Genomic DNA, 72,089 nt, shown 5'->3' with positions numbered 1-72,089 from the left:
TCTCAGGATTGGAATGGGAAGGAGTTGTATATCACATCTCATGCTAAAGGGAGGGTCTCAGGTTTGGAAGGGTAAGGATTTGGAAATCACATCTCATGTTATAGGAAGGGTCTCAGGTTTGGTATTAGAAGCATTGAGATATCACATCTCATGCTATAGGAAGGGTCTCAGGATTGGAATGAGGAGGACTTGGATGTCACATCTCATGCTATAGGGAGGGTCTCAAGTTTGATATTAGAAGCATTGAGATAACAAATCTCATGATATCGGAAGGGTCTCAGGATTGGAATGGGAAGGAGTTGGATATCACATCTCATGATAATGGAAGGGTCTAAGGTTTGGAAGGGGAAAGATTTGGATATCACATCTCATGTTATAGGACGGGTCTCAGGTTTGGTATTAGAAGCATTGAGATATCAAGTCTCATGGCATAGGAAGGGTCTCGGAATTGGAATGGGAAGGAGTTGGATATCACATCTCAAGCTATAGGAAGAGTCTCAGGATTGGAATGGGAATTGTTAAGACGGATTTCTGAACTCTGTCCTGGTGGCGCAGAAGTTCAGAAGGCCAACCTAATTACTTGGAACAGGGTAACCTCTGGACAAGCCAGACCAATCAAGGTAGCGATCGCGGCGGTCAAGACTAGGTCTCAAGAGGGGTGAGGGTGACTGAAAGCCCGCAGTGAGCACACAAAGCAAGAGCGCTGACAAACTACTCCAAACAGTTGTTATCTCAAAAATAGATACACATTTATTTTAAGGCCTTTAAAATAATGACCGTAGCGAGAAAATCACAATATCACAATATTAAACCAACACATACCATATCAACACAATATATATACAAATACACAGTCGCAAGCGTTTAAAGCACGAAATATGTAGTCCACCTGCCAGGGAAGGAAAACAGGCAGTGCGATAATGCTTTCGACTCAGTTCGCCTTCATAGGCACCTAACTAGATGGAAGTCCGAGCCCTGCGAAGAGTGGAGCCTTGTGCTCAAAGTACCTGCCACGCCGGTGCCGACGGGCACAAGGGGAAGCTCTTTGGAGAAAGTCAGGCGGTTCACGTTAGTGCACAGCAGAAGAAGAACAGGTTCCGCAGCTCAAGCGCAGCCTCCACAGCGGGCAGAAGCAGAGCGCGAGCGCGGCAAAAGGGTGCTGTTTTTACACAGCAGGGAAAAGCAATGGGATACTGCAGGAGGGCGACCAGATCCTAGATATACTACTCACCAGTCCCCGAAGCAAGCAGACCCAGGCTTCTCCACGATAGTTTCAGCAGCTGGCAGGTTCAGAAGAGCAGGGAACGCTTTGTAGTCGTGTAGAGCAAAAAGACGTCCCAATCGACGAAACCGGCACAGTTTTGTTGCCGCACAGGACAACGGAGCGGCCGTGCGTATTCGAGCCAAATGAACCCTCCTCCCTTCAGACCTGGGGACGCCAAGCGTACGAAGCGTGGGAGAGGGACAAGGACTCGCAATACAACACAACCTGGCGGCGGTTGCAGAGCCAAACTCCTTGGTAAGCTGGTCAGTCAACTGGATGGCCCAGAGACGCTTCCGAAGGCTTACTTGGCAGGAGATGGTTGAAGATGCCGGGAATAGCTGTTCCTGCTATTCCAAAGGTCGAAGCACCAGTACAGGCCTTCTGGTTCGATCAAAGGAGGACAGGGGCTCTCCGGACGACAGCATTGCAAAGGAGGATTCCTTCAGCGGGTCACCAGCGATTCCTCGGTCCAGCCTCGTAGTTGCAGGATACTTGGCTCCTGTATTCCTTCGTTCGTGAGAACTCAGGAGATCGACATGGTAGTGGTGTTTCCAGCCCCCTCTTATCCACGGTTCCCTTCGCGCCAAAACGGAGGGGAGCCAATGGGAGATCCGCTCATCAAAACACATACCATACGTGGACCAATCACGGACCACGGTGGTCCCAGGCATTCACACCACCCTAGACTCTCTGGCACCCAGGATGTGTATTGGGACCAGACATCCCAGCCCACACCCTGGAGGCACACAAACGACATGTAGAAGCCCGCGAAAGCAACCACGTTTCGCGGGAAAGTACATGCCCAAATAAGGAAGGCCCCGGGTCGCCGGACCTGGGGAAGGTGAAGGGAGCAAGACGGACAGTGGACAGGACAAAGGAGCCTCGCGGCCTGGCCTTCTGCCGCACTTCTCTGGGCTTTCGCTCCTTTCTTACGGGGAAACTGACATGCCCTTAAGACAGTCAGTACCGGGGAACGTGGTTTCCCGTAGTTTCTTTTATCGTGTCGCAGCTTTAGTGCAACACGACACAAGAGGGCACTGTAAGCTAAGTTACAGCTCTCTTGGGTCTCTAGCCTTCTACAGGCCCTAGATACTCTTTTAGGATGGTATTCTCATCTACTTGTGATAGTACAGCTCCTATCCCAGTGTCAGAGGCATCCGTCTGCACGATAAAAGGTCTTTGATAATCAGGGGCCCTTAGCACAGGCGCCTGGCACAAGGAGTCTTTTAAGCCATTGAAGGCCTTCTCACACTCGTCGGTCCAAGTTACCTTCTTGGGTTTCTTCGGAGTTGTGAGGGCAGTCAGAGGAGCAGCTATGGTACCATAGTCTGCCACAAAATTGCGGTAATACCCCGTGAGTCCTAAAAAGGCTCTCACTTGGGTTTGCGTAGTGGGGGTAGGCCAGTCTTGTACTGCTTGTACTTTACTGGGTAGAGGCTGTATCCTCCCTCCACCTACTTCATGTCCAAGGTAAACCACTGAGCCTTGTCCAATCTGGCACTTACTAGCCTTTATGGTCAAGTGGGCTTTCTGAAGAGCCTGGAGCACAATCCCGAGGTGTTTCACATGGTTTTCCCAGGTGGCACTGAAAACTGCTATATCGTCCAGATATGCAAGACAGAATTCGTCCAACCCATTCAACACATGATTCACAAGCCTCTGGAAAGTGGCAGGTGCATTCTTCAACCCGAACGGCATTACCCGGAATTGGTAAAGGCCGTCTGGTGTAGAAAATGCTGTCTTCTCCCTGGCATGTTCTGCTAACGCTATTTGCCAATAGCCAGCAGTGAGGTCAAACGTGCTGAGGTACTTGGAGGCACCCAAAGTATCCACCAGCTCATCTGTTCGAGGCAAGGGGTGGGCATCTGTCTTGGTGACAGCATTCAGAGCCCTGTAATCCACGCAGAACCTCAATTCAGAAGTGCCTGCCTTTGGAACCAGAACCACAGGACTGGACCAAGGACTACTAGAGGGTTCAATCACCCCAAGGTCTAACATTTTGTTGACCTCGGTCTTAATATAAGACCGTACTTTATCCGACATCCTGTATCCCCTACTTTTGGTAGGTACACTGTCTCCTGTGTCAATGTTATGTTTGCACCAAGGTGTCAAACCAGGGGACTGTGAAAACAGGGGGGAAAACTGCCTAAGCAAACTTTTCACCTCAGCCTGCTGATCAGAAGTCAGGTGAGGGGCCACTCGGACACCCTCAACGGAGCTATCTGAAGGACCGCTCTGGAACAGGTCGGGGAGAGGTTCTGACTCCTCTTCCTCAACGTCTGACGCCAGTAGCAGTGCTGCGATTTCGACTCTTGGGACGAAAGCCTTCAGCCTATTTACGTGGAACACTTTTGGAGCCTGTCCAGGCCTTCCAAGGTCCACTAAATAGTTTACCTCACCCAGGGGCTCCACCACTGTGTAAGGGCCTGACCATTTGTCCTGTAAAGCGCGAGGCCTTATTGGATTCATGATCAGGACTTGCTGACCAGGTGTAAAGTTGATGAGGGAAGCTTTCTGGTCGTACCAATGTTTCACCAGCGCTTGCCCTGCCTTCAATTTATCACTAGCCAAGCCCATCAGAAGTACCATCCGTTTTCTGAGCCCTAGCACATAGTCAACTACATTGGTAGTGACAGGGGGAGTGGGCATCTCCCATCCCTCCTTGACAATGGCTAAGGGTCCCCGTACGGGATGACCGAACAGAAGTTCGAAGGGGCTGAAGCCAACACCCTCCTGTGGTACCTCTCGGTAGGCAAACAGCAAGCATGGTAAAAGAAGATCCCATTTTCTTCTCTGAGGCTCCTCCAGAGCCCCAATCATGCTCTTTAACGTTCTGTTGAAACGTTCCACCAGACCATTGGTCTGGGGGTGGTATGCAGAAGAGAACTTGTAGGTGACCCCACATTCTTTCCACATAGCCTGCATATACTTCGACATAAAGTTGCTGCCACGATCTGACACAACTTCTTTAGGGAAGCCAACCCTAGTAAATATGCTGAGTAAAGCTTTTGCAACTGACTTGGCAGTTACAGTCTTCAATGGGATGGCCTCAGGATACCTGGTTGCATGGTCGACCAGCACCAGGATAAACCTATTGCCCGAGGATGTTTGCGGGTCAAGGGGACCGACGATGTCGATCCCTACCCTTTCAAATGGTACCCCCACAACTGGGAGCGGTACCAACGGAGCTTGGATTGTCGCGCCAACCTTACCAGACAACTGGCAGGAGGCGCAACTCCTGCAGTGACTTTCTACTTGCACCCCCATCTTGGGCCAGTAGAAGTGCATGGATAACCTTTGCTTGGTCCTCTTCATACCAAGGTGACCAGCAAGGGGAACTTCATGCGCCAACTGCAGGAGGAAGGGTCTAACAGCAAGGGGAACCACCAACCTCCTATGGTCTCCTTCTGTAGACTCTGTGGGCTCACTATACAGGAGTCCACCTTCCCAATAAATCCTATGCTTCCCAGGAGGTTCACCCTCAAGCTGGGAGCAGGCCTGTCTCCTTAGGCCTTCCAGAGATGGGCACTCACGTTGGCCTTTACTGAATTCGTCCCTATCAGGACCTCCTTCAACTAACAAGTCTTTTAGTTCAGGATGATCGTTGGGGTCGAATACTTCAGGCATCGCCACCTCCTCGTCAGGCTCGGGCGATTGACCAACTTCCTCCACCGCAGTGGTAGGCGAGCTCGGGGGAATATTCTCTTTCCCCCGTCTTGACTTGTAGACTCCTTTCGCCTTGGGTTGCCCCTTCGGCTGGGGCGGCGTATTGGACTTGGCCAATGCTGCCCGTGCTTGAGACCGTGTGTAGGGTCGTTCGGCAGTGTCTCCTACGAGCCCTAAAGCTCTGAGATCATTACCTAATAAGACCTTTCCCGGGACGTTTCTCTGAATGCTCACTGGAATCCTGACTGCTGTACCATTTAAAGTTAGATTAACAGGGATCACGGGAAACATACGGAGGGGGCCGTCAGCCAACTTAGTGGGCATCAGAGTAGCTCTGGCAACTTCCTCTGAGTCTACCAAGGTAGAATCCACTACAGTTCGACTGCACCCACTATCCCTAAGAGCTGGAGTATCCACTCCATTGATCAGCACACTGTCTTTAAAGTAGTGCTTGGTATTACCCGGAATCCTAGCATACGCCTCTGCGACTTTAGGCTCCCAGGAACCCAGGGACACTAAAACTACCTCGGCCTCTATTCCGCTGGGAAATGAGTCAGAGGAGAAGGATGCTCCTGTAATCTCTTCTTCCTCGTAGGAGGAGAAGGCCAGATTAGCGGAGTGGACCCCCAAAGGTCTAACCTTACAACGGGGATCCCCCTTCACATGGTCAGTTGCTCCACAAGAAAAACAAGCCCCAGTGGGTCTGTTTACGTAGGGAGGCTTATTGTAACCAGAGTTCTGTTTCGGAGGCGCACCTCCACTACCCTGTGAGTTCTCTTGTGTCTTACCCTTGTTTTTCTTTTTGTGGCCCTTTTGGGAAGAAGATTTAGCAGATTCCCCACCCTCCATATCTTTGGACTTTTTCCCCTCCTCCTGCTTACCAGGATGAGTTTTGTCCTTATGGGACACTCGATGTGACACCCATAAGTCTGCGGCAATGGCCAGCTTCTTAGGATCTATCTCCTTCGAATCGGCCAAATGCTGCTTAAGCTCCGGGGAAGAAGAAGCAAAAATGTGTTCCAGCATGACAAGATTTATCATGCCGTCGAAGGTAGAAACCTTATAGCCTTCGACCCAGCCAGTTAAGTTTTTCAAAGATTCAGCGACATAAGATACCCAAGTACCACCTTCCTTTTTCTTATACTCTCGAAAACGCTTTAAATATTGGGCCGGAGTCTTCCCAAACTTTAAAATGAGAGTCTGCTTTAACATTGCGAAATCAGCCCGCTCAGCCTTCGTCATTTCCATAATGGCACTACAGCCAGAATGGGGCAGTCTACTGAGCACCCACGCAATCTTATCAGCATTGTCAACTTCCTGGACCTCGCATGCATACTCAAACGCATTCAGCCAGTCCATAATGTCATTCCTCTCTTCATACACACTGAGCAGATCTTTTGGAAACCGGGGATGAGAGGAGGCCCCAGACCCATGTCCAGGACCCTTGGATCCATTTGCAACCTGAAGCTTGGCCAGTTCCAACTGGTGATCCCTGTCTTTTTGTTTTTCTGCCTGTTCGATTTTTAGTTTGGCTATGCTGAATTCAAGCTCCTGCTGCCTAAACCGCAGCTCTTGCTTCTCGAATTCAAGCATAGCCTCCCCATCAGCACTGGCAGAGGAAACATTAGACATTACATCCTCCCTGTCCTCGTGGTCGTGATGGATCAGTGCAGCGGCAGAACCGTCGGTTCTGCCAGTGAGAGCAGCCCCACCACCTTCCGCACTGTCCTCAGAAGTAATAGCGTCAAGCTGCGCTTCTTGCCACGCCACGATTCTTTGGATCATTTCCAATTTCGTGCCTTGAGAGGAAACACCTCTCTCCGCACACATCTTTTTCAGCGTTTCTGATTTGGAAGCATTTAAAGTTAACAACGTAGTTGTTTCCATACTGTTTGATAGGACTATGGCCTTTTTAAAGTTATACTATAACAATTCACTACGTGTACTGTTTGGAATAACCTGAAATGCCTTAGTTCGAGCGCAACACTGGATACCTTCAGTCGTATCCCACCGCTGTACACCAATTTGTTAAGACGGATTTCTGAACTCTGTCCTGGTGGCGCAGAAGTTCAGAAGGCCAACCTAATTACTTGGAACAGGGTAACCTCTGGACAAGCCAGACCAATCAAGGTAGCGATCGCGGCGGTCAAGACTAGGTCTCAAGAGGGGTGAGGGTGACTGAAAGCCCGCAGTGAGCACACAAAGCAAGAGCGCTGACAAACTACTCCAAACAGTTGTTATCTCAAAAATAGATACACATTTATTTTAAGGCCTTTAAAATAATGACCGTAGCGAGAAAATCACAATATCACAATATTAAACCAACACATACCATATCAACACAATATATATACAAATACACAGTCGCAAGCGTTTAAAGCACGAAATATGTAGTCCACCTGCCAGGGAAGGAAAACAGGCAGTGCGATAATGCTTTCGACTCAGTTCGCCTTCATAGGCACCTAACTAGATGGAAGTCCGAGCCCTGCGAAGAGTGGAGCCTTGTGCTCAAAGTACCTGCCACGCCGGTGCCGACGGGCACAAGGGGAAGCTCTTTGGAGGAAGTCAGGCGGTTCACGTTAGTGCACAGCAGAAGAAGAACAGGTTCCGCAGCTCAAGCGCAGCCTCCACAGCGGGCAGAAGCAGAGCGCGAGCGCGGCAAAAGGGTGCTGTTTTTACACAGCAGGGAAAAGCAATGGGATACTGCAGGAGGGCGACCAGATCCTAGATATACTACTCACCGGTCCCCGAAGCAAGCAGACCCAGGCTTCTCCACGATAGTTTCAGCAGCTGGCAGGTTCAGAAGAGCAGGGAACGCTTTGTAGTCGTGTAGAGCAAAAAGACGTCCCAATCGACGAAACCGGCACAGTTTTGTTGCCGCACAGGACAACGGAGCGGCCGTGCGTATTCGAGCCAAATGAACCCTCCTCCCTTCAGACCTGGGGACGCCAAGCGTACGAAGCGTGGGAGAGGGACAAGGACTCGCAATACAACACAACCTGGCGGCGGTTGCAGAGCCAAACTCCTTGGTAAGCTGGTCAGTCAACTGGATGGCCCAGAGACGCTTCCGAAGGCTTACTTGGCAGGAGATGGTTGAAGATGCCGGGAATAGCTGTTCCTGCTATTCCAAAGGTCGAAGCACCAGTACAGGCCTTCTGGTTCGATCAAAGGAGGACAGGGGCTCTCCGGACGACAGCAGTGCAAAGGAGGATTCCTTCAGCGGGTCACCAGCGATTCCTCGGTCCAGCCTCGTAGTTGCAGGATACTTGGCTCCTGTATTCCTTCGTTCGTGAGAACTCAGGAGATCGACATGGTAGTGGTGTTTCCAGCCCCCTCTTATCCACGGTTCCCTTCGCGCCAAAACGGAGGGGAGCCAATGGGAGATCCGCTCATCAAAACACATACCATACGTGGACCAATCACGGACCACGGTGGTCCCAGGCATTCACACCACCCTAGACTCTCTGGCACCCAGGATGTGTATTGGGACCAGACATCCCAGCCCACACCCTGGAGGCACACAAACGACATGTAGAAGCCCGCGAAAGCAACCACGTTTCGCGGGAAAGTACATGCCCAAATAAGGAAGGCCCCGGGTCGCCGGACCTGGGGAAGGTGAAGGGAGCAAGACGGACAGTGGACAGGACAAAGGAGCCTCGCGGCCTGGCCATTTTGGGAGCCAGGCCACCATTTTGGGTTCAGTGCAAAAACGTGCTCAGAACGCCAAAAGGAGCTCAAAATAAACAAAACGATCGCTGCCACCATTCCAGTCCCTGAATGACTTGCACCGATCAAATACCATCCTAAAAGAGTATCTAGGGCCTGTAGAAGGCTAGAGACCCAAGAGAGCTGTAACTTAGCTTACAGTGCCCTCTTGTGTCGTGTTGCACTAAAGCTGCGACACGATAAAAGAAACTACGGGAAACCACGTTCCCCGGTACTGACTGTCTTAAGGGCATGTCAGTTTCCCCGTAAGAAAGGAGCGAAAGCCCAGAGAAGTGCGGCAGAAGGCTGTACTTCTCTGGCAAAGTCAATAACAAGGTTAAAAACAATAGCAAAAAGTTTAGGGGTTGCCACATGGAAGGAAAATTCCCTACAATTACGAAATCTTTCCTAACAGGAATGAGTTTGATATCACATCTCATGCCATAGTATGGGTCTCAGGTTTGGTAGAAGCATTGGGATATCACATCACATGCTATAGGAAGGGTCTCAGGATTGGAATGGGAAGGAGTTGTATATGACATCTCATGCTATAGACAGGGTCTCAGGTTTGGAAAGGGAAGGAGATGGATATCACATTTCATGTTATAGGAAGAGTCTCAGGTTTGGTATTAGAAGCATTGAGATATCCCATCTCATGCTATAGGAAGGGTCTCAGGTTGGAATGGGAAGGAGTTGGATATCACATTTCATGTTATAGGAAGGGTCTCAGGATTGGAATTGGAAGGACTTGGCTATCATATCTCATGCTATAGGAAGGCTCTCAGGTTTGGAAGGGGAAGGAGTTGGATATCACATTTCATGTTAGAGGAACGATCTCAGGTTTGGTATTAGAGGTCTTGAGATATCACATCTCATGCTATAGGAAGGGTCTCAGGATTGGAATGGGAATGAGTTGGATATCACATCTCATGTTATAGGACGGGTCTCAATTTTGATATTAGAAGCATTGAGATAACAAATCTCATGATATTGGAAGAGTCCCAGGATTGGAATGGGAAGGAGTTGGATATCACATCTCATGATAAAGGAAGGGTCTAAGGTTTGGAAGGGGAAAGATTTGGATATCACATCTCATGTTATAGGACGGGTCTCAGGTTTGGTATTAGAAGCATTGAGATATCAAGTCTCATGGTATAGGAAGGGTCTCAGAATTGGAATGGGAAGGATTTGGATATCACATCTCAAGCTATAGGAAGAGTCTCAGGATTGGAATGGGAAGGAGTTTGATATCACATCTCATGCCATAGTATGGTTCTCAGGTTTGGTAGAAGCATTGGGATATCACATCTCATGCTATTGGAAGGGTATCAGTATTGGATTTGGAAGGAGTTGGATATCCCATCTCATGCTATAGGAAGGGTCTCAGGTTGGAATGGGAAGGAGTTGGATATCACATTTCATGTTATAGGAAGGGTCTCAGGATTGGAATGGGAAGGAGTTGGATATCACATCTCAAGCTTTAGGAAGGGTCTCAGGTTTGGTATAAGCATTGAGATAGCACATCTCATGCTATAGGAAGGGTCTCAGGATTGGAATGGGAAGGAGTTGGATATCACATCTCATGTTATAGGAAAGATCTCAGGTTTGGTATTAGAAGCATTGAGACATCACATCTCATGTTATAGGAAGGGTCTCAGGATTGGAATGGGAAGAAGTTGGATATCACATCTCATGCTATAGGAAGGGTCTCAGGTTTGGAAGGGGAAGGAGTTGGATATCCAATCTCATGTTATAGGACTGGTCTCAGGTTTGGTATTAGAAGCATTGAGATATCACATCGCATGCTGTAGGAAGGTTCTCAGGTTTGGAATGGGGAGGAATTGGATATCACATCTCATGTCATAGGAAGGATCTCAGGTTTGGTATTAGAAGCATTGAGATATCACATCTCATGCTATAGGAATGGTCTCAGGATTGGAATGGGAAGGAGTTGGATATTACATTCTTGCTATAGGAAGGGTCTCATGTTTGGAATGGGAAGGAGTTGGATATCACATATGCTATAGGAAGGGTCTCAGGTTTGAAACGGGAAGGAGTTGGATATCACATCTCATGTTATAGGAAGGGTCTCAGGTTTGTTATAAGCATTGAGATATCACATCTCTGCTATCGGAAGTGTCTCAGGATTGGAATGGGAAGGTGTTGGATATCCCATCTCATGTTATAGGACGGGTCTCAGGTTTGTTATTAGAATCATTGAGATATCATATTGCATGCTGTAGGAAGGGTCTAAGGATTGGAATGGGAAGGACTTGGATATCACATCTCATGCTATAGGTAGGCTCTCAGGTTTGGAAAGGGAAGGAGTTCGATATCACATTTCATGTTAGAGGAGGGATCTCAGGTTTGGTATTAGAGGCATTGAGATATCACATATCATGCTATAGGAAGGGTCTCAGGATTGGAATGGGAAGGAGTTGGATATCACATCTCAAGCTTTAGGAAGGGTCTCAGGTTTGGTATAAGCATTGCGATAGCACATCTCATGCTATAGGAAGGGTCTCAGGATTGGAATGGGAAGGAGTTGGATATTACATCTCATGTTATAGGAAAGATCTCAGGTTTGGTATTAGAAGCATTGAGACATCACATCTCATGTTATAGGAAGGGTCTCAGGATTGGAATGGGAAGAAGTTGGATATCACATCTCATGCTATAGGAAGGGTCTCAGGTTTGGAAGGGGAAGGAGTTGGATATCCAATCTCATGTTATAGGACTGGTCTCAGGTTTGGTATTAGAAGCATTGAGATATCACATCGCATGCTGTAGGAAGGTTCTCAGGTTTGGTATTAGAAGCATTGAGACATCACATCTCATGCTATAGGAAGGGTCTCAGGATTGGAATGGGAAGGAGTTGGATATCACATCTCATGTTATAGGAAGGATCTCAGGTTTGGTATTAGAAGCATTGAGACATCACATCTCATGCTATAGGAAGGGTCTCAGGATTGGAATGGGAAGGAGTTGGATATCACATCTCATGCTATAGGAAGGGTCTCAGATTTGGTATAAGCATTGAGATATCACATCTCATGATATAGGAAGGGTCTCAGGATTGGATTGGGAAGGAGTTGTATATGACATCTCAGGCCATAGGAAGGGTCTCAGGATTGGTATAAGCATTGAGATATCACATCTCTGCTATCGGAAGGGTCTCAGGATTGGAATGGGAAGGAGTTGGATATCCCATCTCATGATAAAGGAAGGGTCTAAGGTTTGGAAGGGGAAAGATTTGGATATCAAATCTCATGTTATAGGACGGGTCTCAATTTTGATATTAGAAGCATTGAGATAACAAATCTCATGATATCGGAAGGGTCTCAGGATTGGAATGGGAAGGAGTTGGATATCACATCACATGATAAAGGAAGGGTCTAAGGTTTGGAAGGGGAAAGATTTGGATATCACATCTCATGTTATAGGACCGGTCTCAGGTTTGGTATTAGAAGCATTGAGATATCAAGTCTCATGGTATAGGAAGGGTCTCAGAATTGGAATGGGAAGGATTTGGATATCACATCTCAAGCTATAGGAAGAGTCTCAGGATTGGAATGGGAAGGAGTTTGATATCACATCTCATGCCATAGTATGGTTCTCAGGTTTGGTAGAAGCATTGGGATATCACATCTCATGCTATTGGAAGGGTATCAGTATTGGATTTGGAAGGAGTTGGATATCCCATCTCATGCTATAGGAAGGGTCTCAGGTTGGAATGGGAAGGAGTTGGATATCACATCTCAAGCTTTAGGAAGGGTCTCAGGTTTGGTATAAGCATTGAGATAGCACATCTCATGCTATAGGAAGGGTCTCAGGATTGGAATGGGAAGGAGTTGGATATCACATCTCATGTTATAGGAAAGATCTCAGGTTTGATATTAGAAGCATTGAGACATCACATCTCATGTTATAGGAAGGGTCTCAGGATTGGAATGGGAAGAAGTTGGATATCACATCTCATGCTATAGGAAGGGTCTCAGGTTTGGAAGGGGAAGGAGTTGGATATCCAATCTCATGTTATAGGACTGGTCTCAGGTTTGGTATTAGAAGCATTGAGATATCACATCGCATGCTGTAGGAAGGTTCTCAGGTTTGGAATGGGGAGGAATTGGATATCACATCTCATGTCATAGGAAGGATCTCAGGTTTGGTATTAGAAGCATTGAGATATCACATCTCATGCTATAGGAATGGTCTCAGGATTGGAATGGGAAGGAGTTGGATATTACATTCTTGCTATAGGAAGGGTCTCATGTTTGGAATGGGAAGGAGTTGGATATCACATATGCTATAGGAAGGGTCTCAGGTTTGAAACGGGAAGGAGTTGGATATCACATCTCATGTTATAGGAAGTGTCTCAGGTTTGGTATAAGCATTGAGATATCACATCTCTGCTATCGGAAGTGTCTCAGGATTGGAATGGGAAGGTGTTGGATATCCCATCTCATGTTATAGGACGGGTCTCAGGTTTGTTATTAGAATCATTGAGATATCATATTGCATGCTGTAGGAAGGGTCTAAGGATTGGAATGGGAAGGACTTGGATATCACATCTCATTCTATAGGTAGGCTCTCAGGTTTGGAAAGGGAAGGAGTTCGATATCACATTTCATGTTAGAGGAAGGATCTCAGGTTTGGTATTAGAGGCATTGAGATATCACATCTCATGCTATAGGAAGGGTCTCAGGATTGGAATGGGAAGGAGTTGGATATCACATCTCATGCTATAGGAAGGGTCTCAGGTTTGGTATAAGCATTGAGATATCACATCTCATGCTATAGGAAGGGTCTCAGGATTGGAATGGGAAGGAGTTGGATATCACATCTCATGTTATAGGAAGGATCTCAGGTTTGGTATTAGAAGCATTGAGACATCACATCTCATGCTATCGGAAGGGTCTCAGGATTGGAATGGGAAGGAGTTGGATATCCCATCTCATGCTATAGGAAGGGTCTCAGGTTGGAATGGGAAGGAGTTGGATATCACATTTCATGTTATAGGAAGGGTCTCAGGATTGGAATTGGAAGGACTTGGCTATCATATCTCATGCTATAGGAAGGCTCTCAGGTTTGGAAGGGGAAGGAGTTGGATATCACATTTCATGTTAGAGGAACGATCTCAGGTTTGGTATTAGAGGTCTTGAGATATCACATCTCATGCTATAGGAAGGGTCTCAGGATTGGAATGGGAAGGAGTTGGATATCACATCTCAAGCTATAGGAACGGTCTCAGGTTATGTATAAGCATTGTGATATCACATCTCATGCTATAGGAAGGGTCTCAGGATTGGAATGGGAAGGAGTTGGATATCACATCTCATGTTATAGGACGGGTCTCAATTTTGATATTAGAAGCATTGAGATAACAAATCTCATGATATTGGAAGAGTCCCAGGATTGGAATGGGAAGGAGTTGGATATCACATCTCATGATAAAGGAAGGGTCTAAGGTTTAGAAGGGGAAAGATTTGGATATCACATCTCATGTGATAGGACAGGTCTCAGGTTTGGTATTAGAAGCATTGAGATATCAAGTCTCATGGTATAGGAAGGGTCTCAGAATTGGAATGGGAAGGATTTGGATATCACATCTCAAGCTATAGGAAGAGTCTCAGGATTGGAATGGGAAGGAGTTTGATATCACATCTCATGCCATAGTATGGTTCTCAGGTTTGGTAGAAGCATTGGGATATCACATCTCATGCTATTGGAAGGGTATCAGTATTGGATTTGGAAGGAGTTGGATATCCCATCTCATGCTATAGGAAGGGTCTCAGGTTGGAATGGGAAGGAGTTGGATATCACATTTCATGTTATAGGAAGGGTCTCAGGATTGGAATGGGAAGGAGTTGGATATCACATCTCAAGCTTTAGGAAGGGTCTCAGGTTTGGTATAAGCATTGAGATAGCACATCTCATGCTATAGGAAGGGTCTCAGGATTGGAATGGGAAGGAGTTGGATATCACATCTCATGTTATAGGAAAGATCTCAGGTTTGGTATTAGAAGCATTGAGACATCACATCTCATGTTATAGGAAGGGTCTCAGGATTGGAATGGGAAGAAGTTGGATATCACATCTCATGCTATAGGAAGGGTCTCAGGTTTGGAAGGGGAAGGAGTTGGATATCCAATCTCATGTTATAGGACTGGTCTCAGGTTTGGTATTAGAAGCATTGAGATATCACATCGCATGCTGTAGGAAGGTTCTCAGGTTTGGAATGGGGAGGAATTGGATATCACATCTCATGTCATAGGAAGGATCTCAGGTTTGGTATTAGAAGCATTGAGATATCACATCTCATGCTATAGGAATGGTCTCAGGATTGGAATGGGAAGGAGTTGGATATTACATTCTTGCTATAGGAAGGGTCTCATGTTTGGAATGGGAAGGAGTTGGATATCACATATGCTATAGGAAGGGTCTCAGGTTTGAAACGGGAAGGAGTTGGATATCACATCTCATGTTATAGGAAGGGTCTCAGGTTTGTTATAAGCATTGAGATATCACATCTCTGCTATCGGAAGTGTCTCAGGATTGGAATGGGAAGGTGTTGGATATCCCATCTCATGTTATAGGACGGGTCTCAGGTTTGTTATTAGAATCATTGAGATATCATATTGCATGCTGTAGGAAGGGTCTAAGGATTGGAATGGGAAGGACTTGGATATCACATCTCATGCTATAGGTAGGCTCTCAGGTTTGGAAAGGGAAGGAGTTCGATATCACATTTCATGTTAGAGGAGGGATCTCAGGTTTGGTATTAGAGGCATTGAGATATCACATATCATGCTATAGGAAGGGTCTCAGGATTGGAATGGGAAGGAGTTGGATATCACATCTCAAGCTTTAGGAAGGGTCTCAGGTTTGGTATAAGCATTGCGATAGCACATCTCATGCTATAGGAAGGGTCTCAGGATTGGAATGGGAAGGAGTTGGATATTACATCTCATGTTATAGGAAAGATCTCAGGTTTGGTATTAGAAGCATTGAGACATCACATCTCATGTTATAGGAAGGGTCTCAGGATTGGAATGGGAAGAAGTTGGATATCACATCTCATGCTATAGGAAGGGTCTCAGGTTTGGAAGGGGAAGGAGTTGGATATCCAATCTCATGTTATAGGACTGGTCTCAGGTTTGGTATTAGAAGCATTGAGATATCACATCGCATGCTGTAGGAAGGTTCTCAGGTTTGGTATTAGAAGCATTGAGACATCACATCTCATGCTATAGGAAGGGTCTCAGGATTGGAATGGGAAGGAGTTGGATATCACATCTCATGTTGTAGGAAGGATCTCAGGTTTGGTATTAGAAGCATTGAGACATCACATCTCATGCTATAGGAAGGGTCTCAGGATTGGAATGGGAAGGAGTTGGATATCACATCTCATGCTATAGGAAGGGTCTCAGATTTGGTATAAGCATTGAGATATCACATCTCATGATATAGGAAGGGTCTCAGGATTGGATTGGGAAGGAGTTGTATATGACATCTCAGGCCATAGGAAGGGTCTCAGGATTGGTATAAGAATTGAGATATCACATCTCTGCTATCGGAAGGGTCTCAGGATTGGAATGGGAAGGAGTTGGATATCCCATCTCCTGATAAAGGAAGGGTCTAAGGTTTGGAAGGGGAAAGATTTGGATATCAAATCTCATGTTATAGGACGGGTCTCAATTTTGATATTAGAAGCATTGAGATAACAAATCTCATGATATCGGAAGGGTCTCAGGATTGGAATGGGAAGGAGTTGGATATCACATCTCATGATAAAGGAAGGGTCTAAGGTTTGGAAGGGGAAAGATTTGGATATCACATCTCATGTTATAGGACGGGTCTCAGGTTTGGTATTAGAAGCATTGAGATATCAAGTCTCATGGTATAGGAAGGGTCTCAGAATTGGAATGGGAAGGATTTGGATATCACATCTCAAGCTATAGGAAGAGTCTCAGGATTGGAATGGGAAGGAGTTTGATATCACATCTCATGCCATAGTATGGTTCTCAGGTTTGGTAGAAGCATTGGGATATCACATCTCATGCTATTGGAAGGGTATCAGTATTGGATTTGGAAGGAGTTGGATATCCCATCTCATGCTATAGGAAGGGTCTCAGGTTGGAATGGGAAGGAGTTGGATATCACATTTCATGTTATAGGAAGGGTCTCAGGATTGGAATGGGAAGGAGTTGGATATCACATCTCAAGCTTTAGGAAGGGTCTCAGGTTTGGTATAAGCATTGAGATAGCACATCTCATGCTATAGGAAGGGTCTCAGGATTGGAATGGGAAGGAGTTGGATATCACATCTCATGCTATAGGAAGGGTCTCAGGTTGGAATGGGAAGGAGTTGGATATCACATTTCATGTTATAGGAAGGGTCTCAGGATTGGAATTGGAAGGACTTGGCTATCATATCTCATGCTATAGGAAGGCTCTCAGGTTTGGAAGGGGAAGGAGTTGGATATCACATTTCATGTTAGAGGAACGATCTCAGGTTTGGTATTAGAGGTCTTGAGATATCACATCTCATGCTATAGGAAGGGTCTCAGGATTGGAATGGGAAGGAGTTGGATATCACATCTCAAGCTATAGGAACGGTCTCAGGTTATGTATAAGCATTGTGATATCACATCTCATGCTATAGGAAGGGTCTCAGGATTGGAATGGGAAGGAGTTGGATATCACATCTCATGTTATAGGACGGGTCTCAATTTTGATATTAGAAGCATTGAGATAACAAATCTCATGATATTGGAAGAGTCCCAGGATTGGAATGGGAAGGAGTTGGATATCACATCTCATGATAAAGGAAGGGTCTAAGGTTTAGAAGGGGAAAGATTTGGATATCACATCTCATGTGATAGGACAGGTCTCAAGTTTGGTATTAGAAGCATTGAGATATCAAGTCTCATGGTATAGGAAGGGTCTCAGAATTGGAATGTGAAGGATTTGGATATCACATCTCAAGCTATAGGAAGAGTCTCAGGATTGGAATGGGAAGGAGTTTGATATCACATCTCATGCCATAGTATGGTTCTCAGGTTTGGTAGAAGCATTGGGATATCACATCTCATGCTATTGGAAGGGTATCAGTATTGGATTTGGAAGGAGTTGGATATCCCATCTCATGCTATAGGAAGGGTCTCAGGTTGGAATGGGAAGGAGTTGGATATCACATTTCATGTTATAGGAAGGGTCTCAGGATTGGAATGGGAAGGAGTTGGATATCACATCTCAAGCTTTAGGAAGGGTCTCAGGTTTGGTATAAGCATTGAGATAGCACATCTCATGCTATAGGAAGGGTCTCAGGATTGGAATGGGAAGGAGTTGGATATCACATCTCATGTTATAGGAAAGATCTCAGGTTTGGTATTAGAAGCATTGAGACATCACATCTCATGTTATAGGAAGGGTCTCAGGATTGGAATGGGAAGAAGTTGGATATCACATCTCATGCTATAGGAAGGGTCTCAGGTTTGGAAGGGGAAGGAGTTGGATATCCAATCTCATGTTATAGGACTGGTCTCAGGTTTGGTATTAGAAGCATTGAGATATCACATCGCATGCTGTAGGAAGGTTCTCAGGTTTGGAATGGGGAGGAATTGGATATCACATCTCATGTCATAGGAAGGATCTCAGGTTTGGTATTAGAAGCATTGAGATATCACATCTCATGCTATAGGAATGGTCTCAGGATTGGAATGGGAAGGAGTTGGATATTACATTCTTGCTATAGGAAGGGTCTCATGTTTGGAATGGGAAGGAGTTGGATATCACATATGCTATAGGAAGGGTCTCAGGTTTGAAACGGGAAGGAGTTGGATATCACATCTCATGTTATAGGAAGGGTCTCAGGTTTGTTATAAGCATTGAGATATCACATCTCTGCTATCGGAAGTGTCTCAGGATTGGAATGGGAAGGTGTTGGATATCCCATCTCATGTTATAGGACGGGTCTCAGGTTTGTTATTAGAATCATTGAGATATCATATTGCATGCTGTAGGAAGGGTCTAAGGATTGGAATGGGAAGGACTTGGATATCACATCTCATGCTATAGGTAGGCTCTCAGGTTTGGAAAGGGAAGGAGTTCGATATCACATTTCATGTTAGAGGAGGGATCTCAGGTTTGGTATTAGAGGCATTGAGATATCACATATCATGCTATAGGAAGGGTCTCAGGATTGGAATGGGAAGGAGTTGGATATCACATCTCAAGCTTTAGGAAGGGTCTCAGGTTTGGTATAAGCATTGCGATAGCACATCTCATGCTATAGGAAGGGTCTCAGGATTGGAATGGGAAGGAGTTGGATATTACATCTCATGTTATAGGAAAGATCTCAGGTTTGGTATTAGAAGCATTGAGACATCACATCTCATGTTATAGGAAGGGTCTCAGGATTGGAATGGGAAGAAGTTGGATATCACATCTCATGCTATAGGAAGGGTCTCAGGTTTGGAAGGGGAAGGAGTTGGATATCCAATCTCATGTTATAGGACTGGTCTCAGGTTTGGTATTAGAAGCATTGAGATATCACATCGCATGCTGTAGGAAGGTTCTCAGGTTTGGTATTAGAAGCATTGAGACATCACATCTCATGCTATAGGAAGGGTCTCAGGATTGGAATGGGAAGGAGTTGGATATCACATCTCATGTTGTAGGAAGGATCTCAGGTTTGGTATTAGAAGCATTGAGACATCACATCTCATGCTATAGGAAGGGTCTCAGGATTGGAATGGGAAGGAGTTGGATATCACATCTCATGCTATAGGAAGGGTCTCAGATTTGGTATAAGCATTGAGATATCACATCTCATGATATAGGAAGGGTCTCAGGATTGGATTGGGAAGGAGTTGTATATGACATCTCAGGCCATAGGAAGGGTCTCAGGATTGGTATAAGAATTGAGATATCACATCTCTGCTATCGGAAGGGTCTCAGGATTGGAATGGGAAGGAGTTGGATATCCCATCTCATGATAAAGGAAGGGTCTAAGGTTTGGAAGGGGAAAGATTTGGATATCAAATCTCATGTTATAGGACGGGTCTCAATTTTGATATTAGAAGCATTGAGATAACAAATCTCATGATATCGGAAGGGTCTCAGGATTGGAATGGGAAGGAGTTGGATATCACATCTCATGATAAAGGAAGGGTCTAAGGTTTGGAAGGGGAAAGATTTGGATATCACATCTCATGTTATAGGACGGGTCTCAGGTTTGGTATTAGAAGCATTGAGATATCAAGTCTCATGGTATAGGAAGGGTCTCAGAATTGGAATGGGAAGGATTTGGATATCACATCTCAAGCTATAGGAAGAGTCTCAGGATTGGAATGGGAAGGAGTTTGATATCACATCTCATGCCATAGTATGGTTCTCAGGTTTGGTAGAAGCATTGGGATATCACATCTCATGCTATTGGAAGGGTATCAGTATTGGATTTGGAAGGAGTTGGATATCCCATCTCATGCTATAGGAAGGGTCTCAGGTTGGAATGGGAAGGAGTTGGATATCACATTTCATGTTATAGGAAGGGTCTCAGGATTGGAATGGGAAGGAGTTGGATATCACATCTCAAGCTTTAGGAAGGGTCTCAGGTTTGGTATAAGCATTGAGATAGCACATCTCATGCTATAGGAAGGGTCTCAGGATTGGAATGGGAAGGAGTTGGATATCACATCTCATGTTATAGGAAAGATCTCAGGTTTGATATTAGAAGCATTGAGACATCACATCTCATGTTATAGGAAGGGTCTCAGGATTGGAATGGGAAGAAGTTGGATATCACATCTCATGCTATAGGAAGGGTCTCAGGTTTGGAAGGGGAAGGAGTTGGATATCCAATCTCATGTTATAGGACTGGTCTCAGGTTTGGTATTAGAAGCATTGAGATATCACATCGCATGCTGTAGGAAGGTTCTCAGGTTTGGAATGGGGAGGAATTGGATATCACATCTCATGTCATAGGAAGGATCTCAGCTTTGGTATTAGAAGCATTGAGATATCACATCTCATGCTATAGGAATGGTCTCAGGATTGGAATGGGAAGGAGTTGGATATTACATTCTTGCTATAGGAAGGGTCTCATGTTTGGAATGGGAAGGAGTTGGATATCACATATGCTATAGGAAGGGTCTCAGGTTTGAAACGGGAAAGAGTTGGATATCACATCTCATGTTATAGGAAGTGTCTCAGGTTTGGTATAAGCATTGAGATATCACATCTCTGCTATCGGAAGTGTCTCAGGATTGGAATGGGAAGGTGTTGGATATCCCATCTCATGTTATAGGACGGGTCTCAGGTTTGTTATTAGAATCATTGAGATAGCATATTGCATGCTGTAGGAAGGGTCTAAGGATTGGAATGGGAAGGACTTGGATATCACATCTCATTCTATAGGTAGGCTCTCAGGTTTGAAACGGGAAGGAGTTGGATATCACATCTCATGTTATAGGAAGGGTCTCAGGTTTGTTATAAGCATTGAGATATCACATCTCTGCTATCGGAAGTGTCTCAGGATTGGAATGGGAAGGTGTTGGATATCCCATCTCATGTTATAGGACGGGTCTCAGGTTTGTTATTAGAATCATTGAGATATCATATTGCATGCTGTAGGAAGGGTCTAAGGATTGGAATGGGAAGGACTTGGATATCACATCTCATGCTATAGGTAGGCTCTCAGGTTTGGAAAGGGAAGGAGTTCGATATCACATTTCATGTTAGAGGAGGGATCTCAGGTTTGGTATTAGAGGCATTGAGATATCACATATCATGCTATAGGAAGGGTCTCAGGATTGGAATGGGAAGGAGTTGGATATCACATCTCAAGCTTTAGGAAGGGTCTCAGGTTTGGTATAAGCATTGCGATAGCACATCTCATGCTATAGGAAGGGTCTCAGGATTGGAATGGGAAGGAGTTGGATATTACATCTCATGTTATAGGAAAGATCTCAGGTTTGGTATTAGAAGCATTGAGACATCACATCTCATGTTATAGGAAGGGTCTCAGGATTGGAATGGGAAGAAGTTGGATATCACATCTCATGCTATAGGAAGGGTCTCAGGTTTGGAAGGGGAAGGAGTTGGATATCCAATCTCATGTTATAGGACTGGTCTCAGGTTTGGTATTAGAAGCATTGAGATATCACATCGCATGCTGTAGGAAGGTTCTCAGGTTTGGTATTAGAAGCATTGAGACATCACATCTCATGCTATAGGAAGGGTCTCAGGATTGGAATGGGAAGGAGTTGGATATCACATCTCATGTTGTAGGAAGGATCTCAGGTTTGGTATTAGAAGCATTGAGACATCACATCTCATGCTATAGGAAGGGTCTCAGGATTGGAATGGGAAGGAGTTGGATATCACATCTCATGCTATAGGAAGGGTCTCAGATTTGGTATAAGCATTGAGATATCACATCTCATGATATAGGAAGGGTCTCAGGATTGGATTGGGAAGGAGTTGTATATGACATCTCAGGCCATAGGAAGGGTCTCAGGATTGGTATAAGAATTGAGATATCACATCTCTGCTATCGGAAGGGTCTCAGGATTGGAATGGGAAGGAGTTGGATATCCCATCTCATGATAAAGGAAGGGTCTAAGGTTTGGAAGGGGAAAGATTTGGATATCAAATCTCATGTTATAGGACGGGTCTCAATTTTGATATTAGAAGCATTGAGATAACAAATCTCATGATATCGGAAGGGTCTCAGGATTGGAATGGGAAGGAGTTGGATATCACATCTCATGATAAAGGAAGGGTCTAAGGTTTGGAAGGGGAAAGATTTGGATATCACATCTCATGTTATAGGACGGGTCTCAGGTTTGGTATTAGAAGCATTGAGATATCAAGTCTCATGGTATAGGAAGGGTCTCAGAATTGGAATGGGAAGGATTTGGATATCACATCTCAAGCTATAGGAAGAGTCTCAGGATTGGAATGGGAAGGAGTTTGATATCACATCTCATGCCATAGTATGGTTCTCAGGTTTGGTAGAAGCATTGGGATATCACATCTCATGCTATTGGAAGGGTATCAGTATTGGATTTGGAAGGAGTTGGATATCCCATCTCATGCTATAGGAAGGGTCTCAGGTTGGAATGGGAAGGAGTTGGATATCACATTTCATGTTATAGGAAGGGTCTCAGGATTGGAATGGGAAGGAGTTGGATATCACATCTCAAGCTTTAGGAAGGGTCTCAGGTTTGGTATAAGCATTGAGATAGCACATCTCATGCTATAGGAAGGGTCTCAGGATTGGAATGGGAAGGAGTTGGATATCACATCTCATGTTATAGGAAAGATCTCAGGTTTGATATTAGAAGCATTGAGACATCACATCTCATGTTATAGGAAGGGTCTCAGGATTGGAATGGGAAGAAGTTGGATATCACATCTCATGCTATAGGAAGGGTCTCAGGTTTGGAAGGGGAAGGAGTTGGATATCCAATCTCATGTTATAGGACTGGTCTCAGGTTTGGTATTAGAAGCATTGAGATATCACATCGCATGCTGTAGGAAGGTTCTCAGGTTTGGAATGGGGAGGAATTGGATATCACATCTCATGTCATAGGAAGGATCTCAGCTTTGGTATTAGAAGCATTGAGATATCACATCTCATGCTATAGGAATGGTCTCAGGATTGGAATGGGAAGGAGTTGGATATTACATTCTTGCTATAGGAAGGGTCTCATGTTTGGAATGGGAAGGAGTTGGATATCACATATGCTATAGGAAGGGTCTCAGGTTTGAAACGGGAAAGAGTTGGATATCACATCTCATGTTATAGGAAGTGTCTCAGGTTTGGTATAAGCATTGAGATATCACATCTCTGCTATCGGAAGTGTCTCAGGATTGGAATGGGAAGGTGTTGGATATCCCATCTCATGTTATAGGACGGGTCTCAGGTTTGTTATTAGAATCATTGAGATAGCATATTGCATGCTGTAGGAAGGGTCTCAGGATTGGAATGGGAAGGAGTTGGATATCACATCTCATGCTATAGGAAGGGTCTCAGGTTTGGTATAAGCATTGAGATATCACATCTCATGCTATAGGAAGGGTCTCAGGATTGGAATGGGAAGGAGTTGGATATCACATCTCATGTTATAGGAAGGATCTCAGGTTTGGTATTAGAAGCATTGAGACATCACATCTCATGCTATCGGAAGGGTCTCAGGATTGGAATGGGAAGGAGTTGGATATCCCATCTCATGTTATAGGAAGAGTCTCATGTTTGGTATTAGAAGCATTGAGATATCACATCTCATGCTATAGGAAGTGTCTCAGGATTGGAATCGGAAGGACTTGGATATCACATCTCATGCTATAGGGAGGGTCTCAAGTTTGATATTAGAAGCATTGAGATATCACATCTCATACTATAGGAAGGGTCTCAGGATTGGAATGGGAAGGAGTTGGATATCACATCTCATGCTATAGGAAGGGTCTCAGGTTTGGTATAAGCAGTGAGATATCACATCTCATGCTATAGGAAGTGTCTCAGGATTGGAATGGGAAGGAGTTGGATATCACATCTCATGTTATAGGAAGGATCTCAGGTTTGGTATAAGCATTGAGATATCACATCTCTGCTATCGGAAGGGTCTCAGGATTGGAATGGGAAGGACTTGGATATCACATCTCATGCTATAGGGAGGGTCTCAAGTTTGATATTAGAAGCATTGAGATATCACATCTCATGATATCGGAAGGGTCTCAGGGATGGAATGGGAAGGAGTTGGATATCACCTCTCATGATAAAGGAAGGGTGTAAGGTTTGGAAGGGGAAGGAGTTTGATATCACATCTCATGCCATAGTATGGGTCTCAGGTTTGGTAGAAGCATTGGGATATCACATCTCATGCTATTTGAAGGGTATCAGGATTGGATTTGGAAGGAGTTGGATATCCCATCTCATGCTATAGGAAGGGTCTCAGGTTGGAATGGGAAGGAGTTGGATATCACATCTCATGTTATAGGAAGGGTCTCAGGATTGGAATGGGAAGGACTTGGATATCACATCTCATGCTATAGGAAGGCTCTCAGGTTTGGAAGGGGAAAGAGTTGGATATCACATTTCATGTTAGAGGTAGGATCTCAGGTTTGGTATTAGAGGCATTGAGATATCACATCTCATGCTATCAGAAGAGTCTCAGGATTGGAATGGGAAGGAGTTGGATATCACATCTCATGCTAAAGGGAGGGTCTCAGGTTTGGAAGGGGAAGGATTCGGATATCACATCTCATGTTATAGGAAGGATCTCAGGTTTGGTATTAGCAGGATTTGAGATATCACATCTCATGCTATCGGAAGGATCTCAGGTTTGGTATAGAAGCATTGAGATATCACATCTCAAGCTATCAGAAGGGTCTCAGGATTGGAATGGGAAGGAGTTGGATATCACATCTCATGCTAAAGGGAGGGTCTCAGGTTTGGAAGGGGAAGGATTTGGATATCACATCTCATGTTATCGGAAGGATCTCAGGTTTGGTATTAGAAGTATTGAGATATCACATCTCATGCTATAGGAAGGGTCTCAGGATTGGAATGGGAAGGAGTTGGTTATCACATCTCATGCTAAAGGAAGGGTCTCAGTTTTGATATTAGAAGCATTGAGATGTCACATCTCATCCTATCGGAAGTGTCTCAGGATTGGAATGGGAAGGAGCTGGATATCACATCTCATGCTAAAGGAAGGGTCTCAGGTTTGGAATGGGAAGGAGTTGGATATCACATCTCATGTTATAGGAAGGATCTCAGGTTTGGTATTAGAAGCATTGAGACATCACATCTCATGCTATCGGAAGGGTCTCAGGATTGGAATGGGAAGGAGTTGGATATCCCATCTCATGTTATAGGAAGAGTCTCATGTTTGGTATTAGAAGCATTGAGATATCACATCTCATGCTATAGGAAGTGTCTCAGGATTGGAATCGGAAGGACTTGGATATCACATCTCATGCTATAGGGAGGGTCTCAAGTTTGATATTAGAAGCATTGAGATATCACATCTCATACTATAGGAAGGGTCTCAGGATTGGAATGGGAAGGAGTTGGATATCACATCTCATGCTATAGGAAGGGTCTCAGGTTTGGTATAAGCAGTGAGATATCACATCTCATGCTATAGGAAGTGTCTCAGGATTGGAATGGGAAGGAGTTGGATATCACATCTCATGTTATAGGAAGGATCTCAGGTTTGGTATAAGCATTGAGATATCACATCTCTGCTATCGGAAGGGTCTCAGGATTGGAATGGGAAGGACTTGGATATCACATCTCATGCTATAGGGAGGGTCTCAAGTTTGATATTAGAAGCATTGAGATATCACATCTCATGATATCGGAAGGGTCTCAGGGATGGAATGGGAAGGAGTTGGATATCACCTCTCATGATAAAGGAAGGGTGTAAGGTTTGGAAGGGGAAGGAGTTTGATATCACATCTCATGCCATAGTATGGGTCTCAGGTTTGGTAGAAGCATTGGGATATCACATCTCATGCTATTTGAAGGGTATCAGGATTGGATTTGGAAGGAGTTGGATATCCCATCTCATGCTATAGGAAGGGTCTCAGGTTGGAATGGGAAGGAGTTGGATATCACATCTCATGTTATAGGAAGGGTCTCAGGATTGGAATGGGAAGGACTTGGATATCACATCTCATGCTATAGGAAGGCTCTCAGGTTTGGAAGGGGAAAGAGTTGGATATCACATTTCATGTTAGAGGTAGGATCTCAGGTTTGGTATTAGAGGCATTGAGATATCACATCTCATGCTATCAGAAGAGTCTCAGGATTGGAATGGGAAGGAGTTGGATATCACATCTCATGCTAAAGGGAGGGTCTCAGGTTTGGAAGGGGAAGGATTCGGATATCACATCTCATGTTATAGGAAGGATCTCAGGTTTGGTATTAGCAGGATTTGAGATATCACATCTCATGCTATCGGAAGGATCTCAGGTTTGGTATAGAAGCATTGAGATATCACATCTCAAGCTATCAGAAGGGTCTCAGGATTGGAATGGGAAGGAGTTGGATATCACATCTCATGCTAAAGGGAGGGTCTCAGGTTTGGAAGGGGAAGGATTTGGATATCACATCTCATGTTATCGGAAGGATCTCAGGTTTGGTATTAGAAGTATTGAGATATCACATCTCATGCTATAGGAAGGGTCTCAGGATTGGAATGGGAAGGAGTTGGTTATCACATCTCATGCTAAAGGAAGGGTCTCAGTTTTGATATTAGAAGCATTGAGATGTCACATCTCATCCTATCGGAAGTGTCTCAGGATTGGAATGGGAAGGAGCTGGATATCACATCTCATGCTAAAGGAAGGGTCTCAGGTTTGGAACGGGAAGGAGTTGGATATCCCATCTCATGCTATAGGAAGGGTCTCAGGTTGGAATGGGAAGGAGTTGGATATCACATTTCATGTTATAGGAAGGGTCTCAGGATTGGAATGGGAAGGAGTTGGATATCACATCTCAAGCTTTAGGAAGGGTCTCAGGTTTGGTATAAGCATTGAGATAGCACATCTCATGCTATAGGAAGGGTCTCAGGATTGGAATGGGAAGGAGTTGGATATCACATCTCATGTTATAGGAAAGATCTCAGGTTTGGTATTAGAAGCATTGAGACATCACATCTCATGTTATAGGAAGGGTCTCAGGATTGGAATGGGAAGAAGTTGGATATCACATCTCATGCTATAGGAAGGGTCTCAGGTTTGGAAGGGGAAGGAGTTGGATATCCAATCTCATGTTATAGGACTGGTCTCAGGTTTGGTATTAGAAGCATTGAGATATCACATCGCATGCTGTAGGAAGGTTCTCAGGTTTGGAATGGGGAGGAATTGGATATCACATCTCATGTCATAGGAAGGATCTCAGGTTTGGTATTAGAAGCATTGAGATATCACATCTCATGCTATAGGAATGGTCTCAGGATTGGAATGGGAAGGAGTTGGATATTACATTCTTGCTATAGGAAGGGTCTCATGTTTGGAATGGGAAGGAGTTGGATATCACATATGCTATAGGAAGGGTCTCAGGTTTGAAACGGGAAGGAGTTGGATATCACATCTCATGTTATAGGAAGGGTCTCAGGTTTGTTATAAGCATTGAGATATCACATCTCTGCTATCGGAAGTGTCTCAGGATTGGAATGGGAAGGTGTTGGATATCCCATCTCATGTTATAGGACGGGTCTCAGGTTTGTTATTAGAATCATTGAGATATCATATTGCATGCTGTAGGAAGGGTCTAAGGATTGGAATGGGAAGGACTTGGATATCACATCTCATGCTATAGGTAGGCTCTCAGGTTTGGAAAGGGAAGGAGTTCGATATCACATTTCATGTTAGAGGAGGGATCTCAGGTTTGGTATTAGAGGCATTGAGATATCACATATCATGCTATAGGAAGGGTCTCAGGATTGGAATGGGAAGGAGTTGGATATCACATCTCAAGCTTTAGGAAGGGTCTCAGGTTTGGTATAAGCATTGCGATAGCACATCTCATGCTATAGGAAGGGTCTCAGGATTGGAATGGGAAGGAGTTGGATATTACATCTCATGTTATAGGAAAGATCTCAGGTTTGGTATTAGAAGCATTGAGACATCACATCTCATGTTATAGGAAGGGTCTCAGGATTGGAATGGGAAGAAGTTGGATATCACATCTCATGCTATAGGAAGGGTCTCAGGTTTGGAAGGGGAAGGAGTTGGATATCCAATCTCATGTTATAGGACTGGTCTCAGGTTTGGTATTAGAAGCATTGAGATATCACATCGCATGCTGTAGGAAGGTTCTCAGGTTTGGTATTAGAAGCATTGAGACATCACATCTCATGCTATAGGAAGGGTCTCAGGATTGGAATGGGAAGGAGTTGGATATCACATCTCATGTTGTAGGAAGGATCTCAGGTTTGGTATTAGAAGCATTGAGACATCACATCTCATGCTATAGGAAGGGTCTCAGGATTGGAATGGGAAGGAGTTGGATATCACATCTCATGCTATAGGAAGGGTCTCAGATTTGGTATAAGCATTGAGATATCACATCTCATGATATAGGAAGGGTCTCAGGATTGGATTGGGAAGGAGTTGTATATGACATCTCAGGCCATAGGAAGGGTCTCAGGATTGGTATAAGAATTGAGATATCACATCTCTGCTATCGGAAGGGTCTCAGGATTGGAATGGGAAGGAGTTGGATATCCCATCTCATGATAAAGGAAGGGTCTAAGGTTTGGAAGGGGAAAGATTTGGATATCAAATCTCATGTTATAGGACGGGTCTCAATTTTGATATTAGAAGCATTGAGATAACAAATCTCATGATATCGGAAGGGTCTCAGGATTGGAATGGGAAGGAGTTGGATATCACATCTCATGATAAAGGAAGGGTCTAAGGTTTGGAAGGGGAAAGATTTGGATATCACATCTCATGTTATAGGACGGGTCTCAGGTTTGGTATTAGAAGCATTGAGATATCAAGTCTCATGGTATAGGAAGGGTCTCAGAATTGGAATGGGAAGGATTTGGATATCACATCTCAAGCTATAGGAAGAGTCTCAGGATTGGAATGGGAAGGAGTTTGATATCACATCTCATGCCATAGTATGGTTCTCAGGTTTGGTAGAAGCATTGGGATATCACATCTCATGCTATTGGAAGGGTATCAGGTTGGAATGGGAAGGAGTTGGATATCACATTTCATGTTATAGGAAGGGTCTCAGGATTGGAATGGGAAGGAGTTGGATATCACATCTCAAGCTTTAGGAAGGGTCTCAGGTTTGGTATAAGCATTGAGATAGCACATCTCATGCTATAGGAAGGGTCTCAGGATTGGAATGGGAAGGAGTTGGATATCACATCTCATGTTATAGGAAAGATCTCAGGTTTGATATTAGAAGCATTGAGACATCACATCTCATGTTATAGGAAGGGTCTCAGGATTGGAATGGGAAGAAGTTGGATATCACATCTCATGCTATAGGAAGGGTCTCAGGTTTGGAAGGGGAAGGAGTTGGATATCCAATCTCATGTTATAGGACTGGTCTCAGGTTTGGTATTAGAAGCATTGAGATATCACATCGCATGCTGTAGGAAGGTTCTCAGGTTTGGAATGGGGAGGAATTGGATATCACATCTCATGTCATAGGAAGGATCTCAGCTTTGGTATTAGAAGCATTGAGATATCACATCTCATGCTATAGGAATGGTCTCAGGATTGGAATGGGAAGGAGTTGGATATTACATTCTTGCTATAGGAAGGGTCTCATGTTTGGAATGGGAAGGAGTTGGATATCACATATGCTATAGGAAGGGTCTCAGGTTTGAAACGGGAAAGAGTTGGATATCACATCTCATGTTATAGGAAGTGTCTCAGGTTTGGTATAAGCATTGAGATATCACATCTCTGCTATCGGAAGTGTCTCAGGATTGGAATGGGAAGGTGTTGGATATCCCATCTCATGTTATAGGACGGGTCTCAGGTTTGTTATTAGAATCATTGAGATAGCATATTGCATGCTGTAGGAAGGGTCTAAGGATTGGAATGGGAAGGACTTGGATATCACATCTCATTCTATAGGTAGGCTCTCAGGTTTGAAACGGGAAGGAGTTGGATATCACATCTCATGTTATAGGAAGGGTCTCAGGTTTGTTATAAGCATTGAGATATCACATCTCTGCTATCGGAAGTGTCTCAGGATTGGAATGGGAAGGTGTTGGATATCCCATCTCATGTTATAGGACGGGTCTCAGGTTTGTTATTAGAATCATTGAGATATCATATTGCATGCTGTAGGAAGGGTCTAAGGATTGGAATGGGAAGGACTTGGATATCACATCTCATGCTATAGGTAGGCTCTCAGGTTTGGAAAGGGAAGGAGTTCGATATCACATTTCATGTTAGAGGAGGGATCTCAGGTTTGGTATTAGAGGCATTGAGATATCACATATCATGCTATAGGAAGGGTCTCAGGATTGGAATGGGAAGGAGTTGGATATCACATCTCAAGCTTTAGGAAGGGTCTCAGGTTTGGTATAAGCATTGCGATAGCACATCTCATGCTATAGGAAGGGTCTCAGGATTGGAATGGGAAGGAGTTGGATATTACATCTCATGTTATAGGAAAGATCTCAGGTTTGGTATTAGAAGCATTGAGACATCACATCTCATGTTATAGGAAGGGTCTCAGGATTGGAATGGGAAGAAGTTGGATATCACATCTCATGCTATAGGAAGGGTCTCAGGTTTGGAAGGGGAAGGAGTTGGATATCCAATCTCATGTTATAGGACTGGTCTCAGGTTTGGTATTAGAAGCATTGAGATATCACATCGCATGCTGTAGGAAGGTTCTCAGGTTTGGTATTAGAAGCATTGAGACATCACATCTCATGCTATAGGAAGGGTCTCAGGATTGGAATGGGAAGGAGTTGGATATCACATCTCATGTTGTAGGAAGGATCTCAGGTTTGGTATTAGAAGCATTGAGACATCACATCTCATGCTATAGGAAGGGTCTCAGGATTGGAATGGGAAGGAGTTGGATATCACATCTCATGCTATAGGAAGGGTCTCAGATTTGGTATAAGCATTGAGATATCACATCTCATGATATAGGAAGGGTCTCAGGATTGGATTGGGAAGGAGTTGTATATGACATCTCAGGCCATAGGAAGGGTCTCAGGATTGGTATAAGAATTGAGATATCACATCTCTGCTATCGGAAGGGTCTCAGGATTGGAATGGGAAGGAGTTGGATATCCCATCTCATGATAAAGGAAGGGTCTAAGGTTTGGAAGGGGAAAGATTTGGATATCAAATCTCATGTTATAGGACGGGTCTCAATTTTGATATTAGAAGCATTGAGATAACAAATCTCATGATATCGGAAGGGTCTCAGGATTGGAATGGGAAGGAGTTGGATATCACATCTCATGATAAAGGAAGGGTCTAAGGTTTGGAAGGGGAAAGATTTGGATATCACATCTCATGTTATAGGACGGGTCTCAGGTTTGGTATTAGAAGCATTGAGATATCAAGTCTCATGGTATAGGAAGGGTCTCAGAATTGGAATGGGAAGGATTTGGATATCACATCTCAAGCTATAGGAAGAGTCTCAGGATTGGAATGGGAAGGAGTTTGATATCACATCTCATGCCATAGTATGGTTCTCAGGTTTGGTAGAAGCATTGGGATATCACATCTCATGCTATTGGAAGGGTATCAGTATTGGATTTGGAAGGAGTTGGATATCCCATCTCATGCTATAGGAAGGGTCTCAGGTTGGAATGGGAAGGAGTTGGATATCACATTTCATGTTATAGGAAGGGTCTCAGGATTGGAATGGGAAGGAGTTGGATATCACATCTCAAGCTTTAGGAAGGGTCTCAGGTTTGGTATAAGCATTGAGATAGCACATCTCATGCTATAGGAAGGGTCTCAGGATTGGAATGGGAAGGAGTTGGATATCACATCTCATGTTATAGGAAAGATCTCAGGTTTGATATTAGAAGCATTGAGACATCACATCTCATGTTATAGGAAGGGTCTCAGGATTGGAATGGGAAGAAGTTGGATATCACATCTCATGCTATAGGAAGGGTCTCAGGTTTGGAAGGGGAAGGAGTTGGATATCCAATCTCATGTTATAGGACTGGTCTCAGGTTTGGTATTAGAAGCATTGAGATATCACATCGCATGCTGTAGGAAGGTTCTCAGGTTTGGAATGGGGAGGAATTGGATATCACATCTCATGTCATAGGAAGGATCTCAGCTTTGGTATTAGAAGCATTGAGATATCACATCTCATGCTATAGGAATGGTCTCAGGATTGGAATGGGAAGGAGTTGGATATTACATTCTTGCTATAGGAAGGGTCTCATGTTTGGAATGGGAAGGAGTTGGATATCACATATGCTATAGGAAGGGTCTCAGGTTTGAAACGGGAAAGAGTTGGATATCACATCTCATGTTATAGGAAGTGTCTCAGGTTTGGTATAAGCATTGAGATATCACATCTCTGCTATCGGAAGTGTCTCAGGATTGGAATGGGAAGGTGTTGGATATCCCATCTCATGTTATAGGACGGGTCTCAGGTTTGTTATTAGAATCATTGAGATAGCATATTGCATGCTGTAGGAAGGGTCTCAGGATTGGAATGGGAAGGAGTTGGATATCACATCTCATGCTATAGGAAGGGTCTCAGGTTTGGTATAAGCATTGAGATATCACATCTCATGCTATAGGAAGGGTCTCAGGATTGGAATGGGAAGGAGTTGGATATCACATCTCATGTTATAGGAAGGATCTCAGGTTTGGTATTAGAAGCATTGAGACATCACATCTCATGCTATCGGAAGGGTCTCAGGATTGGAATGGGAAGGAGTTGGATATCCCATCTCATGTTATAGGAAGAGTCTCATGTTTGGTATTAGAAGCATTGAGATATCACATCTCATGCTATAGGAAGTGTCTCAGGATTGGAATCGGAAGGACTTGGATATCACATCTCATGCTATAGGGAGGGTCTCAAGTTTGATATTAGAAGCATTGAGATATCACATCTCATACTATAGGAAGGGTCTCAGGATTGGAATGGGAAGGAGTTGGATATCACATCTCATGCTATAGGAAGGGTCTCAGGTTTGGTATAAGCAGTGAGATATCACATCTCATGCTATAGGAAGTGTCTCAGGATTGGAATGGGAAGGAGTTGGATATCACATCTCATGTTATAGGAAGGATCTCAGGTTTGGTATAAGCATTGAGATATCACATCTCTGCTATCGGAAGGGTCTCAGGATTGGAATGGGAAGGACTTGGATATCACATCTCATGCTATAGGGAGGGTCTCAAGTTTGATATTAGAAGCATTGAGATATCACATCTCATGATATCGGAAGGGTCTCAGGGATGGAATGGGAAGGAGTTGGATATCACCTCTCATGATAAAGGAAGGGTGTAAGGTTTGGAAGGGGAAGGAGTTTGATATCACATCTCATGCCATAGTATGGGTCTCAGGTTTGGTAGAAGCATTGGGATATCACATCTCATGCTATTTGAAGGGTATCAGGATTGGATTTGGAAGGAGTTGGATATCCCATCTCATGCTATAGGAAGGGTCTCAGGTTGGAATGGGAAGGAGTTGGATATCACATCTCATGTTATAGGAAGGGTCTCAGGATTGGAATGGGAAGGACTTGGATATCACATCTCATGCTATAGGAAGGCTCTCAGGTTTGGAAGGGGAAAGAGTTGGATATCACATTTCATGTTAGAGGTAGGATCTCAGGTTTGGTATTAGAGGCATTGAGATATCACATCTCATGCTATCAGAAGAGTCTCAGGATTGGAATGGGAAGGAGTTGGATATCACATCTCATGCTAAAGGGAGGGTCTCAGGTTTGGAAGGGGAAGGATTCGGATATCACATCTCATGTTATAGGAAGGATCTCAGGTTTGGTATTAGCAGGATTTGAGATATCACATCTCATGCTATCGGAAGGATCTCAGGTTTGGTATAGAAGCATTGAGATATCACATCTCAAGCTATCAGAAGGGTCTCAGGATTGGAATGGGAAGGAGTTGGATATCACATCTCATGCTAAAGGGAGGGTCTCAGGTTTGGAAGGGGAAGGATTTGGATATCACATCTCATGTTATCGGAAGGATCTCAGGTTTGGTATTAGAAGTATTGAGATATCACATCTCATGCTATAGGAAGGGTCTCAGGATTGGAATGGGAAGGAGTTGGTTATCACATCTCATGCTAAAGGAAGGGTCTCAGTTTTGATATTAGAAGCATTGAGATGTCACATCTCATCCTATCGGAAGTGTCTCAGGATTGGAATGGGAAGGAGCTGGATATCACATCTCATGCTAAAGGAAGGGTCTCAGGTTTGGAACGGGAAGGAGTTGGATATCACATCTCATGTTATAGGAAGGGTCTCAGGTTTGGTATAAGCATTGAGATATCACATCTCTGCTATCGGAAGTGTCTCAGGATTGGAATGGGAAGGACTTGGATATCACATCTCATGCTATAGATAGGCTCTCAGGTTTGGAAAGGGAAGGAGTTGGATATCACATTTCATGTTAGAGGAAGGATCTCAGGTTTGGTATTAGAGGCATTGAGATATCACATCTCAGGCTATAGGAAGGGTTTCAGGATTGGAATGGGAAGGAGTTGGATATCACATCTCATGCTATAGGAAGGGTCTCAGGATTGGAATGGGAAGGAGTTGGATATCACATCTCATGCTATAGGAAGGGTCTCAGGTTTGGTATAAGCATTGAGATATCACATCTCGTGCTATAGGAAGGGTCTCAGGTTTGGAATGGGAAGGAGTTGTATATGACATCTCATGCTATAGACAGGGTCTCCGGTTTGGAAAGGGAAGGAGATGGATATCACATTTCATGTTAGAGGTAGGATCTCAGGTTTGGTATTAGAGGCATTGAGATATCACATCTCATGCTATCAGAAGGGTCTCAGGATTGGAATGGGAAGGAGTTGGATATCACATCTCATGCTAAAGGGAGGGTCTCAGGTTTGGAAGGGGAAGGATTTGGAAATCACATCTCATGTTATAGGAAGGATCTCAGGTTTGGTATTAGAAGCATTGAGATATCACATCTCATGCTATCATAAGGGTCTCAGGATTGGAATCGGAAGGAGTTGGATATCACATCTCATGTTATAGGAAGGATCTCAGGTTTGGTATTAGAAGCATTGAGACATCACATCTCATGCTATAGGAAGGGTCTCAGGATTGGAATGGGAAGGAGTTGGATATCACATCTCATGCTATAGGAAGGGTCTCAGATTTGGTATAAGCATTGAGATATCACATCTCATGCTATAGGAAGGGTCTCAGGATTGGAATGGGAAGCAGTTGGTTATCACATCTCAGGCCATAGGAAGGGTCTCAGGTTTGGTATAAGCATTGAGATATCACATCTCTGCTATCGGAAGGGTCTCAGGATTGGAATGGGAAGGAGTTGGATATCCCATCTCATGTTATAGGAAGAGTCTCAGGTTTGGTATTAGAAGCATTGAGATATCCCATCTCATGCTATAGGAAGGGTCTCAGGTTGGAATGGGAAGGAGTTGGATATCACATTTCATGTTATAGGAAGGGTCTCAGGATTGGAATTGGAAGGACTTGGCTATCATATCTCATGCTATAGGAAGGCTCTCAGGTTTGGAAGGGGAAGGAGTTGGATATCACATTTCATGTTAGAGGAACGATCTCAGGTTTGGTATTAGAGGCCTTGAGATATCACATCTCATGCTATAGGAAGGGTCTCAGGATTGGAATGGGAAGGAGTTGGATATCACATCTCAAGCTATAGGAACGGTCTCAGGTTTGGTATAAGCATTGTGATATCACATCTCATGCTATAGGAAGGGTCTCAGGATTGGAATGGGAAGGAGTTGGATATCACATCTCATGTTATAGGAAAGATCTCAGGTTTGGTATTAGAAGCATTGAGACATCACATCTCATGTTATAGGAAGGGTCTCAGGATTGGAATGGGAAGAAGTTGGATATCACATCTCATGCTATAGGAAGGGTCTCAGGTTTGGTATAAGCATTGAGATATCACATCTCATGCTATAGGAAGGGTCTCAGGATTGGAATGGGAAGGAGTTGTATATGACATCTCATGCCATAGGAAGGGTCTCAGGTTTGGTATAAGCATTGAGATATCACATCACATGCTATAGGAAGGGTCTCAGGATTGTAATGGGAAGGACTTGGATATCACATCTCATGCTATAGGCAGGGTCTCAGGTTTGGAAAGGGAAGGAGATGGATATCACATTTCATGTTAGAGGTAGGATCTCAGGTTTGGTATTAGAGGCATTGAAATATCACATCTCATGCTATCAGAAGTATCTCAGGTTTGGTATTAGAGGCATTGAGATATCACATCTCATGCTATCGGAAGTATCTCAGGTTTGGTATTAGAGGCATTGAGATATCACATCTCATGCTATCATAAGGGTCTCAGGATTGGAATGGGAAGGAGTTGGATATCACATCTCATGTTATAGGAAGGATCTCAGGTTTGGTATTAGAAGCATTGAGACATCACATCTCATGCTATAGGAAGGGTCTCAGGATTGGAATGGGAAGGAGTTGGATATCACATCTCATGCTATAGGAAGGGTCTCCGATTTGGTATAAGCATTGAGATATCACATCTCATGCTATAGGAACGGTCTCAGGATTGGAATGGAAATGAGTTGTATATGACATCTCAGGCCATAGGAGGGGTCTCAGGTTTGGTATAAGCATTGAGATATCACATCTCTGCTATCGGAAGGGTCTCAGGATTGGAATGGGAAGGAGTTGGATATCCCATCTCATGTTATAGGAAGGGTCTCAGGTTTGGTATTAGAAGCATTGAGACATCACATCTCATGTTATAGGAAGGGTCTCAGGATTGGAATGGGAAGAAGTTGGATATCACATCTCATGCTATAGGAAGGGTCTCAGGTTTGGTATAAGCATTGAGATATCACATCTCATGCTATAGGAAGGGTCTCAGGATTGGAATGGGAAGGAGTTGTATATGACATCTCATGCCATAGGAAGGGTCTCAGGTTTGGTATAAGCATTGAGATATCACATCTCATGCTATAGGAAGGGTCTCAGGATTGGAATGGGAAGGAGTTGGATATCACATCTCATGCTATAGGAAGGGTCTCAGATTTGGTATAAGCATTGAGATATCACATCTCATGCTATAGGAACGGTCTCAGGATTGGAATGGGAAGGAGTTGTATATGACATCTCAGGCCATAGGAGGGGTCTCAGGTTTGGTATAAGCATTGAGATATCACATCTCTGCTATCGGAAGGGTCTCAGGATTGGAATGGGAAGGAGTTGGATATCCCATCTCATGTTATAGGAAGGGACTCAGGTTTGGTATTAGAAGCATTGAGACATCACATCTCATGTTATAGGAAGGGTCTCAGGATTGGAATGGGAAGAAGTTGGATATCACATCTCATGCTATAGGAAGGGTCTCAGGTTTGGTATAAGCATTGAGATATCACATCTCATGCTATAGGAAGGGTCTCAGGATTGGAATGGGAAGGAGTTGGATATCCCATCTCATGTTATAGGAAGGGTCTCAGGTTTGGTATTAGAAGCATTGAGATATCACATCTCATGCTATAGGAAGAGTCTCAGGATTGGAATGGGGAAGACTTGGATGTCACATCTCATGCTATAGGGAGGGTCTCAAGTTTGATATTAGAAGCATTGAGATAACAAATCTCATGATATCGGAAGGGTCTCAGGATTGGAATGGGAAGGAATTGGATATCACATCTCATGATAAAGGAAGGGTCTAAGGTTTGGAAGGGGAAGGATTTGGATATCACATCTCATATTATAGGACGGGTCTCAGGTTTTGTATTAGAAGCATTGAGATATCAAGTCTCATGGTATAGGAAGGGTCTCAGAATTGGAATGGGAAGGAGTTGGATATCACATCTCAAGCTATAGGTAGGGTCTCAGGATTGGAATGGGAAGGAGTTTGATATCACATCTCATGCCATAGTATGGGTCTCAGGTTTGGTAGAAGCATTGGGATATCACATCTCATGCTATCGGAAGGGTATCAGTATTGGATTTGGAAGGAGTTGGATATCCCATCTCATGCTATAGGAAGGGTCTCAGGTTGGAATGGGAAGGAGTTGGATATCACATTTCATGTTATAGGAAGGGTCTCAGGATTGGATGGGAAGGACTTGGATATCATATCTCATGCTATAGGAAGGCTCTCAGGTTTGGAAGGGGAAGGAGTTGGATATCACATTTCATGTTAGAGGAAGGATCTCAGGTTTGGTATTAGAGGCCTTGAGATATCACATCTCATGCTATAGGAAGGGTCTCAGGATTGGAATGGGAAGGAGTTGGATATCACATCTCAAGCTATAGGAAGGGTCTCAGGTTTGGTATAAGCATTGAGATATCACATCTCATGCTGTAGGAAGGGTCTCAGGATTGGAATGGGAAGGAGTTGGATATCACATCTCATGTTATAGGAAAGATCTCAGGTTTGGTATTAGAAGCATTGAGACATCACATCTCATGTTATAGGAAGGGTCTCAGGAGTGGAACGGGAAGAAGTTGGATATCACATCTCATGCTATAGGAAGGGTCTCAGGTTTGGAAGGGGAAGGAGTTGGATATCCAATCTCATGTTATAGGACTGGTCTCGGGTTTGGTATTAGAAGCATTGAGATATCACATCGCATGCTGTAGGAAGGTTCTCAGGTTTGGAATGGGGAGGAATTGGATATCACATCTCATGTCATAGGAAGGATCTCAGGTTTGGTATTAGAAGCATTGAGATATCACATCTCATGCTATAGGAATGGTCTCAGGATTGGAATGGGAAGGAGTTGGATATTACATTCTTGCTATAGGAAGGGTCTCATGTTTGGAATGGGAAGGAGTTGGATATCACATATGCTATAGGAAGGGTCTCAGGTTTGGACCGGGAAGGAGTTGGATATCACATCTCATGTTATAGGAAGGGTCTCAGGTTTGGTATAAGCATTGAGATATCACATCTCTGCTATCGGAAGTGTCTCAGGATTGGAATGGGAAGGAGTTGGATATCCCATCTTATGTTATAGGATGGGTCTCAGGTTTGTTATTAGAATCATTGAGATATCATATTGCATGCTGTAGGAAGGGTCTAAGGATTGGAATGGGAAGGACTTGGATATCACATCTCATGCTATAGGTAGGCTCTCAGGTTTGGAAAGGGAAGGAGTTGGATATCACATTTCATGTTAGAGGAAGGATCTAGGTTTGGTATTAGAGGCATTGAGATATCACATCTCATGCTATAGGAAGGGTCTAAGGTTTGGAAGGGGAAGGATTTGGATATCACATCTCATGTTATAGGACGGGTCTCAGGTTTTGTGTTAGAAGCATTGAGATATCAAGTCTCATGGTATAGGAAGGGTCTCAGGATTGGAATGGGAAGGAGTTTGATATCACATCTCATGCCATAGTATGGGTCTCAGGTTTGGTAGAAGCATTGGGATATCACATCTCATGCTATCGGAAGGGTATCAGTATTGGATTTGGAAGGAGTTGGATATCCCATCTCATGCTATAGGAAGGGTCTCAGGTTGGAATGGGAAGGAGTTGGATATCACATTTCATGTTATAGGAAGGGTCTCAGGATTGGATGGGAAGGACTTGGATATCATATCTCATGCTATAGGAAGGCTCTCAGGTTTGGAAGGGGAAGGAGTTGGATATCACATTTCATGTTAGAGGAAGGATCTCAGGTTTGGTATTAGAGGCCTTGAGATATCACATCTCATGCTATAGGAAGGGTCTCAGGATTGGAATGGGAAGGAGTTGGATATCACATCTCAAGCTATAGGAAGGGTCTCAGGTTTGGTATAAGCATTGAGATATCACATCTCATGCTATAGGAAGGGTCTCAGGATTGGAATGGGAAGGAGTTGGATATCACATCTCATGTTATAGGAAAGATCTCAGGTTTGGTATTAGAAGCATTGAGACATCACATCTCATGTTATAGGAAGGGTCTCAGGAGTGGAAGGGGAAGGAGTTGGATATCCAATCTCATGTTATAGGACTGGTCTCGGGTTTGGTATTAGAAGCATTGAGATATCACATCGCATGCTGTAGGAAGGTTCTCAGGTTTGGAATGGGGAGGAGTTGGATATCCAATCTCATGTTATAGGACTGGTCTCGGGTTTGGTATTAGAAGCATTGAGATATCACATCGCATGCTGTAGGAAGGTTCTCAGGTTTGGAATGGGGAGGAATTGGATATCACATCTCATGTCATAGGAAGGATCTCAGGTTTGGTATTAGAAGCATTGAGATATCACATCTCATGCTATAGGAATGGTCTCAGGATTGGAATGGGAAGGAGTTGGATATTACATTCTTGCTATAGGAAGGGTCTCATGTTTGGAATGGGAAGGAGTTGGATATCACATATGCTATAGGAAGGGTCTCAGGTTTGGACCGGGAAGGAGTTGGATATCACATCTCATGTTATAGGAAGGGTCTCAGGTTTGGTATAAGCATTGAGATATCACATCTCTGCTATCGGAAGTGTCTCAGGATTGGAATGGGAAGGAGTTGGATATCCCATCTCATGTTACAGGATGGGTCTCAGGTTTGTTATTAGAATCATTGAGATATCATATTGCATGCTGTAGGAAGGGTCTAAGGATTGGAATGGGAAGGACTTGGATATCACATCTCATGCTATAGGTAGGCTCTCAGGTTTGGAAAGGGAAAGAGTTGGATATCACATTTCATGTTAGAGGAAGGATCTCAGGTTTGGTATTAGAGGCATTGAGATATCACATCTCATGCTATAGGAAGGGTCTCAGGATTGGAATGGGAAGGAGTTGGATATCACATCTCATGCTATAGGAAGGGTCTCAGGTTTGGTATAAGCATCGAGATATCACATCTCATGCTATAGGAAGGGTCTCGGGATTGGAATGGGAAGGAGTTGGATATCACATCTCATGTTATAGGAAGGATCTCAGGTTTGGTATTAGAAGCATTGAGACATCACATCTCATGCTATAGGAAGGGTCTCAGGATTGGAATGGGAAGGAGTTGGATATCACATCTCATGCTATAGGAAGGGTCTCAGGTTTGGTATAAGCATTGAGATATCACATCTCATGCTATAGGAAGTGTCTCAGGATTGGAATGGGAAGGACTTGGGTATCACACCTCATGCTATAGGGAGGGTCTCAAGTTTGATATTAGAAGCATTGAGATATCACATCTCATGCTATAGGAAGGGTCTCAGGATTGGAATGGGAAGGAGTTGGATATCACATCTCAAGCTTTAGGAAGGGTCTCAGGTTTGGTATAAGCATTGAGATAGCACATCTCATGCTATGGGAAGGGTCTCAGGATTGGAATGGGAAGGAGTTGGATATTACATCTCATGTTATAGGAAAGATCTCAGGTTTGGTATTAGAAGCATTGAGACATCACATCTCATGTTATAGGAATGGTCTCAGGATTGGAATGGGATGAAGTTGGATATCACATCTCATGCTATAGGAAGGGTCTCAGGTTTGGAAGGGGAAGGAGTTGGATATCCAATCTCATGTTATAGGACTGGTCTCAGGTTTGGTATTAGAAGCATTGAGATATCACATCGCATGCTGTAGGAAGGTTCTCAGGTTTGGTGTTAGAAGCATTGAGACATCACATCTCATGCTATAGGAAGGGTCTCAGGATTGGAATGGGAAGGAGTTGGATATCACATCTCATGTTATAGGAAGGATCTCAGGTTTGGTATTAGAAGCATTGAGACATCACATCTCATGCTATAGGAAGGGTCTCAGGATTGGAATGGGAAGGAGTTGGATATCACATCTCATGCTATAGGAAGGGTCTCAGATTTGGTATAAGCATTGAGATATCACATCTCATGCTATAGGAAGGGTCTCAGGATTGGATTGGGAAGGAGTTGTATATGACATCTCAGGCCATAGGAAGGGTCTCAGGATTGGTATAAGCATTGAGATATCACATCTCTGCTATCGGAAGGGTCTCAGGATTGGAATGGGAAGGAGTTGGATATCCCATCTCATGATAAAGGAAGGGTCTAAGGTTTGGAAGGGGAAAGATTTGGATATCACATCTCATGTTATAGAACGGGTCTCAGGTTTGGTATTAGAAGCATTGAGATATCAAGTCTCATGGTATAGGAAGGGTCTCAGAATTGGAATGGGAAGGATTTCGGATATCACATCTCAAGCTATAGGAAGAGTCTCAGGATTGGAATTGGAAGGAGTTTGATATCACATCTCATGCCATAGTATGGTTCTCAGGTTTGGTAGAAGCATTGGGATATCACATCTCATGCTATTGGAAGGGTATCAGTATTGGATTTGGAAGGGGTTGGATATCCCATCTCATGCTATAGGAAGGGTCTCAGGTTGGAATGGGAAGGAGTTGGATATCACATTTCATGTTATAGGAAGGGTCTCAGTATTGGAATGGGAAGGAGTTGGATATCACATCTCAAGCTTTAGGAAGGGTCTCAGGTTTGGTATAAGCATTGGGATAGCACATCTCATGCTATAGGAAGGGTCTCAGGATTGGAATGGGAAGGAGTTGGATATCACATCTCATGTTATAGGAAAGATCTCAGGTTTGGTATTAGAAGCATTGAGACATCACATCTCATGTTATAGGAAGGGTCTCAGGATTGGAATGGGAAGAAGTTGGATATCACATCTCATGCTATAGGAAGGGTCTCAGGTTTGGAAGGGGAAGGAGTTGGATATCCAATCTCATGTTATAGGACTGGTCTCAGGTTTGGTATTAGAAGCATTGAGATATCACATCGCATGCTGTAGGAAGGTTCTCAGGTTTGGAATGGGGAGGAATTGGATATCACATCTCATGTCATAGGAAGGATCTCAGTTTGGTATTAGAAGCATTGAGATATCACATCTCATGCTATAGGAATGGTCTCAGGATTGGAATGGGAAGGAGTTTGATATTACACTCTTGCTATAGGAAGGGTCTCATGTTTGGAATGGGAAGGAGTTGGATATCACATATGCCACAGGAAGGGTCTCAGGTTTGGTATAAGCATTGAGATATCACATCTCTGCTATCGGAAGGGTCTCAGGATTGGAATGGGAAGGAGTTGGATATCCCATCTTATGTTATAGGAAGGGTCTCAGGTTTGGTGTTAGAAGCATTGAGATATCACATCTCATGCTATCAGAAGGGTCTCAGGATTGGAATGGGAAGGAGTCGGATATTACATCTCATGCTAAAGGGAGGGTCTCAGGTTTGGTATTAGAAGCATTGAGATATCACATCTCATGTTATAGGAAGAATCTCTGGTTTGGTATTAGAGGCATTGAGATATCACATCTCATGCTATAGGAAGGGTTTCAGGATTGGAATGGGAAGGATTTGGATATCACATCTCATGCTAAAGGAAGGGTCTCAGGTTTTTTATTAGAAACATTGAGATATCACATCTCATGCTATAGGAAGGGTTTCAGGATTGGAATGGGAAGGATTTGGATATCACATCTCATGCTAAAGGAAGGGTCTCAGGTTTGGAAGGGGAAGGATTTGGATATCATATCTCATGTTATAGGACGGGTCCCAGGTTTGGTATTAGAAGCTTTGAAACATCACATCTCATGCTATAGGAAGGGTCTCAGGATTGGAATGGGAAGGAGTTGGATATCACATCTCATGCTAAAGGAAGGGACTCAGGTTTGATAGAAGCATTGAGATATCACATCTCATGCTATAGGAAGGGTCTCAGGATTGGAATGGGAAGGAGTTGGATATCACATCTCATGTCATAGGAAGGGTCTCAGGTTTGGTCCAAGCATTGAGATATCACATCTCTGCTATCGGAAGGGTCTCAGGATAGGAATGGGAAGGACTTAGATATCACATCCCATGCTATAGGGAGGGTCTCAGGTTTGGAAAGGGAAGGATTTGGATTTCACATCTCATGTTATAGGATGGTTCTCATGTTTGGTTTTAGAAGCATTGAGATATCACATGTAATGCTATCGGAAGGGTCTCAGGTTTGGAAAGGGAAGGATTTGGATTTCACATATGTTATTGGATGGTTCTCAGGTTTGGTTTTAGAAGCATTAAGATATCACATCTCAGGCTATAGGAAGGGTCTCAGGTTTGGAATGGGAAGGAGTTGGATACACATCTCATGTTATAGGAAGGATCTCAGGTTTGGTATTAGAAAAATTGTGATATCACATATCATGCTATAGGAAGGGTCTCAGGATTGGAATGGGAAGGAGTTGGATATCACATCTCATGCTAAAGGAAAGATCTCAGTTTTGGAAGGGGAAGGATTTGGATCTCACATCTCATGTTTTAGGACGGGTGTCAGGTTTGGTATTAGAAGCATTGAGATATCACATCTCATGGTATAGGAAGGGTCTCAGGATTGGAATGGGAAGGAGTTGGATATCACATCTCAAGCTATCTCAGGATTGGAATGGGAAGGAGTTTGATATCACATCTCATGCAATCGGAAGGGTCTCAGGATTGGAATGGGAAGGACTTGAATATCACATCTCATGTTATAGCAAGGGTCTCAGGTTTGGTATTAGAAGCATTGAGATATCACATCTCATGCTATAGGAAGGGTCTCAGGATTGGAATGGGAGCGACTTGGATATCACATCTCATGATAAAGGAAGGGTCTAAGGTTTGGAAGGGGAAGGATTTGGATATCACATCTCATGTTATAGGACCGGTCTCAGGTTTGGTATTAGAAGCATTGAGATATCAAGTCCCATGGTATAGGACGGGTCTCAGAATTGGAATGGGAAGGAGTTGGATATCACATCTCAAGCTATAGGAATGGTGTCAGGATTGGAATGGGAAGGAGTTTGATATCACATCTCATGCCATGGTATGGGTCTCAGGTTTTGTAGAAGCATTGGAATATCACATCTCATGCTATCGGAAGGGTATCAGGATTGGATTTGGAAGGAGTTGGATATCCCATCTCATGCTATAGGAAGGGTCTCAGGTTGGAATGGGAAGGAATTGGATATCACATCTCATGTTATAGGAAGGGTATCAGGATTGGAATGGGAAGGACTTGGATATCACATCTCATGCCATGGTATGGGTCTCAGGTTTTGTAGAAGCATTGGGATATCACATCTCATGCTATCGGAAGGGTATCAGGATTGGATTTGGAAGGAGTTGGATATCCCATCTCATGCTATAGGAAGGGTCTCAGGTTGGAATGGGAAGGAGTTGGATATCACATTTCATGGTATAGGAAGGGTCTCAGGATTGGAATGGGAAGGAGTTGGATATCACATCTCAAGCTTTAGGAAGGGTCTCAGGTTTGGTATAGGCATTGAGATAGCACATCTCATGCTATAGGAAGGGTCTCAGGATTAGAATGGGAAGGAGTTGGATATCACATCTCATGTTATAGGAAATATCTCAGGTTTGGTATTAGAAGCATTGAGACATCACATCTCATGTTATAGGAAGGGTCTCAGGATTGGAATGGGAAGAAGTTGGATATCACATCTCATGCTATAGGAAGGGTCTCAGGTTTGGAAGGGGAAGGAGTTGGATATCCAATCTCATGTTATAGGACTGGTCTCAGGTTTGGTATTAGAAGCATTGAGATATCACATCGCATGCTGTAGGAAGGTTCTCAGGTTTGGAATGGGGAGGAATTGGATATCACATCTCATGTCATAGGAAGGATCTCAGGTTTGGTATTAGAAGCATTGAGATATCACATCTCATGCTATAGGAATGGTCTCAGGATTGGAATGGGAAGGAGTTGGATATTACACTCTTGCTATAGGAAGGGTCTCATGTTTGGAATGGGAAGGAGTTGGATATCACATATGCCACAGGAAGGGTCTCAGGTTTGGTATAAGCATTGAGATATCACATCTCTGCTATCGGAAGGGTCTCAGGATTGGAATGGGAAGGAGTTGGATATCCCATCTTATGTTATAGGAAGGGTCTCAGGTTTGGTGTTAGAAGCATTGAGATATCACATCTCATGCTATCAGAAGGGTCTCAGGATTGGTATGAGAAGCATTGAGATATAACATCTCATGTTATAGGAAGAATCTCTGGTTTGGTATTAGAGGCATTGAGATATCATTCTCATGCTATCAGAAGGGTCTCAGGATTGGAATGGGAAGGAGTCGGATATCACATCTCATGCTAAAGGGAAGGTCTCAGGTTTGGTATTAGAAGCATTGAGATATCACATCTCATGTTATAGGAAGAATCTCTGGTTTGGTATTAGAGGCATTGAGATATCATTCTCATGCTATCAGAAGGGTCTCAGGATTGGAATGGGAAGGAGTCGGATATCACATCTCATGCTAAAGGGAAGGTCTCAGGTTTGGTATTAGAAGCATTGAGATATCACATCTCATGTTATAGGAAGAATCTCAGGTTTGGTATTAGAGGCATTGAGATATCACATCTCATGTTATAGGAAGGGTCTCAGGATTGGAATGGGAAGGATTTGGATATCACATCTCTTGCTATAGGAAGAGTCTCAGGTTTTTTATTAGAAACATTGAGATATCACATCTCATGCTATAGGAAGGGTTTCAGGATTTGAATGGGAAGGATTTGGATATCACATCTCATGCTAAAGGAAGGGTCTCAGGTTTGGAAGGGGAAGGATTTGGATATCATATCTCATGTTATAGGACGGGTCCCAGGTTTGGTATTAGAAGCTTTGAAATATCACATCTCATGCTATAGGAAGGGTCTCAGGATTGGAATGGGAAGGAGTTGGATATCACATCTCATGCTAAAGGAAGGGACTCAGGTTTGATAGAAGCATTGAGATATCACATCTCATGCTATAGGAAGGGTCTCAGGATTGGAATGGGAAGGAGTTGGATATCACATCTCATGTCATAGGAAGGGTCTCAGGTTTGGTCCAAGCATTGAGATATCACATCTCTGCTATCGGAAGGGTCTCAGGATAGGAATGGGAAGGACTTAGATATCACATCCCATGCTATAGGGAGGGTATAAGGTTTGGAAAGGGAAGGATTTGGATTTCACATCTCATGTTATAGGATGGTTCTCATGTTTGGTTTTAGAAGCATTGAGATATCACATGTAATGCTATCGGAAGGGTCTCAGGTTTGGAAAGGGAAGGATTTGGATTTCACATATGTTATTGGATGGTTCTCAGGTTTGGTTTTAGAAGCATTAAGATATCACATCTCGGGCTATAGGAAGGGTCTCAGGTTTGGAATGGGAAAGAGTTAGATACACATCTCATGTTATAGGAAGGATCTCAGGTTTGGTATTAGAAAAATTGTGATATCACATATCATGCTATAGGAAGGGTCTCAGGATTGGAATGGGAAGGAGTTGGATATCACATCTCATGCTAAAGGAAAGATCTCAGGTTTGGAAGGGGAAGGATTTGGATCTCACATCTCATGTTTTAGGACGGGTGTCAGGTTTGGTATTAGAAGCATTGAGATATCACATCTCATGGTATGGGAAGGGTCTCAGGATTGGAATGGGAAGGAGTTGGATATCACATCTCAAGCTATCTCAGGATTGGAATGGGAAGGAGTTTGATATCACATCTCATGCAATCGGAAGGGTCTCAGGTTTGGAATGGGAAGGAGTTGGATATCACATCTCATGTTATAGGAAGGATCTCAGGTTTATTATTAGAAGCATTGAGATATCACATCTCATGCTATAGGAAGGGTCTCAGGATTGGAATCGGAAGGAGTTGTATTTGACATCTCATGCCATAGGAAGGGTCTCAGGTTTGGTGTAAGCATTGAGATATCACATCTCTGCTATCGGAAGGGTCTCAGGATTGGAATGGGAAGGAGTTGGATATCCCATCTCATTATAGGAAGGGTCTCAGGTTTGGTATTAGAAGCATTGAGATATCACATCTCATGCTATAGGAAGGGTCTCAGGATTGGAATGGGAAGGACTTGAATATCACATCTCATGTTATAGCAAGGGTCTCAGGTTTGGTATTAGAAGCATTGAGATATCACATCTCATGCTATAGGAAGGGTCTCAGGATTGGAATGGGAATGACTTGGATATCACATCTAATGTTATAGGACCGGTCTCAGGTTTGGTATTAGAAGCATTGAGATATCACATCTCATGCTATAGGAAGGGTCTCACGATTGGAATGGGAAGGAGTTGGATATCACATCTCAAGCTATGGGAAGGGTGTGAGGATTGGAATGGGAAGGAGTTTGATATCACATCTCATGCCATGGTATGGGTCTCAGGTTTTGTAGAAGCATTGGGATATCACATCTCATGCTATCGGAAGGGTATCAGGATTGGATTTGGAAGGAGTTGGATATCCCATCTCATGCTATAGGAAGGGTCTCAGGTTGGAATGGGAAGGAATTGAATATCACATCTCATGTTATAGGAAGGGTATCAGGATTGGAATGGGAAGGACTTGGATATCACATCTCATGCTATAGGAAGGCTATCAGGTTTGGAAGGGGAAGGAGTTGCATATCAAATTTCATTTTAGAGGTAGGATCTCAGGTTTGGTATTAGAGGCATTGAGATATCACATCTCATGCTATAGGAAGGGTCTCACGATTGGAATGGGAAGGATTTGGATATCACATCTCATGCTATAGGAAGGGTCTCAGGTTTGGTATAAGCATTGAGATATCACATCTCATGCTATAGAAACGGTCTCAAGATTGCAATGGGAAGGAGTTGGATATCACATCTCATGTTATAGGAAGGATCTCAGATTTGGTATTAGAAGCATTGAGACATCACATCTCATGCTATAGGAAGGGTCTCAGGATTGGAATGGGAAGGAGTTGGATATCACATCTCATGTTATAGGAAGGGTCTCAGGATTGGAATGGGAAGCACTTCGATATCACATCTCATGTTATAGGAAGGCTCCCAGGTTTAGAAGGGGAAGGAGTTGGATATCACATTTCATGTTAGAGGTAGGATCTCAGGTTTGGTATTAGAGGCATTGAGATATAACATTGCATGCTATCAGAAGGGTCTCAGGATTGGAATGGGAAGGAGTTGGATATCACATCTCATGCTAAAGGGAGGGTCTCAGGTTTGGAAGGGGAAGGATTTGGATATCACATCTCATGCTATAGGAAGGGTCTCAGGATTGGAATGGGAAGGATTTGGATATCACATCTCATGCTATAGGAAGGGTCTCAGGTTTGGTATAAGCATTAAGATATCACATCTCATGCTATAGGAAGGGTCTCAGGATTGGAATGGGAAGGAGTTGGATATCACATTTCATGCTATAGGTAGGCTCTCAGTTTTGGAAAGGGAAGGTTTTGGATATCACATCTCATGCTATTGGAAGGGTCTCACGATTGGAATGGGAAGGATTTGGATATCACATCTCATGCTATAGGAAGGGTCTCAGGATTGGAATGGGAAGGAGTTGGATATCACATCTCATGCTATACGAAGGGTCTCAGGAATGGAATGGGAAGGAGTTTTATATGACATCTCATGCCATAGGAAGGATCTCAGGTTTGGTATTAGAAGCATTGAGACATCACATCTCATGTTATAGGAAGGGTCTCAGGATTGGAATGGGAAGGAGTTGGATATCACATCTCATGCTATAGGAAGGGTCTCAGGTTTGGTATACGCATTGAGATATCACATCTCATGCTATAGGAAGGGTCTCAGGATTGGAATGGGAAGGAGTTGTATATGACATCTCATGCCATAGGAAGGGTCTCAGGTTTGGTATCAGCATTGAGATATCACATCTCTGCTATCGGAAGGGTCTCAGGATTGGAATGGGAAGGAGTTGGATATCCCATCTTATGTTATAGGAAGGGTCTCAGGTTTGGTATTAGAAGCATTGAGATATCACATCTCATGCTATAGGAAGGGTCTCAGGATTGGAATGGGAAGGACTTGAATATCCCATCTCATGCTATAGGGAGGCTCTCACGTTTGGAAAGGGAAGGAGTTAGATATCACATTTCATGTTAGAGGTAGGATCTCAGGTTTGGTATTAGAGGCATTGAATATCACATCTCATGCTATCAGAAGGGTCTCAGGATTGGAATGGGAAGGAGTTGGATATCACATCTCATGCTAAAGGGAGGGTCTCAGGTTTGGAAGGGGAAGGATTTTGATATCACATCTCATGTTATAGGAAGGATCTCAGGTTTGGTATTAGAGGGATTGAGATATCACATCTCATGCTATCGGAAGGGTATCAGGATTGGATTTGGAAGTAGTTGGATATCCCATCTCATGCTATAGGAAGGGTCTCAGGTTGGAATGGGAAGGAGTTGGATATCACATCTCATGTTATAGGAAGGGTCTCAGGATTGGAATGGGAAATACTTCGATATCACATCTCATGCTATAGGAAGGCTCTCAGGTTTGCAAGGGGAAGGAGTTGGATATCACATCTCATGTCATAGGAAGGATCTCAGGTTTGGTATTAGAAGCATTGAGATATCACATCTCATGCTATAGGAATGGTCTCGGGATTGGAATGGGAAGGAGTTGGATATTAGATTCTTGCTATACAAAGTGTCTCAGGTTTGGAACGGGAAGGAGTTGGATATCACATCTCATGTTATAGGAAGGGTCTCAGGTTTGGTCTAAGCATTGAGATATCACATCTCTGCTATCAGAAGTTTCTCAGGATTGAAATGGGAAGGAGTTGGATATCCCATCTCATGTTATAGGACGGGTCTCAGGTTTGGTAATAGAATCATTGAGATATCACATCTCATGCTGTAGGAAGTGTCTAAGGATTGGAATGGGAAGGACTTGGATATCACATCTCATGCTATAGGTAGACTCTCAGGCTTGGAAAGGGAAGGAGTGGGATATCACATTTCATGTTCAAGGAAGGATATCAGGTTTGGTATTAGAGGCATTGAGATATCACATCTCATACTATAGGAAGGGTCTCAGGATTGGAATGGGAAGGATTTGGATATCACATCTCATGCTATAGGAAGGGTCTCAGGTTTGGTATAAGCATTGAGATATCACATCTCATGCTATAGGAAGGGTCTCAGGATTGGAATGGGAAGGAGTTGGATATCACATCTCATGCCATAGGAAGGGTCTCAGGTTTGGTACAAGCATTGAGATATCACATCTCTGCTATCGGAAGGGTCTCAGGATAGGAATGGGAAGGAGTTGGATATCACATCTCAAGCTATCTCAGGATTGGAATGGGAAGGAGTTTGATATCACATCTCAAGCTATAGGAAGGTTCTCAGGTTTGGAGGGGGAAGGATTTGGATCTCACATCTCATGTTTTAGGACGGGTCTCAGGTTTGGTATTAGAAGCATTGAGATATCACATCTCATGGTATAGGAAGGGTCTCAGGATTGGAATGGGAAGGAGTTGGATATCACATCTCAAGCTATCACAGGATTGGAATGGGAAGGAGTTTGATATCACATCTCAAGCTATAGGAAGGGTCTCAGGTTTGGAAAGGGAAGGATTTGGATTTCACATCTCATGTTATAGGATGGTTCTCATGTTTGGTTTTAGAAGCATTGAGATATCACATCTAATGCTATCGGAAGGGTCTCAGGTTTGGAAAGGGAAGGATTTGGATTTCACATATGTTATTGGATGGTTCTCAGGTTTGGTTTTAGAAGCATTAAGATATCACATCTCATGCTATAGGAAGGGTCTCAGGTTTTGGAATGGGAAGGAGTTGGATACACATCTTATGTTATAGGAAGGGTCTCAGGTTTGGTATTAGAAGCATTGAGATATCACATCTCATGCTATAGGAAGGGTCTCAGGATTGGAATGGGAAGGACTTGAACATCCCATCTCATGCTATAGGGAGGCTCTCACGTTTGGAAAGGGAAGGAGTTGGATATCACATTTCATGTTAGAGGTAGGATCTCAGGTTTGTTATTAGAGGCATTGAGATATAACATCTCATGCTATCAGAAGGGTCTCAGGATTGGAATGGGAAGGAGTTCGATATCACATCTCATGCTATAGGAAGGGTCTCAGGTTTGGTATAAGCATTGAGATATCACATCTCATGCTATAGGAAGGGTCTCAGGATTGGAATGGGAAGGAGTTGGATATCACATCTCATGCTATAGGTAGGCTCTCAGTTTTGGAAAGGGAAGGTTTTGGATATCACATCTCATGCTATAGGAAGGGTCTCACGATTGGAATGGGAAGAATTTGGATATCACATCTCATGCTATAGGAAGGGTCTCAGGATTGGAATGGGAAGGAGTTGGATATCACATCTCATGCTATAGGAAGGGTCTCAGGATTGGAATGGGAAGGAGTTGGATATCCCATCTTATGTTATAGGAAGGGTCTCAGGTTTGGTATTAGAAGCATTGAGATATCACATCTCATGCTATAGGAAGGGTCTCAGGATTGGAATGGGAAGGACTTGAATATCCCATCTCATGCTATAGGGAGGCTCTCACGTTTGGAAAGGGAAGGAGTTGGATATCACATTTCATGTTAGAGGTAGGATCTCAGGTTTGGTATTAGAGGCATTGAATATCACATCTCATGCTATCAGAAGGGTCTCAGGATTGGAATGGGAAGGAGTTGGATATCACATCTCATGCTAAAGGGGGGGTCTCAGGTTTGGAAGGGGAAGGATTTTGATATCACATCTCATGTTATAGGAAGGATCTCAGATTTGGTATTAGAGGGATTGCGATATCACATCTCATGCTATCGGAAGGGTATCAGGATTGGATTTGGAAGTAGTTGGATATCCCATCTCATGCTATAGGAAGGGTCTCAGGTTGGAATGGGAAGGAGTTGGATATCACATCTCATGTTATAGGAAGGGTCTCAGGATTGGAATGGGAAATACTTCGATATCACATCTCATGCTATAGGAAGGCTCTCAGGTTTGCAAGGGGAAGGAGTTGGATATCACATTTCATGTTAGAGGTAGGATCTCAGGTTTGGTATTAGAGGCATTGAGATATCACATCTCATGCTATCAGAAATGTCTCAGGATTGGAATGGGAAGGAGTTGGATATCACATCTCATGTTATAGGAAGGATCTCAGGTTTGGTATTAGAAGCATTGAGATATCACATCTCATGCTATAGGAAGGGTCTCAGGTTTGGAATGGGAAGGAATTGGATATCACATCTCACGTCATAGGAAGGATCTCAGGTTTGGTATTAGAAGCATTGAGATATCACATCTCATGCTATAGGAATGGTCTCAGGATTGGAATGGGAAGGAGTTGGATATTAGATTCTTGCTATAGAAAGGGTCTCAGGTTTGGAACGGGAAGGAGTTGGATATCACATCTTATGTTATAGGAAGGGTCTCAGGTTTGGTCTAAGCATTGAGATATCACATCTCTGCCATCGGAAGTTTCTCAGGATTGAAATGGGAAGGAGTTGGATATCCCATCTCATGTTATAGGACGGGTCTCAGGTTTGGTAATAGAATCATTGAGATATCACATCTCATGCTGTAGGAAGTGTCTAAGGATTGGAATGGGAAGGACTTGGATATCACATCTCATGCTATAGGTAGACTCTCAGGTTTGGAAAGGGAAGGAGTGGGATATCACATTTCATGTTCAAGGAAGGATCTCAGGTTTGGTATTAGAGGCATTGAGATATCACATCTCATGCTATAGGAAGGGTCTCAGGATTGGAATGGGAAGGATTTGGATATCACATCTCATGCTATAGGAAGGGTCTCAGGTTTGGTATAAGCATTGAGATATCACATCTCATGCTATAGGAAGAGTCTCAGGATTGGAATGGGAAGGAGTTGGATATCACATCTCATGCTATAGGTAGGCTCTCAGGTTTGGAAAGGGAAGGATTTGGATATCACATTTCATGTTAGAGGAAGGATCTCAGGTTTGGTATTAGAGGCATTGAGATATCACATCTCATGCTATCGGAAGGGTCTCACGATTGGAATGGGAAGGATTTGGATAGCACATCTCATGCTATAGGAAGGGTCTCAGGTTTGGTATAAGCATTGAAATATCACATCCCATGCTATAGGAAGGGTCTCAGGATTGGAATGGAAGGAGTTGGATATCACATCTCATGTTATAGGAAGGATCTCAGATTTGGTATTAGAAGCATTGAGACATCACATCTCATGCTATAGGAAGGGTCTCAGGATTGGAATGGGAAGGAGTTGAATATCCCATCTCATGCTATAGGGAGGCTCTCACGTTTGGAAAGGGAAGGAGTTGGATATCACATTTCATGTTAGAGGTAGGATCTCAGGTTTGGTATTAGAGGCATTGAATATCACATCTCATGCTATCAGAAGGGTCTCAGGATTGGAATGGGAAGGAGTTGGATATCACATCTCATGCTAAAGGGAGGGTCTCAGGTTTGGAAGGGGAAGGATTTTGATATCACATCTCATGTTATAGGAAGGATCTCAGGTTTGGTATTAGAGGGATTGAGATATCACATCTCATGCTATCGGAAGGGTATCAGGATTGGATTTGGAAGTAGTTGGATATCCCATCTCATGCTATAGGAAGGGTCTCAGGTTGGAATGGGAAGGAGTTGGATATCACATCTCATGTTATAGGAAGGGTCTCAGGATTGGAATGGGAAATACTTCGATATCACATCTCATGCTATAGGAAGGCTCTCAGGTTTGCAAGGGGAAGGAGTTGGATATCACATTTCATGTTAGAGGTAGGATCTCAGGTTTGGTATTAGAGGCATTGAGATATCACATCTCATGCTATCAGAAATGTCTCAGGATTGGAATGGGAAGGAGTTGGATATCACATCTCATGCTAAAGGGAGGGTCTCTGGTTTGGAAGGGGAAGGATTTGGATATCACATCTCATGTTATAGGAAGGATCTCAGGTTTGGTATTAGAAGCATTGAGATATCACATCTCATGCTATAGGAAGGGTCTCAGGATTGGAATGGGAAGGAATTGGATATCACATCTCATGTCATAGGAAGGATCTCAGGTTTGGTATTAGAAGCATTGAGATATCACATCTCATGCTATAGGAATGGTCTCAGGATTGGAATGGGAAGGAGTTGGATATTAGATTCTTGCTATAGAAAGGGTCTCAGGTTTGGAACGGGAAGGAGTTGGATATCACATCTCATGTTATAGGAAGGGTCTCAGGTTTGGTCTAAGCATTGAGATATCACATCTCTGCTATCGGAAGTTTCTCAGGATTGAAATGGGAAGGAGTTGGATATCCCATCTCATGTTATAGGACGGGTCTCAGGTTTGGTAATAGAATCATTGAGATATCACATCTCATGCTGTAGGAAGTGTCTAAGGATTGGAATGGGAAGGACTTGGATATCACATCTCATGCTATAGGTAGACTCTCAGGTTTGGAAAGGGAAGGAGTGGGATATCACATTTCATGTTCAAGGAAGGATCTCAGATTTGGTATTAGAGGCATTGAGATATCACATCTCATGCTATAGGAAGGGTCTCAGGATTGGAATGGGAAGGATTTGGATATCACATCTCATGCTATAGGAAGGGTCTCAGGTTTGGTATAAGCATTGAGATATCACATCTCATGCTATAGGAAGAGTCTCAGGATTGGAATGGGAAGGAGTTGGATATCACATCTCATGCTATAGGTAGGCTCTCAGGTTTGGAAAGGGAAGGATTTGGATATCACATTTCATGTTAGAGGAAGGATCTCAGGTTTGGTATTAGAGGCATTGAGATATCACATCTCATGCTATCGGAAGGGTCTCACGATTGGAATGGGAAGGATTTGGATAGCACATCTCATGCTATAGGAAGGGTCTCAGGTTTGGTATAAGCATTGAAATATCACATCCCATGCTATAGGAAGGGTCTCAGGATTGGAATGGAAGGACTTCGATATCACATCTCATGTTATAGGAAGGCTCCCAGGTTTGGAAGGGGAAGGAGTTGGATATCACATTTCATGTTAGAGGTAGAATCTCAGGTTTGGTATTAGAGGCATTGAGATATAACATCTCATGCTATCAGAAGGGTCTCAGAATTGGAATGGGAAGGAGTTGGATATCACATCTCATGCTAAAGGGAGGGTCTCAGGTTTGGAAGAGGAAGGATTTGAATATCACATCTCGTGTTATAGGAAGGATCTCAGGTTTGGTATAAGAAGAATTGAAATATCACATCTCATGCTATCGGAAGGATCTCAGGTTTGGTATTAGAAGCATTGAGATATCACATCTCATGCTATCAGAACGGTCTCAGGATTGGAATGGGAAGGAGTTGGATATCACATCTCATGCTAAAGGGAGGGTCTCTGGTTTGGAAGGGGAAGGATTTGGATATCACATCTCATGTTATAGGAAGGATCTCAGGTTTGTTATTAGAAGCATTGTGGGGAGTGACAAACTTATGGACTGGAAAGGCGCTGGTTGGATTTGATAGTCCAGTACCTGTTTGTAGGCTGTGTAACATATCATCATGCTATGATTAGTATATTTACATACAAGAATGTCTTTCATTGCTGCTGATTACAACAAGGAATAAAAACCTTTAAATCACTCGTTTTTGACCAATCAACAGCCTGGATCGTCTATATTTTGTGTGTAAACTGCCTACAAACAGGTACTGGACTATCAAATCCAACCAGCGCCTTTCCAGTCCATAAGTTTGTCACTCCCCACAATTCTTCTAGACAGAGGAACCACGGAGTTGGTTCCTTGACAAACTACGACTCTGGCTGCAGGTTTTATTCAACCAACAATCAAATAAAGGGTGCGCAGGAGAAAGTGGGTCCCGCCACAAACTCCACTTCCACGAACAATTGTTATTAGAAGCATTGAGATATCACATCTCATGCTATAGGAAGGATCTCAGGATTGGAATGGGAAGGACTTGGATATCACATCTCATGTTATAGGAAGGGTCTCAGGTTTGGTATTAGAAGCATTGAGATATCACATCTCATGCTATAGGAAGGGTCTCAGGAATGGAATGGGAAGGACTTGGATATCACATCTCATGATAAAGGAAGGGTCTAAGGTTTGGAAGGGGAAGGATTTGGATATCACATCTCATGTTATAGGACGGGTCTCAGGTTTGGTATTAGAAGCATTGTGATATCACATCTCATGCTATAGGAAGTGTCTCAGGATTGGAATGGGAAGGAGTTAGATATCACATCTCATGCTATAGGAAGGGTTTCAGGTTTGGTAGAAGCATTGAGATATCACATCTCATGCTATAGGAAGAGTCTCAGGTTTGGGAAGGGAAGGATTTGGATTTCACATCTCATGTTATAGGATGGTTCTCATGTTTGGTTTTTGAAGCATTGAGATATCACATCTCATGCTATCGGAAGGGTCTTAGGTTTGGAATGGGAAGGAGTTGGATTTCACACCTCATGCTATATGAAGGGTCTCAGGTTTGGTATAAGCATTGAGATATCACATCTCATGCTATAGGAAGGGTCTCAGGATTGGAATGGAAGGAGCTGGATATCACATCTCATGCTAAGACCTGATATACCCTTCCTATAAAATGAGATGGGAATATCCAACTCCTTCCCATTCCAATCCTGAGACCCTTCCGATAGCAGAGATGTGATATCTCAATGCTTATACCAAACCTGAGATCCTTCCTATAACATGAGGTGTGATATCCAACTCCTTCCCATTCCAATCCTGAGACACTTCCTATAGCATGAGATGTGATATCTCACTGCTTGTACCAAACCTGATACCCTTCCTATAGCATGAGATGTGATATCCAACTCCTTCCCATTCCAATCCTGAGTCCCTTCCTATAGCATGAGATGTGATATCTCAATGCTTCTAATATCAAACTTGAGACCCTCCCTATAGCATGAGATGTGATATCTCAATGCCTCTAATACCAAACCTGAGATCCTTCCTCTAACATGAAATGTGATATCCAACACCTTCCCTTTCCAAACCTGAGAGCCTACCTATAGCTTGAGATGTGATATCCAAGTCCTTCCCATTCCAATCCTTAGACCCTTCCTACAGCATGCAATATGATATCTCAATGATTCTAATAACAAACCTGAGACCCGTCCTATAACATGAGATGGGATATCCAACTCCTTCCCATTCCAATCCTGAGACCCTTCCGATAGCATGAGATGTGATATCCAACTCCTTCCAAATCCAATCTTGATACCCTTCCGATAGCATGAGATGTGATATTGCAATGCTTATACCAAACCTGAGACCCTTCCTAATAACATGAGATGTGATATCCAACTCCTTCCAAATCCAATCTTGATACCCTTCCGATAGCATGAGATGTGATATCCCAATGCTTCTACCAAACCTGGGACCCATACTATGGCATGAGATGTGATATCAAACTCCTTCCCATTCCAATCCTGAGACGCTTCCTATAGCTTGAGATGTGATATCCAACTCCTTCCCATTCCAATTCTGAGACCCTTCCTATACCATGAGACTTGATATCTCAATGCTTCTAATACCAAACCTGAGACCCGTCCTATAACATGAGATGTGATATCCAAATCCTTCCCCTTCCAAACCTTAGACCCTTCCTTTATCATGAGATGTGATATCCAACTCCTTCCCATTCCAATCCTGAGACCCTTCCTACAACATGAGATGGGAATATCCAACTCCTTCCCATTCCAATCCTGAGACCCTTCCGATAACAGAGATGTGATATCTCAATGCTTATACCAAACCTGAGATCCTTCCTATAACATGAGATGTAATATCCAACTTCTTCCCATTCCAATCCTGAGACACTTCCTATAGCATGAGATGTGATATCTCACTGCTTATACCAAACCTGAGACCCTTCCTATAGCATGAGATGTGATATCCAACTCCTTCCCATTCCAATCCTGAGACCCTTCCTATAGCATGAGATGAGATATCTCAATGCTTCTAATACCAAACCTGAGACTCTTCCTATAACATGAGATGGGATATCCAACTCCTTCCCATTCCAATCCTGAGACCCTTCCGATAGTAGAGATGTGATATCTCACTGCTTATACCAAACCTGAGACCCTTCCTATAGCATGAGATGTGATATCCAACTCCTTCCCATTCCAATCCTGAGACCCTTCCTATAGCATGAGATGTGATATCTCAATGCTTATACCAAACCTGAGACCCTTCATATAGCATGAGGTGTGAAATCCAACTCCTTCCCATTACAATCCTGAGACCTTTCCTATAGCATGAGATGTGATGTCTCAATGCTTCTAATACCAAACCTGAGATCCTTCCTATAACATGAGATGTGATATCCAACTCCTTCCATTCCAATCCTGAGACCCTTCCTATAGCATGAGATGTGATATCTCAATGCTTCTAATATCAAACTTGAGACCCTCCCTATAGCATGAGATGTGATATCCAAGTCCTTCCCATTCCAATCCTGAGACACTTCCTATAGCATGAGATGTGATATCTCAATGCTTCTAATACTAAACCTGAGACTCTTCCTATAACATGAGATGGGATATCCAACTCCTTCCCATTCCAATCCTGAGACCCTTCCAAAAGCAGAGATGTGATATCTCAATGCTTATACCAAACCTGAGACCCTTCCTATGGCATGAGATGTCATATACATATCCTTCCCATTCCAATCCTGAGACCCTTCCTATAGCATGAGATGTGATATCTCGATGCTTATACCAAACCTGAGACCCTTCCTATAGCATGAGATGTGATATCCAAGTCCTTCCCATTCCAATCCTTACACCCTTCCTATAGCATGCAATATGATATCTCAATGAATCTAATACCAAACCTGAGACTCTTCCTATAACATGAGATGGGATATCCAACTCCTTCCCATTCCAATCCTGAGACCCTTCCAAAAGCAGAGATGTGATATCTCAATGCTTATACCAAACCTGAGACCCTTCCTATGGCATGAGATGTCATATACATATCCTTCCCATTCCAATCCTGAGACCCTTCCTATAGCATGAGATGTGATATCTCAATGCTTATACCAAACCTGAGACCCTTCCTATAGCATGAGATGTGATATCCAAGTCCTTCCCATTCCAATCCTTAGACCCTTCCTATAGCATGCAATATGATATTTCAATGATTCTAATAACAAACCTGAGACCCGTCCTATAACATGAGATGGGATATCCAACTCCTTCCCATTCCAATCCTGAGACCCTTCCGATAGCAGAGATGTGATATCTCAATGCTTATACCAAACCTGAGACCCTTCCTACGGCATGAGATGTCATATACAACTCCTTCCCATTCCAATCCTGAGACCCTTCCCATAGCATGAGATGTGATGTCTCAATGCTTCTAATACCAAACCTGAGATCCTTCTTATAACATGAGATGTGATATCCAACTCCTTCCATTCCAATCCTGAGACCCTTCCTATGGCATGAGATGTGATATCTCAATGCTTCTAATATCAAACTTGAGACCCTCCCTATAGCATGAGATGTGATATCCAATTCCTTCCCATTCCAATCCTGAGACACTTCCTATAGCATGAGATGTGATATCTCAATGCTTCTAATACCAAACCTGAGACTCTTCCTATAACATGAGATGGGATATCCAACTCCTTCCCATTCCAATCCTGAGACCCTTCCAAAAGCAGAGATGTGATATCTCAATGCTTATACCAAAGCTGAGACCCTTCTTATGTCATGAGATGTCATATACATATCCTTCCCATTCCAATCATGAGACCCTTCCTATAGCATGAGATTTTATATCTCAATGCTTATACCAAACCTGAGACACTTCCTATAGCATGAGATGTGATATCCAACTCCTTCCCATTCCAATCCTGAGACCCTTCCTATAGCATGAGATTTGATATCTCAATGCCTCTAATACCAAACCTGAGATCCTTCCTCTAACATGAAATGTGATATCCAACTCCTTCCCTTTCCAAACCTGAGAGCCTACCTATAGCATGAGATGTGATATCCAAGTCCTTCCCATTCCAATCCTTAGACCCTTCCTATAGCATGCAATATGATATCTCAATGATTCTAATAACAAACCTGAGACCCGTCCTATAACATGAGATGGGATATCCAACTCCTTCCCATTCCAATCCTGAGACACTTCCGATAGCAGAGATGTGATATCTCAATGGTTATACCAAACCTGAGACCCTTCCTATAACATGAGATGTGATATCCAACTCCTTCCCATTCCAAACCTGAGACCCTTCCTATAGCATATGTGATATCCAACTCCTTCCAATTCCAAACATGAGACCCTTCATATAGCAAGAATGTAATATCCAACTCCTTCCCATTCCAATCCTGAGACCATTCCTATAGCATGAGATGTGATATCTCAATGCTTCTAATACCAAACCTGAGATCCTTCCTATGACATGAGATGTGATATCCAATTCCTTCCCATTCCAAACCTGAGACCCTTCCTACAGCATGCGATGTGATATCTCAATGCTTCTAATACCAAACCTGAGACCAGTCCTATAACATGAGATGGGATATCCAACTCCGTCCCGTTCCAATCCTGAGACACTTCTGATTGCAGAGATGTGATATCTCAATGCTTATACCAAACCTGAGACCCTTCCTATAGCATGAGATGTGATATCCAACTCCTTCCCATTCCAATCCAGATACCCTTCCGATAGCATGAGATGTGATATCTCAATGCCTCTAATACCAAACCTGAGATCCTTCCTATAACATGTGATGTGATATTCAATTCCTTCCCCTTCCAAACCTGAGACCCTCCCTTTAGCATGAGATGTGATATCCAACTCCTTCCCATTCCAATCCTGAGACCCTTATGATAGCATGAGATGTGATATCTCAATGCCTCTAATACCAAACCTGAGATACTTCCGATAGCATGAGATGTGATATCTCAATGCTTCTAATACCAAACCTGAGATCCTTCCTATAACATAAGATGTGATATCCAACTCCTTCCCATTCCTATCCTGAGACCCTTCTGATAGCATGAGATGTGATATCTCAATGCCTCTAATACCAAACCTGAGATCCTACCTCTAGCATGAAATGTGATATCCAACTCTTTCCCTTTCCAAACCTGAGAGCCTACCTATAGCATGAGATGTGATATCCAAGTCCTTCCCATTCCAATCCTTAGACCCTTCCTATAGCATGCAATATGATATCTCAATGATTCTAATAACAAACCTGAGACCCGTCCTATAACATGAGATGGGATATCCAACTCCTTCCCATTCCAATCCTGAGACACTTCCGATAGCAGAGATGTGATATCTCAATGCTTATACCAAACCTGAGACCCTTCCTATAACATGAGAATTGATATCCAACTCCTTCCAATTCCAAACATGAGACCCTTCCCATAGCAAGAATGTAATATCCAACTCCTTCCCATTCCAATCCTGAGACCATTCCTATAGCATGAGATGTGATATCTCAATGCTTCTAATACCAAACCTGAGATCCTTCCTATGACATGAGATGTGATATCCAATTCCTTCCATTCCAAACCTGAGACCCTTCCTACAGCATGCGATGTGATATCTCAATGCTTCTAATACCAAACCTGAGACCAGTCCTATAACATGAGATGGGATATCCAACTCCTTCCCGTTCCAATCCTGAGACACTTCCGATTGCAGAGATGTGATATCTCAATGCTTATACCAAACCTGAGACTCTTCCTATAACATGAGATGTGATATACAACTCCTTCCCGTTCCAAACCTGAGACCCTTCCTATAGCATGAGATGTGATATCCAACTCCTTCCCATTCCAATCCTGAGACCCTTCCGATAGCATGAGATGTGATATCTCAATGCCTCTAATACCAAACCTGAGATCCTTCCTATAACATGTGATGTGATATTCAATTCCTTCCCCTTCCAAACCTGAGACCCTCCCTTTAGCATGAGATGTGATATCCAACTCCTTCCCATTCCAATCCTGAGACCCTTATGATAGCATGAGATGTGATATCTCAATGCCTCTAATACCAAACCTGAGATACTTCCGAGAGCATGAGATGTGATATCTCAATGCTTCTAATACCAAACCTGAGATCCTTCCTATAACATGAGATGTGATATCCAACTCCTTCCCATTCCAATCCTGAGACCCTTCTGATAGCATGAGATGTGATATCTCAATGCCTCTAATACCAAACCTGAGATCCTACCTCTAAAATGAAATGTGATATCCAACTCCTTCCCTTTCCAAACCTGAGACCCTGCCTATAGCATGAGATGTGATATCCAAGTCCTTCCCATTCCAATCCTGAGACCCTTCCTATAGCATGAGATGCGATATCTCAATGTCTCGTCGTCGTGTTGAGTCTGCAGCAGCAGAGTTGAGTAAAAGACGTCCCAAACGATGGAACCCGCACAGTTTGTTACCACAGCAGGGCCACGGAGCGGCGGTGTGTATCTGAGCCAAATGTTCACTACTCACTTCAGACCTGGGAACGCCAAGTGTACGAATCATGTGAGAGTGACAAGGACTCGATATACTACACAACCTGGCGGCGGTTACAGAGCAAGACTCCTGTGTAGGCTGGTCAGTCTGCTGGATGGCCCAGAGACGCTTCCGAAGGCTTACTAGCAGGAGATGGTGAAGATGCCGAGAATAGCTGTCCCCGCTATTCCAAGGGTCGAAGTACCAGTACAGGCCTTCTGGTTCGATCAAAGGTGAAAAGGGTTTCACAAGGCGACAGCAGTGCAGAGGAGCAGTCCTTCAGCGGGTCACCAGCGATTCCTCGGTTCAGCCTCTTGGTTGCAGGATACTTGGCTCCTGTATTCCTTCGTTCGTGAGAACTCAGGAGATCGACATGGTAGTGGTGTTTCCAGCCCCCTCTTATCCACGGTTCCCTTCGCGCCAAAACGGAGGGGACCCAATGGGAGATCCGCTCATCAACACTCACACCATTCGTGGACCTATCACGGACCACGGTGGTCCCAGGCATTCACACCACCCTAGACTCTCTGGCACCCAGGATGTGTATTGGGACCAGACATCCCAGCCCACATCCTGGAGGCACACACAAGACATGTAGAAGCCCGCGAAAGCATCTGTGTTTCGCGGGAAAGTACATGCCCAAATAAGGAAGGCCCCAGGTCGGCTCGACCTGGGGAAGGTGAAGGGAGCAAGATGGTCAGCGGACAGGACAAAGGAGCCTCGTGGTCTGGCCATTTTGGGCTCTAGGCCACCATTTTGGGTTAAGCGCGAGAAACGCGCTTAGAACGCCAAAAGGAGCTCAAAACACAATAAACGATCGCTGCCACCATTCCCGTCCGTGAATCACTTGCACCGATCAGTTACAATCCTGGAAGAGTATCTAGGGCCTGTAGAAGGCTAGAGACCCAAGAGAGCAGTAACTTATCTTACAGTGCCCTCTTGTGTCATGTTGCACGAAAGCCGCAACATGATAAAAGAAACTACGGAAACAAGCGTTTCTTGGTACTGACTGTCTTAAGGGCATGACAGTTTCCCCGTAAGAAAGGAGCGAAAGCCCAGAGGAGTGCGGCAGAAGGCTGCACTTCTCTGGCAAAGTCGAGAACAAGGTGAAAAACAACAGCAAAAAGTTTAGGGGTTGCCACATGGAAGGAAAATTACCTACAATTACGAAATCTTTCCTAACACTCGCCCCTCCCAGACTATGGACAGGGGGAACTAATCCACCCCTGGATGAGTCTCTTGTTCAGGTCGGTTAAACATTCTGCACAACCCATCAGCATTGCTATGTTGGACACCTGGCCTATGCTCAATAGTGAAGTCGAAGCCTCGTAGACTTATGGACCACCTAAGCAACTTTGGATTCTCCCCCTTCATGTTTATTAGCCACTTTAAGGGCTTATGGTCAGTTTGCACAGTGAAGTGGGTCCCATAGAGGTAGGGCCTCAGCTTCCTTAGGGCCCACACAACAGAGAAACATTCTTTCTCTACCGTGGACCATCTGAGCTCTCTGTCCTTAAACTGGCGACTAATAAAACCAATAGGGTGTTCCGTGCCCTTCTCATCTACTTGCGATAGTACAGCTCCTATCCCAGTGTCAGAGGCGTCCGTCTGCACGATAAAAGGTCTTTGATAATCAGGGGCCCTGAGGACAGGGCCTGGCACAAGGAGTCTTTTAAGCCATTGAAGGCCTTCTCACACTCGTCGGTCCAAGTTACCTTCTTGGGTTTCTTCAGAGTTGTGAGGGCAGTCAGAGGGGCAGCTATGGTGCCATAGTCTGCCACAAAATTGCGGTAATACCCCGTGAGTCCTAAGAAGGCTCTCACTTGGGTTTGTGTAGTGGGGGTAGGCCAGTCTTGTACTGCTTGTACTTTACTGGGTAGAGGCTGTATCCTCCCTCCACCTACTTCATGTCCAAGGTAAAACACTGAGCCTTGTCCAATCTGGCATTTACTAGCCTTTATGGTCAAGTGTGCTTTCTGAAGAGCCTGGAGCACAATCCCGAGGTGTTTCACATGGTCTTCCCAGGTGGCACTGAAAACTGCTATATCGTCCAGATATGCAAGACAGAATTCGTCCAACCCATTCAAAACATGATGCACAAGCCTCTGGAAAGTGGCAGGTGCATTCTTCAACCCGAACGGCATTACCCGGAATTGGTAAAGGCCGTCTGGAGTAGAAAACGCTGTCTTCTCCTTGGCATGTTCTGCTAAAGCTATTTGCCCATAGCCAGCAGTGAGGTCAAACGTGCTGAGGTACTTGGAGGCACCCAAAGTATCCACCAGCTCATCTGTTCGAGGCAAGGGGTGTGCATCTGTCTTGGTGACAGCATTCAGAGCCCTGTAATCCACGCAGAACCTCAATTCAGAAGCGCCTGCCTTTGGAACGAAAACCACAGGGCTGGACCAAGGACTACTAGAGGGTTCAATCACCCCAAGGTCTAACATCTTGTTGACCTCGGTCTTAATATAAGACCGTACTTTGTCTGACATCCTGTATCCCCTACTTTTGGTAGGTACACTGTCTCCTGTGTCTATGTTATGTTTGCACCAAGGTGTCAAACCAGGCGACTGTGAAAACAGGGGGGAAAACTGCCTAAGCAAACTTTTCACCTCAGCCTGCTGATCAGAAGTCAGGTGAGGGGCCCCTCGGACACCCTCAAAGGAGCTATCTGAAGGACCGCTTTGGAACAGGTCGGGGAGAGGTTCAGACTCCTCTTCCTCAACATCTGAAGCCAGTAACAGTGCTGCGATTTTGACTCTTGGGACGAAAGCCTTCAGCCTATTCACGTGAAACACTTTTGGAGCCTGTCCAGGCCTTCCAAGGTCCACTAAATAGTTAACCTCACCCAGGGGCTCCACCACTGTGTAAGGGCCTGACCATTTGTCCTGTAAAGCTCAAGGCCTTATGGGATTCATGATCAGGACTTGCTGACCAGGTGTAAAGTTGATGAGGGAAGCTTTCTGGTCGTACCAATGTTTCACCAGTGCTTGTCCTGCCTTCAATTTATCACTAGCCAAGCCCATCAGAAGTACCATCCGTTTTCTGAGCCCTAGCACATAATCAACTACGTTGGTAGTAACAGGGGGAGTGGGCATCTCCCATCCCTCTTTGACTATGGCTAAAGGTCCCCGTACAGGATGACCAAACAGAAGTTTGAAGGGGCTGAAGCCAACACCCTCCTGTGGTACCTCTCGGTAGGCAAACAGTAAGCATGGTAAAAGAAGATCCCATTGTCTTCTCTGAAGCTTCTCCAGAGCCCCAATCATGCTTTTTAACGTTCTGTTGAAACGTTCCACCAGACCATTGGTCTGGGGGTGGTATGCAGAAGAGAACTTGTAGGTGACCCCACATTCTTTCCACATAGCCTGCATATACTTCGACATAAAGTTGCTGCCACGATCTGACACAACTTCTTTAGGGAAGCCAACCCTAGTAAATATGCCAAGTAAAGCTTTTGCAACTGACTTGGCAGTTACAGTTTTCAATGGGATGGCCTCAGGATATCTGGTTGCATGGTCGACCAGCACCAGGATAAACCTATTGCCCGAGGATGTTTGCGGGTCAAGGGGACCAACGATGTCGATCCCTACCCTTTCAAATGGTACCCCCACAACTGGGAGCGGTACCAACGGAGCTTGGATTGTCGAGCCAACCTTACCAGATAACTGGCAGGAGGCACAACTCCTGCAGTGACTTTCTACTTGCACCCCCATCTTAGGCCAGTAGAAGTGCATGGATAACCTTTGCTTGCTCCTCTTAATACCAAGGTGACCAGCAAGGAGCACTTCATGCGCCAACTGCAGGAGGAAGGGCCTAACAGCAAGGGGAACCACCAACCTCCTATGGTCTCCTTCTGTAGACTCTGTGGGCTCACTATACAGGAGTCCACCTTCCCAATAAATCCTATGCGTCCCAGGAGGTTCACCCTCAAGCTGGGAGCAGGCCTGTCTCCTTAGGCCTTCCAGAGATGGGCACTCTTGTTGGCCTTTACTGAATTCGTCCCTATCAGGACCTCCTTCAACTAACAAGTCTTTTAGTTCAGGATGGTCGTTGGGGTCAAATACTTCAGGCATCGCCACCTCCTCGTCAGGCCCGGGCGATTGACCAACTTCCTCCACCGCAGTGGTAGGCGAGCTCGGGGGAATATTCTCTTTCCCTCGTCTTGACTTGTTGACTCCTTTCGCCTTGGGTTTCCCCTTCGGCTGGGGCGGCGTATTGGTCTTGGCCAATGCTGCCCGTGCTTGAGACCGTGTGTAGGGTCTTTCGGCAGTGTCTCCTACGAGCCCTAAAGCTCTGAGATCATTACCTAACAAGACCTTTCCCGGGACGTTTCTCTGAATGCTCACTGGAATCCTGACTGCTGTACCATTTAAAGTAAGATTTACAGGTATTACTGGGAACATACGGAGTGGGCCGTCAGCCAACTTAGTGGGCATCAGAGTAGCTCTGGCAACTTCCTCTGAGTCTACCAAGGTAGAATCCACTACAGTTCGACTGCACCCACTATCCCTAAGAGCTGGAGTATCTACTCCATTGATCAGCACACTGTCTTTAAAGTAGTGCTTGGTATTATCTGTAATCCTAGCATAAGCCTCTGCGACTTTAGACTCCCAGGAACCCAGGGAAACTAAAACTACCTCAGCCTCTATCCCGCTGGGAAATGAGTCTGAGGAGAAGGATGCTCCTGTAATCTCTTCTTCCTCGTAGGAGGAGAAGGCCAGATTAGCGGAGTGGACCCCCAAAGGTCAAACCTTACACCGGGGATCCCCCTTCACGTGGTCAGTTGCTCCACAAGCAAAACAAGATCCATTGGGTCTGTTTACATAGGGAGGCTTATTGTAACCAGAGTTCTGTTTCGGAGGCTGACCTCCACTACCCTGTGAGTTCTCTTGTGTCTTACCCTTATTTTTCTTTTTGTGGCCCTTTTGAGAAGAAGATTTATCAGATTCTCCACCCTCCTTATCTTTGGACTTTTTCCCTTCCTCCTGCTTACCAGGATGAGTTTTGTCCTTATGGGACACTCGATGTGACACCCATAAGTCTGCTGCAATGGCCAGCTTCTTAGGATCTATCTCCTTCGAATCGGCCAAATGCTGCTTAAGCTGCGGGGAAGAAGATGCAAAAATGTGTTCCAGCATGACAAGATTTATCATGCCTTCGAAGGTAGAAACCTTATAACCTTCGACCCAGCCAGTTAAGTTTTTCAAGGATTCAGTGACATAAGATACCCAAGTACCACCTTCCTTTTTTTTATACTCTATGAATCGTTTCAAATATTGGGCCGGAGTCTTCCCAAACTTTAAAATGAGAGTTTGCTTTAACATTGCGAAATCAGCTTGCTCAGCCTTCGACATTTCCATAATGGCACTACAGCCAGAATGGGGCAGTCTGCTGAGTAACCAGGCAATCTTATCAGCATTGTCAACTTGTTGAACTTCGCATGCATACTCAAACGCATTCATCCAGTCCATAATGTCATTCCTTTCCTCATTCACAATGACCAGATCTTTCAGAAACCGTGGATGAGAGGAGGCCCCAGACCCATGTCCAGGACCCTTGGACCCATTTGCAACCTGAAGCTTGGCCAGTTCCAACTGGTGATCCCTGTCTTTCTGTTTTTCTGACTGTTCGATTTTTAGTTTGGCTATGCTGAATTCAAGCTCCTTCTGCCTAAACCGCAGCTCTTGCTTCTTGAATTCAAGCATAGCCTCCCCATCAACACTGGCAGAGGAAACATTAGACATCTCATCCTCCCTGTCCTCGTGGTCGCGGTGGATCAGTGCAGCGGCAGAACCGTCGGTTCTACCAGTGAGAGCAGCCCCACCTCCTTCCGCACTGTCCTCAGAAGTTATAGCGTCAAGCTGCGCTTCTTGCCACGCCACGATTCTTTGGATCATATCCAATTTCGTGCCTTGAGAGGAAACACCTCTCTCCGCACACATCTTTTTCAATGTTTCTGATTTCGAAGCATTTAAAGTTAACAAGGTATTTGTTTCCATACTGTTAGATAGGACTATGGCCTTTTTAAAGTTATACTACAACAATTCACTACGTGTCCTGGTAGGAATAACTTGAAATGCCTTAGTTCGTGCGCAACACTGGATACCTTCAGTCGTATCCCACCGCTGTACACCAATTTGTTAAGACGGATTTCTGAACTCTGTCCTGGTGGCGCAGAAGTTCAGAAGGCCAACCTAATTACTTGGAACAGGGTAACCTCTGGACAAGCCAGACCAATCAAGGTAGCGATCGCGGCGGTCAAGACTAGGTCTCAAGAGGGGTGAGGGTGACTGAAAGCCTGCAATGAGCACACAAAGCAAGGACACTTACAAACTACTCCAAACAGGTGCTATATTAAAAATATATACACATTTATTCCAAGGCCTTTAAAACAATGACCGTAGCGAGAAATCACAATACAACTCTAGTAAACCAACACATACCATACCAATACAATATATATACAAATACAAACAAGTCTCAAGCGTTAGATGCACGAAATGTGTAGTCCACCTAAAAGGGAAGGAAAACAGGCAGTGCGAAATAATGCTTAGACCCAGTCCGCCTTCAGAGGCACCTAACTAAAAGGAAGTCCGAGCCCTACGAAGAGTGGAGCCTTGTGCTCAAAAGTACCTGCACACGCTGGTGCCAACGGGCAAAAGGGGAGTCTCTTCGAGGGAGAACAGGCAGTTCAGTTTAGTGCACAAACGAAGAACAACAGTGTTCCGCGACTCAAGCGCAGCCTCCACTGTGGGCAGAAGCAGAGCGCGAGTACGGAAAGGCGTGCTGTTTTGACACAGCGGGGAAAAGCTATGGGCTCCTGCAGGAGGGCGACCAGTTCCTAGCTATGCTACTCACCGGACCCTGATGCAAGCAGACCCAGGCTTCTCCGCGTCAGTTTCAGTCGCTGGCAGGTTCAGAAGAGCAGGGGACGTCTCGTCGTCGTGTTGAGTCTGCAGCAGCAGAGTTGAGTAAAAGACGTCCCAAACGAAGGAACCCGCACAGTTTGTTACCACAGCAGGGCAACGGAGCGGCCGTGTGTATCTGAGCCAAATGTACACTACTCACTTCCGACCTGGGAACGCCAAGTGTACGAATCGTGTGAGAGTGACAAGGACTCGATATACTACACAACCTGGTGGCGGTTACAGAGCAAGACTCCTGTGTAGGCTGGTCAGTCTGCTGGATGGCCCAGAGACGCTTCCAAAGGCTTACTAGCAGGAGATGGTGAAGATGCCGAGAATAGCTGTCCCCGCTATTCAAAGGGTCGAAGTACTAGTACAGGCCTTCTGGTTCGATCAAAGGTGAAAAGGGTTTCACAAGGCGACAGCAGTGCAGAGGAGCAGTCCTTCAGCGGGTCACCAGCGATTCCTCGGTTCAGCCTCTTGGTTGCAGGATACTTGGCTCCTGTATTCCTTCGTTCGTGAGAACTCAGGAGATCGACATGGTAGTGGTGTTTCCAGCCCCCTCTTATCCACGGTTCCCTTCGCGCCAAAACGGTGGGGACCCAATGGGAGATCCGCTCATCAACACTCACACCATTCGTGGACCTATCACGGACCACGGTGGTCCCAGGCATTCACACAGGACCAGACATCCCAGCCCACATACTGGAGGCACACACAAGACATGTAGAAGCCCGCGAAAGCATCCGTGTTTCGCGGGAAAGTACATGCCCAAATAAGGAAGGCCCCGGGTCGGCTCGACCTGGGGAAGGTGAAGGGAGCAAGACGGTCAGCGGACAGGACAAAGGAGCCTCGTGGTCTGGCCATTTTGGGAGCCAGGCCACCATTTTGGTTAAGTGCGAGAAACGTGCTTAGAACGCCAAAAGGAGCTCAAAACACAAGAAACGATCGCTGCCACCATTCCCGTCCGTGAATCACTTGCACCGATCAGTTACAATCCTGAAAGAGTATCTAGGGCCTGTAGAAGGCTAGAATCCCAAGAGAGCAGCAACTTAGCTTACAGTGCCCTCTTGTGTCATGTTGCACGAAAGCCGCAACATGATAAAAGAAACTAGGGAAAACAGCGTTTCCCGGTACTGACTGTCTTAAGGGCATGTCAGTTTCCCCGTAAGAAAGGAGCGAAAGCCCAGAGGAGTGCGGCAGAAGGCTGCACTTCTCTGGCAAAGTCGAGAACAAGGTGAAAAACAACAGCAAAAAGTTTAGGGGTTGCCACATGGAAGGAAAATTACCTACAATTATTAAATCTTTCCTAACAGATATCACATCTCATGTTATAGGAAGAGTCTCAGGTTTGGTATAAGCATTGAGATATCACATCTCTGCAATCGGAAGTGTCTCAGGATTGGGATGGGAAGGAGTTGGATATCCCATCTCATGTTATAGGACGGGTCTCAGGATTGTTATTAGAATCATTGAGATATCATATTGCATGCTGTAGGAAGGGTCTAAGGATTGGA

This window comes from Ambystoma mexicanum, chromosome 2p (genome assembly GCF_040938575.1).
Source record: "Ambystoma mexicanum isolate Mex_15411 chromosome 2p, UKY_AmexF1_1, whole genome shotgun sequence".
In the NCBI taxonomy this organism is placed as follows: Eukaryota; Metazoa; Chordata; class Amphibia; order Caudata; family Ambystomatidae; genus Ambystoma; species Ambystoma mexicanum.
The sequence above is the reverse complement of the archived record's forward strand: the minus strand, read 5'-3'. Positions refer to the sequence as shown.